The 69,633-nt window shown below is 31.7% G+C and overlaps 6 protein-coding genes across 6 annotated transcripts; 4 read left to right on the forward strand and 2 right to left on the reverse strand.

Annotated features, from left to right (window-relative positions):
- Positions 1–326: 326 nt before the first annotated feature.
- TRIADDRAFT_58697 (uncharacterized protein) lies at positions 327–3,607 on the forward strand (the record flags this gene model as incomplete). The annotated part of the gene is made up of 3 exons (XM_002114612.1): positions 327–447; positions 983–1,405; positions 3,207–3,607. 3 exons carry the CDS (start codon positions 327–329, stop codon positions 3,605–3,607), a joined length of 945 nt encoding a protein of 314 aa, XP_002114648.1.
- A 13,787-nt stretch (positions 3,608–17,394) lies between these two features.
- Positions 17,395–20,624, forward strand: TRIADDRAFT_58698 (uncharacterized protein; the record flags this gene model as incomplete). Its single annotated transcript, XM_002114613.1, has 4 exons — positions 17,395–17,462; positions 18,513–18,571; positions 19,160–19,220; positions 20,501–20,624. 4 exons carry the CDS (start codon positions 17,395–17,397, stop codon positions 20,622–20,624), a joined length of 312 nt encoding a protein of 103 aa, XP_002114649.1.
- A 3,719-nt stretch (positions 20,625–24,343) lies between these two features.
- Positions 24,344–25,522, reverse strand: TRIADDRAFT_58699 (uncharacterized protein; the record flags this gene model as incomplete). The annotated part of the gene is made up of 1 exon (XM_002114788.1): positions 24,344–25,522. One exon carries the CDS (start codon positions 25,520–25,522, stop codon positions 24,344–24,346), a length of 1,179 nt encoding a protein of 392 aa, XP_002114824.1.
- Positions 25,523–39,693: 14,171 nt separating this feature from the next.
- Positions 39,694–44,071, forward strand: TRIADDRAFT_28248 (uncharacterized protein; the record flags this gene model as incomplete). Its single annotated transcript, XM_002114614.1, has 3 exons — positions 39,694–40,016; positions 43,134–43,386; positions 43,901–44,071. 3 exons carry the CDS (start codon positions 39,694–39,696, stop codon positions 44,069–44,071), a joined length of 747 nt encoding a protein of 248 aa, XP_002114650.1.
- A 3,268-nt stretch (positions 44,072–47,339) lies between these two features.
- Positions 47,340–48,278, reverse strand: TRIADDRAFT_58702 (uncharacterized protein; the record flags this gene model as incomplete). The annotated part of the gene is made up of 4 exons (XM_002114789.1): positions 47,340–47,510; positions 47,806–47,921; positions 48,023–48,091; positions 48,221–48,278. The coding sequence occupies 4 exons, from the start codon at positions 48,276–48,278 to the stop codon at positions 47,340–47,342; spliced, it is 414 nt and encodes a 137-aa protein (XP_002114825.1).
- A 2,894-nt stretch (positions 48,279–51,172) lies between these two features.
- Positions 51,173–56,236, forward strand: TRIADDRAFT_58703 (uncharacterized protein; the record flags this gene model as incomplete). The annotated part of the gene is made up of 11 exons (XM_002114615.1): positions 51,173–51,918; positions 52,325–53,016; positions 53,281–53,624; positions 53,790–53,844; positions 54,083–54,143; positions 54,309–54,407; positions 54,643–54,714; positions 54,833–54,951; positions 55,171–55,329; positions 55,867–55,982; positions 56,156–56,236. 11 exons carry the CDS (start codon positions 51,173–51,175, stop codon positions 56,234–56,236), a joined length of 2,544 nt encoding a protein of 847 aa, XP_002114651.1.
- Between the last annotated feature and the right edge of the window lie 13,397 nt (positions 56,237–69,633).

The following is a 69,633-nucleotide window of genomic DNA, read 5'->3' on the forward strand; positions in this document are numbered from 1 at the left end:
ATTATCAATATTAATTGATCGAAATACTGCTCATTGTCCACAGTATCCCTATAAATAGCGAACAAAATAGCTAATAAGCACAGTTGTAATCGTTCATCAACTTGACCAACACATAGAAACTCGTAGCATCTATTGCAAAAATAGTCATTCCTAAAATTAGAAAAAGACTTATACTTTCTTAAGCTAATATTTCATTCCATCGCATTATTTAAGCTTAATCAGTTAAGCTATATGGTCCTACAGGATAGAAAAGGTAAAATTGATGGTTAGCAAATTTATGCATCAATCGATCTATCACTGCTTTTCATCATTTATTTGATCTGAACATGAGTTGTCTATTTGCAGCAATAACGAGCTCACTACAGCTAGGTACAATCGTTGAATCGCCTCGATATCCTACTGATAAAGCTATGGCTAGTCAGCAGTATTATTCAGCTTTGACTCAAGGTAAATCGAACGTATATAGGTTAAATTAGGATTTTATTCAGCATCGATAATTAGAATGTAGACCTTTTTACTACGAGGTAACCTCATATAACACTACCCAATAAGAGGCAACATAGTAGATCAAAGGAGCCTATTTTATTAGTATTACTTTAACTAAGATTGATCAATAATATGCGATAGATTATGACATTTTTCTACTGCGTGTTAAATGATTAAGTGCAGCCGCCATTATCTTATCATGCATCGAAATTATTAATCTATGTAATAGTACAAATTGGAACAATTTATTGCCTTATTTAATATTGTAGTTAATCAGTAACTTTAAAAGTTTTCCCGTATAATTTTTAACTTGATAGTAGTTGACCTACTTAAATCTATTAAGATGTGATTAATTCTTATTTATTACAAAATTATAAGCCTATATATCGCCTATAAATCGATCGAACAACGGTCTTGAATTTTTACTGTCTGTTTTCCTCTGATGAAAAACCCTATTATCAGCTCTTTATTTATGTTGTACTGATCTCTTTACTAGACCACCAAATCAACATTCCACCGACGAATATACGAACAAAATCAGCTGAAGACAAGATAGTAGGTGATGGGAATATAGCCAGCCCAACTAAAAGGCGTCGTTATCGTAAGTCGATGTCTAATCCGCTATTTACGTCGTCGAGTATACCGAAATCGCCATATCTTCCAGCAATGAGTGGAAAGAAACATATCTCGTTACCCGAACTGAATGAACAAACCAATTTGACCACCAATCGGATAGCATGGAAAAATAGCGATATGTTTAAATCATCGAATAATATCAATGCGGTTGCAACACCTACTTATAATCGGAAAGAATATTTGAAAAAGCGAGTAACCTTTGCAACCCATTTAGAAACTGATAATAACGAAGATAGTCAACATCAAAATACCCAACAGAAGGCTTTTCGATCCCGCAAAATCAGTAAGTTCATAGCAGAAAATAATAGTTTACATTTTTCTCAACGTGCATATTGTCTACCTTGTATCTTACCTTGATATTGCCTAAAGTCATAGAAGTCTTCCTAGTTAGAAGTCAATATTATGTTTTTACTACACTTAAGCGGTGTATTTCGTCATAAAATTGTGGAAAAAGAGGCGGAGAAGGAAGTAAAATAACCCTATAGGATGTTTATACAAACAAAATACAGTAGCTTCAAGCAGTTAAAAAAATTAGACTATTTTACTCTATGAACAATAGAATCGCTGCGTAATTGATAGACAATACCTGATATTCCTTTTCAGACAATATTGCTGAGCTGGAACTATTTAAATAAAAAATATAATCGTTACGCCGCAATATTGTAGGTTATTCATAGTTTAACATTTTATGCTATATCGCCCAAGGATAATCTTATTCTTTTGACAATAATACTAGTCTTTGCTAAAATTTAGAGTAATCAATGATCGTCAATAAGGTATCATAACAATATCAATTCAATTCATAGAACTTTTAAATTAATAATATTCTAGTTTTCTTTCAACATTATCACTCCTATCTAGCTTGAAAATGAGATTGCTATTCTTAATTGTGAAACGATTGATTTTGATATTTGATATCATCTTCATTTAAGCGCATTTGCAAGGTAATTGGGGTTATATTACATTCTCATTGACAAAAATTATTCAGTTAATTATCAACGCTAATTTATGTCCATTTACAGAATAGACGCATAAAATTGTTTTAGAGTGAAGCTATTGTATAGAGTATCTGAATGGATTTGATAACATTAATTATTAGTTTGATGCCAGTATATTCTTTAAATTTTCCACCTAATTTATTGCAAGGCTTAAGGCAATTTAATCTTCTGGCAATACATAAGAATTGATCTCGATTAATCTGCACAGTTTTATTCAGGACTGATTAAGTATTTACTTGCATTTGGTTTTGAATCAAAAGAATTTACCGGTATTTTATATTACGATTTTTCATCAATAACGCACCCGTATGCGGTGCTATAAGCTGTGGAGTATTATAATTAGTTTTTAGTAGGCTTAAACTTAGCAAAGTTGATAAAACAATTCACCAACAGGAACAAAAATAAATTGATTAAGAATGATATTATCCCATTTTATGTGTATGTATGGAAACGTCATAGTGCTCTACGTTTCTAACTTAAAATTAATCGCATCCATACGCCACATTTTGACTAAAGTAATTAAGGTATCCATGCAATTTTAGTTTTAAAAGCCCATATGAACTTTTAATATTTGAAGAACGATTTACTACCATCATTCCTTTATTCGTATTTAGCTTTAATTAATTATAATCATTTCGAAATATTTTACCAATTTTCTAGAATGACCAATTCAACGCTATGCAAGTGATTATCTATTTTCTTAATAAAATACTTAAACACAGGAGTAATTCCCTTTAATAATTAATGACAATCTGAAGAAATTGTGTAATAAAGTTAAAAATGGTCTCTTGGATGCTTCTGCATTACAAAAACATATATCGGCAAAAATGATAATTTCTTATAGTTATTTTCTTATTTTTCAAACTTAACTGATCAACATATCCCTAATTACAGCTTAGAATTACTGGTAGTACTTGTAATTGAGCGCTTATTTCACTCTTAAAACAAATATGCCACCATAATAATTACTGTATTAAAATAAATTGAAGAAAATAGCATTAATAAAATCTAAAAACGATTATCGCTTTATTAGTAAAAATTCTTGTAGCTGACGATTTCCTTCCATTTGCCACTATTAAATTACAGGCGATCCAATTCGACCCATCCTGAAAAATGATAACAGAAGATTACGACGATTAAGTTCATTAGAAGATTGTTCATCGCCATCAATGCATAAAATTCAAACCTTTGAGCCAAAAATTACTCCATTCAATTCGAGTGATTCATTAGATTTGACTTATCAATCGTTAAAGGGTAAACACAATGATCAATATGGTATTCCAACCACAACCAAGTTAGCTCAGGCTCAAGCTAACGCTATAAAATTACGTAAAATTATTCGATCGATGTCAAATGAATCGAATGCTGCTTTCAGTGGACAGGTTAAGCCAGCCAAGAAAACATTGCCAGGTCGTAATGTTGCTTTAAGCATATCAAACGGCTTACGTAAATTAAAAAATGAAGCTCATCTATATTTAATTAAGTAAAATTATATAAAATACAAATAAATTCATGAACCATCTCTATTATTTCAAATTTAAGATTTATTCTCTATTTTTAATATCGTCACTAATCTTTAATTAATTTAGCTGCTTTGTCGACTGATTTTGTATATAGTTTTAAAATACCTTGATATCACGTATTATTGATCACTAAAGCCCTGCGATGTACTTATAAATAACTGGAGCAGTAAAGCGTTATATATTTGATCATGTTTATATTACATTAATAATACTAGTCTAACAACCTTTTTATGATACCCGTGTATGTGTTTACCGAATACGTGTAACATAGTATTATAATCGTGAAAAATTTATTCGAGATCAAGGTAAAACAAATCAAGAAAAATATTAGTCTATCAGTGATATCTCATCTGGATGTCTGCTGTACAAATTGAACTTGTGCGTACATTATTTTGCTAGCTCAGGTTAATTTTACTATTTTGTTGTGGCTTTAGTTCCTCACTAAGCTTTCAACATTTTCGGCAGCTATCTATAAATAATTAATCACTTAACTACTAAAAAGTAATATTAACGCTGGTTCATAAGCAATAGTATTTTGATTACTGTGTCTTAAATGTGAATTTATTGATTGTCACCATGTAAGACTTCTGTATTATACCGCCTATGAATTATAAATTAAAGCTATTTTGAAAAATTTTGAAGCATTATATTGACTTTGTGTAGATATTAAATTGAGCTACGTATAAAAGCAATAAGATATGGGCAGGTGAAAATGCCATTTTCTTACCCAGTTATCATATACCCGCATATCTTAATGGCACACAATATAGGTCTACCCGTATTATTGCCAAAAATTACTGTCGTGGGTTAATTATTTATCAGATCGAGTGTCGCAACCCTCACTTGTGGCAAAGGAAAGTAAAGAACTCTAGTGTAGTTACTTAAAACTTGGGCTATTTCTCCCAGTACTTTCAGTTTCTATGAGAGAAGTATTCGAGAACTCGATTTCTCGGCTGATCTCCACAGACAACTGACTAATTATTACACTATTCTTCACGATATGAGTCTCGCCGTTTCTTGAGCAATTACTAACTTTATTTTACAAACACACGCGCTTAAATAGGTTTCTACAGTGAATTCCAATATTAACGAGTAAGAATGCATGCCTTACAACTTACATTAATTAGTATAATACCATTACTAAATATACATGTCGATATTCTCAGACTTAGATAGCTATAAGCTATCAGGTTTTAAGACGCTTAACCTTCGTCCATATACGGCTCAATTTTTAGAGATTAACACACCTTATAAACCTATAGTAAATTAACTGCTAACAACTTCTATTTTTAACTCATTTCCACCATCCTATTATCAGCTACAAGCGCATTAAACATAGCACATAACCTTATCTTATCTATTCATAAGCATTCATTAATCGACAGTTACTTAATTAGTAACGGCGTACCGTGACATCGAGTAATAAATGACTACTATTTAATGATAATAGAAATATATTGCAGGTTTACATTACGATCAAATGATGTTTGTGGCGTCTAACAATTTTGCTTGGTCCTTTTTCCTATCAATTTAGTATTAAAATTCGATAGTTTCACCTATTGCTTTATATAAATATGGCATTATGTCCAATCCTTAATATTTATGGATCTCTTAACACAAACTAGGAAACAAATTTGGAATTGGCATACCAATGACTATGCAGTACCTTTCTTAACTGTGTAAACAAATATACTGCATATTTTTAACAACTAGTTCAGATACTAACTGATTAACTACCAACTGCAACGACTGATATGCAGTCGTTTCCATACTACGCCACGGATTCCTTATTGATGAGTTCAATCATTTGAAAAAGTGCTAAACAGTAGCGCTGACTATTTACTGTATGGCATGAGTTATTTGATACGTTGGTAACTGCACCGTATGTTCCTATCATCAGTATTTTACATCAAATATATAATTACAGCAGACTAGATTTAATATCTATACCGCATTTTCCTATCATCAGTGTAATACACCAAAGTACATAATTACAGTAGACTAGATTGAATATTATGCAATAGCCCGAAGATAACGTATGTTCCTATCGGTTTACTACACCAAATATATAATTACAACAGACATAGATTCAATATTTATACGATAGTCCATTTTAATATCGTAGATCAATCAAATTTGAATAAATACGCTTCAAATGAATTTATAACTAAGTACGGCTGATAATTAATCAGTATCACCTTTCAATGTTTTCTATTAGAATTTTTATTTTCTGACTTTATCTACGTAACTTATTGATCTTAACTAATATTTTGTTATTTTTGTACTTTCATTGAAAGCAAAATTCTATTACGATTGTATTTGATGCTATAATAGCGGCTATAGCAAACAATGATGGAAATTTTGACTAGAATATATTTCCCCTTAGAATGAGCTATACATTCATCAATGAAGTACAGAGTACTAGCATAAAAACCGTTGTCTTCATATTACACAGTATGACGCATAATTCATATCGGAAAATTTATAGTATATGCATAGGACATTTATGATCTACTTTCAAGCAATATCGTTATTGGGCTATTGTGAGTTAAGCCTAGCAAAATTGGACTCGGTTACTCCTTGATATGAAAATGACCTGTAAATTATTTTATTTATTTTAAATCACTTGATATTGTCTTTATTGACTCATATATACGAAAAATTAATTTATATAAGACGAAGAAAATAGCCCAGCCCTAATTAATTTCTATTAAATAGGTGTGAATGTCGCAATACACGGTAACTTACTTAAAAATATAAGCGATAGTAATGCTGATTCAAGTTGGATGCGAATTAATATATTTTTGGGTGTTTATCATGTATGCTAAAAATATAGTACCAATTTTATTCTTGAGGCAGCGGAAGTTACTATTATGTAATTTTTATTGATTATATTTAGAATGGTTTTATTTTATTCTTCATTAATTACATAGAATAGTATTACCATAAAAATAACAACAACACATAAACTAAAGTACATGGTCCATGTTATAGGTTTTACTGTGTTCATAAACAAAATTTAACTTTTACTGAAAGTGCAATAATGAATTTAAAAACTATAAACAAATTACTGGAAAATCTAAGCCGATAATCCCGAATTGTAAGCCATCTTCGCTTTTATACTACTGCACCCATAAATATAATAGAAATTTTAGAGTATTAATTTTGTTTTAAATAAATAAATTACCTGAAATATTTTTAAATCGGCTGCCAAAAATTGTTTTCACAAAAAAATACAATATTATACAAAAATAAAAAAAACGGTGGTAGGTTAATAGGTTAATGCAAAACTTATTAGCTATTATTATATGCACAAAAAAATATCAAAATTGTCATTTTGAAGTTTAGTATTCAAAAATTCTTCAAGTACATCGATTTAGAATTAATATTAATTAAAAGTGGCATGTAGATTAAAATAAATAAATAATGGAAAATAGAAATTTACTCAACCCCAACTGAAATTAACATGGCAAAAATGGGCCAGCACCTTCAAAATATGCAAGCATGAAATATTGTCAAATAGTAGATGGCGTCGGTAGTAGATTCACATTTTGATTATAAACGAATAAATTGCTTTATTAGTATGAAAGACTAGGTAATCGAGATCAACTGCGGTATATATTAGCATCATTTGCGGAAGAATCGCATTGCTTATAATTTTAATTCCAGTTATTGTTAATGCATAGCTGAGGTAAAGCGATATGAAATTGTTTATCAGATTGATAAAATTCTGAGAAAGCAAAATCAGAATTTGTCCATGAAGTGAGGCTACGTGATTTAATAGTAAATATTAATCATTTATTCTACGGATGTTATAAATGGTAGATTCTGATAAAATAAATTAAAAGATTTACAATAATTGAGGTTCGCTCGATTGATTGTTAAAATTAAATACAAGATAGGCATTATTAGATATATATGTAAAGTCTTGAAAAATTTAATTTTTACTAGGATGCGGTAATATTGTCCTATATCGTATCTGCTACATGAAATATTTGATTAGCCGATTATCTGCATTTTACTATGGAAACAAAGATAATAATAATCGTAAGTTTATAAAGGTGGTACTACGTACTATACTTTATGACGGCTCAGTTAATGAATTATTAAGTTGAACTATTCGTTACTTGCCCTTCTGATATGTACAACAATGTAGAAGTCGAGCCAGTACAGCTGCATACAAACTACAGATAATACCGTAAAATTTGAAAATACGAGCATAACATCTTTGTAAACTTACAGGAGATTAAATGCTTAATCTAGGGATGATTAGTTCCAGGGATGAAATAAATTTAAAGCATTATTGTTAGCTAGTATAACATTAAACGTTAATGGAATTAATGAAAGTTATTGATTTCAAATTTTTCGTTAGAGCAGCAAAACTAGCTTAAATTTAATTGGCGGTTATCAATTGATTTCTTTTCATTCTTAACCGAAAAGAATCGCTTCAATTCTTTTAGAAACCATTGAAAAGTTTAATTTCTTTTCATTGCTATTGTGATTTAATGTTGACAATCCAATATCCAATTCTAGATGAATAAATAGAATTATATGATCTAATTAGAAAAGATAATTAGTATGATATGCGTGTTCAATCTTTACATACGTATAATTCTACATCAAATTAATTATTTAAAATCGATTCTTCTTAGTATTGCAGAATATTAATGCTGATCAAGATCCGGGATAAGTTGCATCTACTAGCTTCCAACAATAGATACGTAGTAATATTTATATTTATTTCCTCAACAACTATTGTTGCAGAGGGAGCTCAGCGTTCGTAAAGTAATTTAAATCATAACCTAGGCTATTGTAATAATCGCAGAATTTATTTTTTGGCTGAAATTCTCGAAATAACGGATGAGTATAGAACAACTTTCGTTTGCTAAATATCCAAACAACATGGATAATTAATATCCTATAAAGTTCACTATTCTTTCAGATTTAGCATCCACAAATATTAATAGAAAATTCTCATTTTTCACATACTATACACATGTAAATGATACCATTGCAAAAATAAATGATTCATCAAATCTCTCTAGCCTTAGATCTGTTTTTAAAAGTGAAATTATTGGTCATTTGCCACTAGGTCACCTAGTATTTTAACATGTATAATATCCTTTTAGCTTCGTAGCCTAACCAACATAAATTAGTAATTTTAGAAAATGCCGTATTTGGAAATACATACTTTGATATACAGATGGTAGCATATAGTGTCGGTCGAGTCAGTGTTGATATTATAGATAGAAATAAATATGCAGCATTTTCTGCATCAAATTTTAATGATCTGCCACAATCTATGCTACTAGTTATAGTTATATGTACATGCATGTAAAATAACTCAGTATTGGATTGTAGATTATTAGTCATATTTATTATGATATACGGTAGCATAGCTTTCTATATTTATTATAAGACATTTAGTTGCTTATAGCCATAGATTGTAATTGAACGTTATATGTTAAATACAAGCAACCATATATAGAAGGATGTTAAGTCTTTTGTTGATACTCAAAGTAAAAATAGATATGTAACTGATATATTAGGACATAGCTAATTCTTCAAGCTTGGCTAGTAGAAACAAGGTCTACGTAAATACCACAGATGTTACCGCAAGGGGTTATCCTTGATCTAGTGTTAAACGTGGCTACTAGTAATAATCTGAATATTTATAAAATTAGGTACAATAATGTTATACATATTATACCTGCAAATGTTATGAAAAGTATACATACACAAGTAGGCAACTTTAGGTTACTCTAGGAGTTCTTTCTACAAAGCTTTCTAGTAGCTACACTAGGCTAAAGCCGAATATATCAGAAAAAATCAACTTCTATTATATAGCGTTACTTGACTTTTTGCAAAGGTAATCAGTCACGAAATTGATAGATATTAAAGCTTTAACAAATTTTGAAAATCGTAGTTGTCACAAAACAGCTTTGCAACAAGATAACGTAATGTACGATCAACAAGTCAATTCCTTGAACCAGGTATCAAGGAACGATATCTGCACTATCAGAAACACTTTTGCTCTACTAGCAGACTACACAAAGACTTAGACACCTCGTATTTTACGTTTAAACATTAAGTTTAAGAATCCTCTTTATTACACGATATACTGCATTTATATACTCTTCCCTAATAGTTCATGAGTCATAGTTAGTACGATTAACTTTGGAATCATTCACTAAATTAGATATTAATTTTAGCTACTGCTCCCTTAATGCAGACAACAGTATTTACGAACATAGACATCTAATGACTAATACAGAATAGTCAGATTATGATATATCCTATCACGGAACATTTCCACGATAATTTACAATCTACTATAAGTAAGTTACAATCACAATGATTCGAACTGTAAGTAGATGATTTGCATTCCCTATTATAACTATTAATTTAGTATGTGTTTATGTGTCACTGCCATAAAAATTCAGTGCTATATTAAAACACAGTATATCCAAATTAGAAGTTAACTAATTAAGGGTAGGCTAACAAAATTATCCTAACATAGATATTCCTACTCTAATACAGTATGTAACACTGTCACAGTAGTAAAATAAAACTTTATAATCTGCTAAATTGACTGTAGCTGTAAAAACTTTTGTATTCCTTTTATGTTATTTTTCTATTTTTTTGAGATACAAGGATATATTAAGTGCGAATGAGTTCTCCCTATCCTTCATCTTGATAATAATTCTATAAAATTCTATCTCAATTTGATCACCGTTTAAATAATGCATACGCCTTTATGAAAACAAAAATTAATGTAAAAGTTAAGATATTAAATTAATTGTCGTTAGATCGGTATTTTAATACCAAGAAATAAAAAAAACGAATACAATACGAATTCAATATTATTACGGAATTATTTCTACCTTAGATTGGTATGAGTGCATAAAATAGTTTTACAATAATTTACTTATTAACAGATATACCTATAGTGGAAGTACTAGTAGAAAGAAATGATTGAAATGAGAACTAGTCAGTATCTTCTATAGCTATTGCTGTAAAGACGTCTTCAAGTCAATCTTTAAAGTACTTTTGATTTCAATTATGGGTTTTGATGTAATAGTAAGTAACCTTGAAAAATTCTTAAATTAAATCAAAGCTTCAATAAACTTTATTAACGTCGTTATCAATCCTGATAATAGAGATACTATAACATTTAACAAGTACATACTATTATTTTCTGATAGTATCAATTATATCTTGATCTTACTAATTTTATCTCCATTCTAATATTTAAAATGTCAATTTCTAATCCATATATCCCCGATGATTTAAAATATACTTCTAAGAATTAAAAATTTGTTTTAACCTTTTGCAAAACTTTCCAGAGAATAGCAAGTATTCACTTGTTTATTGGCTTGCGCACACATTGAGGTTTCTCAAAACGCCATTCAGATACAAAATATTGCATTAGGTGTTGCACAAATAGATGTTCGCTTATATTCTCTAAATTAAAATAATATTGTATTACTTCATTATGAAACTGGTAAATATGATTTATAATTTGATTTAATGTACCAATATTACATCAAATTATTTTGCTATTTTTTCGAGAACATCTTATTTAGGGTAGCTATGGAGCTGTAAAAATAATCGACAGTGACTACAGTAATAGGCACATATTTTGATCATTCATACGAGGAAAGCTTAAGATCAAAATTTAATGTTGCAATATGGTTAAAAAGAATGATCACGATTACTATGGACTTTCCCGCTACAACGAGACACTGGTATTTCACGCTCTATGATTAGAAAAATATCATAGAAGCCTTCTACTATAATTTGAATGCATTGTTCTGTGCATAACCTCGAGTTTATGACGTAAATCTTACATGAAATGCTCTACACTATCTTTGATATAGATTAATAATTGATTTATAATGAGCAAATTTAAGATTATTACACCAAAGATCAATTGTAGTTAGTATAAACTGTTTTAATTAATCTCATAGATTCGAAGAAATAACACATTTATAACATAAGAGGTGATTGATAGAAAATTATTCATAATTGATGACATAGCAAATATACTAGAATTTTTGAATGATGATGAAGTCATCAAAGAACTTTTTTCAAAGTTTTTAACTGCATTTTATTTCTTCTTAAGATTTAAAGTTTGTATAATTATTTTTATCTTTGAAACTATGAATGGAATGAATATTTTTTTATTTATCTCAGAGAGAAATACCTGCACTTGTCTTAAATTATATTATATTAGAAGAACACCTGGTGCATTTGTTATATTAAATACCGGCTATTGAGCTTAATTACAGTCATAGTACACAACTGATGATATTCCTTGTGATCATGATAGCCCATTCATTCCCTTAAAAGCTGTATTAAACCACAAATTGGAATTTAAATGACTTCGTGAAATCGAAACCTAAGCCACATTTGAACGGATGCTCTATCATCACCCACGCTTTAATTCTCACTTCTGTCTATTCAATTAACTTTTTATTCATTAAGGCTCAAGTAGATTGTATTACCGGACCAAATCTCTTTAGAAATAAATAGGTATTGCCTTGGTTTAAGTCAAAAACGATTCAGCAACAATACTTAACGTAGAAATGGATATTTTACGCAAGCGGGATGATGATATACAGAACTGCAGTTAATAATAAATTATTTACGTGAATAGAATAAAATTTAAATTTATTATCTGATATCAGAGTAGATTTGCTTAGCAGCTTTGCTATGTTATTCTTCGATCCATGAATCTTTCTACAACTGCCAATTAAGCCTATTTATTCAAAAATATGAAAACTTCGAGACTAAGTTTTGTATGACTTGCACTCGAGTATAAATATCTTCCTCGCACATTTTACGGATTGTCTTACGAATTGCTAGCAGCCGCTACTACTATTTACTATACACAATAGTTTTTTTTGTTACTATTCTTGTAGTATTCCTTTTTCTGTTCCTTACATTACTTCCTTACCTCACTATAGCTATCAAATTAATGAAAAATTCGAACAAGACAAACAATAGCCTTAAATTTATTTCAGGTATATTTCTACATTCATGATTGTTAAAAGCACTTTTGTAACATAGAAACTGCTTCCAACGGCAATTAAATACAGACGCCAGTCTTCACTAAAAGATTAAAACTAAACCTCTTCATGTTATAAAAAGTAGCTCGCGTTTATATCTTCTTTTTATTTACGAGCTGCTATAGTATATGTATACGAGTTAATGGAGTTAATACTGATAAACAATATCAGCTATCGTGTATTCTTCGATCGAAATTAGCCTAACTTTAAGCTCTACTTTAAATAGGTTAGAGCACGAATGTAGCATGACATTAACCATGATCAGAGCACGATCTAACCTTTGAGTTCTCTTCTAAATTAGGTATCTAATTAACTATTAACAATCTACACATACCTGTATAGCATAACTAGTCATAATACGAGTACCATGACAATGATACCTTATTACGATATTAATAATGATTTCAGAACAATTTTAATGTAGAACTCACTTTGAAAGAACTTATTTTGATTAAGCAATATTGACTTTCAATGAAATATGCGTATTTAGATGATGAGATTATTAATTTAGAGAAATTATTTCTTAAAATTCTGTTTTGCTAACAGAAATAGTTTTATTACGTATCAGTAGTATGATAGCTGGTAGCATAATAAATACTTCTTTTCTTTAACATTAGTCGTTATGATATAACTAGTCGTAACATCTACAGTATCTAAACGGTTCGTTTTTTTATACTTTTGACGTTACTCAAAAGCAAAAAGCTTATGCAACAAAGCATAATTCAGCCAATATCTTAAAATCGTTAATTATTGATATCTCTTGTTAACAAAAGTTACATAAATTCAATAGCAATGATCTGATCCTAAAAGCTGGCTTAATTACATAATGAACATAAAGTTCTTTATGCAAAACTTTGAATTTATATACCTGCATGTGCATTAAAAGATTTTATCTTTATTTTCTTTATAGCCAGTATAGTTACTTAAATTAATTATCTATAAAATTACTGTTAAATCGTTTTTAGCCTAAAAACTAGGCGTTGCCAGATTATATTTTCGAATAGCCATTTATCTTGAAAATGAAAATGAAAATGAAATTTATTCGGGGCGTTAAACTATATTTCAATTTCCATTCATTTTTTTGGTTACTATTATAACTCAAGAAGTCTATCTTAATGATAAGTATTGTAAGCAAGTTTAATACATGCATCGCTTGGATAATCTTTAATAAATAAGTCAATAGAAGAAATACTGGCGGCAGGCCACGCTTCATTTTGCATAGCTAATTCTTTTAGGTAATAACTAAAATATAGAGGTTTTTTATGATAATTTGAAAAAGATTCCTTTACAGCAAGCGGTAAGTGATTATTGATCGCCTTTAATATATTATTGTATCTGATGAAACAAAGATGTTTTCTAGCCAGTTAATATAATGATATGATGAATTCTTAAGGTATTTATATTTTACATTTCTAAATCACTACCATATGAATTATAAATGTCTGGTTTGGCAGCAGATGTGAGATCTTATTATCATACTTCCCTGATTATTCATCAAATAGAAATATTGCTATGGTTTTTAATTGAGATTTATTCAGTTCTTGAATTAAGAAACTGCCCTCATTAATGTCAATCTTACTTGATCGTGTAAAAATTTTATTGGCTGTTAATTAAAAAATATTATCACTATATAAATTTTTCGAAGCGAACTCTTTAACGTTGTAAAATGACTTTCAACAAGCCACTTTAAGGAAACTGCGAATTTGTAAAGTTAGCATGAGTATAATTTAAGCTTAAAGTATTTTATGAAATCATAGATTTTTCGTGAATATCAAAATAAAAATACCATGATTTTAATTTTTAAAGTCAGGCTGAGAATTCCTTCATGTCAATATATATAGAATAGCAGATCTTTCAGCATTGGATAACTTAACAAATAGTTTGCTAATCAATAGCCAAATGCAAAGCAATGTTATAAACAAGGAATTATTGAATGAAAGAAAATTAAAGTTTAAAATAATAGTCTGTCTAGCTCCGGAGAACTTGCTTTAGTAATAGAATACCACACTTCCAATTTCAAATATTATTCCCAGTCAATAAGCAAACAACAGTATCTATACCTAACTGATTACTTTGTACTTATGCTGCTATTATTCGCTTCATCGATTTCTTTTCTTTGTTTCCTTTTCTGTATGATGCGTTTTATTCGTATTCATGCTATTATTGCCGCCTATCGTTTCTTAAACTCATTACAGCTTTTATTTACAGCTGCAAATCTTAGACTCCAATATTATCAAAGATTATTGTAACACTTCCGCTCCAGATTCTGAAGGACAGCCCTTAAGTCTTATTTATCGTATTTAATTAAAAGGGTTATTAAAACCTAAAATGTGGATCTTATAATATCAAATCTTTATTGACCTCTACTTTAGCTTCGGCATTATTTAGATTGCGATCTCATTGAGTGGATTAACCCAGAATGTCGAAATAAATCAAAACAAATCTATTTTAAGAATAGCATCAGAGTGTAGTATAACTTTACTACCTATCGCTAACTTTCATCTCTTACCTTCAACATGCACTCGGAACTTATATAACAGTAACTGAAGTAACGTCTGAATAATCACAATATGTTATCCAAGTGATTACTGCAGTAAATACTAGGTCTTAAATAATTCCTTATTCTATTATTTTCCTAAATGTGAAATTGAGGTCCCTTCTCGAACAACAGAATACTGCCTATTCAGAATTCATTTACAAGGATTACGTCAAAAGTAAATATTGCTGTCGAGCTGTGTCAATTATGAAATTTTATAAGAACACATTTTAAGCAAGGTAATACTCTCATCGATAACTTATCAATGCCTGCATATAACTCTATTACTCAATCTGTAGCACGTAAAATTAATTAAAAACAGACTTAGGGATTAGAATAATAACTTTATTCTAAATACTAAATGTCTGAGCACTTTTGTATTGATAATTATAAGGATTCGCAAAGAAAGTAACCGATTAAGACATCTTGCATTTATTAAAATTACTATATTTATTATATCATTCCTCTGTTGATCTAAACGAAATAATTGCACTCTGAAGCTGAGAAATTCCTGATTAAAAAGCGCATTTATATAGGCATATTTTATATTTAATTGTAACATCACGAATTTATATCTACCAACTGGTATAAAGCTATATACTCCTCAATTTCTTTACTGTTTCCTATTTGATGACTGATGTTCCAGTAATTAAGCATATTCATTGCCATTAGACGGTTTTAAATAATAAAATCACTTTAGACGTTAGCTTAGCATACCAAAATTCTATATTAGAAATGATACCATTTTCCAGTGGATGATATAACATTAGTAATCATTTCAACTCCTGCATTTCAAATTTGACAAGAATATAAAAGCAGAAAATTTTATAATCTATAATCAAATATTAGATTAAGCGAATAACGACCTAATTAATTAGGAATTGACATAACCTTTACAATATTTTAATTTGGCAGTAGCAACAATTTCAAAACCCAGAAAATAATCCACTAGTCTCTGTTATCTAATCAAACTCCGGCTGTCTGTCTTACATTTATACATTGTCAGCTAATGCTGTTCTAGCAATTAAGCAATTATTGCCTTTGCTCTCCTGATTATCATATTTTAGGTCGGCCATATTTAAGGATACTTTCGGGTCATAATAATTACCGCACTACGTTTAAACTATACAATGCACGGTATCAACTTGGCATCTGTTATAGTCCATAGGGTTTAGGAACTTCAGTATAAGTATCGGGGCGTCTAATGTAATAAACTATTCACCAATACAGTAATCCCTAGAAGTGCAAGTTAACAAACATGCAAGATTTCCGAAACCGATTAAAATAAGTAAATTTACTTTGATAGAAATGCTCTCTATCCTGATCTAAAGATCATCAATAGTATAAGAGTAGGCTACGACAACTTCAGCTATTATCGAAACTAGTTACTTGGTGCAGTATACTCTCAATCTTGCAAAAGTGAAATAGATGTAATGCGGTGTATCAATTAAGCAAGTTAAGGTAATTGATTTACGGAATAGAATTAATAAAGGGTGTATATGCCTTTATTAGCTATCTCGTTATATCAAAGTTGCTGTGGTTAGGGATATTTGTGACAAATTTACAGTAATAAATAACCGAAGAGCAAGCGTGAGGCAATTCCTGCATAAATTGTTGTACACGTTAATGAATCATAAATATATTTACTTTTAAAAGCCGACCAAGAATACGCCAAAGTGCGAAATAACAAGAAATGCCACAACAGCTGCTTCTAGCAAATCAGCTTAAAAAATTAGTGATACTTTCGCGTTAGCTTAATAAACTTTGCATTATCTAACTGCCACTCATTATCATTGACAATATAATTTCGAACCTATTGCTGTATACTCCACGTTGTGCAGTAGATTCTTTTAGCTAATAAACGCAAAAAATTAACATAACGATAGAAGAAATAAGAGTATTACTACAATTTTATAAAATTACAACAAACTATGCTGTTCGTGATAATCAGAATATTGATTTTTCGAGTATGAATGATAGAATACGAACAAAATTTTGTGCGTTTATAAGCGTTCAGAATTCTCTAGAATATTTATTGCGTAAAATATGTCGAAACAGTATTAATGAAATCTACACTATTCTATGAGATAGATACACGAATATGTGTAAGTCATATAGATAATGTATAAAGTCCGAATAAAGTAATGCCTCTTATTGACATGCTCATCTCCTTACTTATCTCTCTATTTCGAGCTCCTATCACAGAACTAAGGTAATATTCGTACATTGATATGTAAAATATGCTTTTCATTAATATTTTTCCAGTATTCAATGGTACTTCTTGTCTGTTTAATTCAAATCTGTCAATACCCTAGGATAAGCAATTTTTTTGTTACACAGTATTAGCGTTGAATGAAGCAAAGTTTATACTCGCGCGATAGCATATTTCGTAGAAGTAAGCCTTTAAATTTATGATTATTATAAATTCATGATTGGCGCTATTTTTGAACTGGGAGATGCACGAAAGAATTAAAAAGAAAAGATTGCTGTCGTAAGATAAAGATAGTTAATAGCCATAGGCGAAATGGCATAACTAAACACATTATCTGAAATATAGCGACGGAAAAATTCGGCCTTTGCAAAGTTAAAAGCCAGTAACTCAGTTTCAGCTAGGTAATTGCTAGTTCCTTAATGACATATATCATTAAATTACAAGTAGTATTGCAATTAATGATGTAGATGTGTTGTATTTTCAGTACATTGTAACTTGTTTAGAGCAGTTATTTTAGGTATTTCAGCTAGCTACATCGAATCAAACCTTCGTGATTTATAAATCACTAATAAATTCATCTTTATTTAGCCCTAACCTCCTTGCCCTAATATTTTTTACGATCATAATTGAATGAAATCTTTATACTCAACACTAAGAATTATATTTCCAGTTTACCCAGATATATACTCGCATATAAAACTTGTAATCTTTGCGAGCGAGATCATATTGATACGCGTATCATACAGCTATGTATAATTCTACTTTTCAGGAATCGTCTTTTCATGCTATTATTACGCTAATAATGTTACTTTATATAGACTATGCATGATTTGAAGGTCATTTTGGTAATTGCAGCACCTAATTTACTGATTATTTGCTATTTCGTGTGTCCAGCAAGTGTATCAGATGTTGATTCATTCCTATTCTACATGTGCAGATGGATTTCAAACTCTTTATGATCGTTTTACCACAAACATCTATATCTAGCTCGAGGGTATTTAGTTCGTTTCGATTTAATTCCATTTAATGAAATATTTTAATAATACACAGGCATAAAGTAAAGTATTTTGAAATCGAAGTAACAGATCATCATGGTAATATTTTTACAGGTAACAAATCAATACCATTACGGAATTATGGTGTACTAGCAACAAAATTTAAAAGTAGAATAATGCAGATCAAGGTTTGGGAGTTGAGCAATCTTCTCTTTTGCTACTCAATCAATTACATTCGGGCGTTTAGCTAGCTAAAAATCTTTCCTTCCTTCAAGAGCCAATAGAGGTTCTTTTGCTTGAGAGTTGAGTGATCTCGTCACGACGGCCAATTTACGTCTAATCTTCGAATAACTCGCCTCAAATCTCTTACCACTAGGGGTTACAGGTGAATAGATTTCCTTGACTTTATCTCCTTAGTAGGAGATGTCCTTTGCTTTTTCAGGAAACATCTTCGTGCTGTAATGACTCAGAATCTGCTTATCTTGCCGACACCTTCGAGTTGCCTGCGTACTCCTTTCTGATGTCACAGTCAAAGCCTTTGTTGAGCTAAGCGATTTTTATGAGATTGTCCTTAAATTTCGCCGACTTCTCATTCAGACCTAAAAAGATAAAATTTCTTTCTGCTTGCTGTCGATCGAGGTAATTGAGATTGATGTTTGAAATGCATGATCCTCTTTAATTTTTTGTTGCTAATTATTGTAGAGTCTCTACATAATAAAACACACGCTCTGATATTTTGCTTATGCAGTGTTGAAGAAGGAGGGTACGTAGTAATTAGAATTGCTTTAGTTTAGTGAATGCCTGTGTTACAGTGTTATATACTGTATTACAGTAGAAATATCAATGTTAGGATAATTCTATTAGACTATCCTTATTTAGTTAACTTCTAATTTGGATATACTGTATTTTAATATAGCACTGACTTTTTATGACAGTGACACTTATACACATACTGAAATTAATAGTTATAATAGGGAATGCAAATCATCTGCTTACAGTTCGAATCATTGTGATTGTAATTTACTTATGGTAGACTGTAAATTATCATGGAAATGTTCCGTGATAGGACATATCGTAATCTGACTATTCTGTATTAGTCATTATATGTCTATGTTCGTAAATACTGTTGTCTGCATTAAGGGAGCAGTAGCTAAAATTAATATCTAATTCAGTAAATGATTCTAATGTTAATTGTATTAACTATAACTCATGAACTATTGAGGAATAGTATATAAATGCAGTATATCTTGAAATAAAGAAGAATTGTCCAACTTAGTGTTTAACGTAAAATACGAGGCGTTTAAGTCTTTGTGTAGTCTGCTAGTAGAGCAAAAGTGTTTGTGATAGTACAGATATCGTTCCTTGATACGTGGTTCAAGGAATTGACTTATTGATCGTATATTGCGTTATCTTGTTGCAAAGCTGTTTTGTGACAGCCTGTAATGACCGAATAATAATCTTTTACTATTACCATAAGTTCGCGACCTCTAACTCTTAAATCTGAGTTATTTAACTTGAGTAAGTACTTATGATATGCAATAAACCGTCACAACCGAGAGAGCAGTTTTAAAAGTACGTTTATTATTCCATCTGTCCGTGAGAGTGAATTCAATTTTCACCTCTCATATAATCAGTCGAAAACGGCTAAGATAAACCGGATAAATGGACTTCGATTATTTTTACAAGCAATCATTTCCATACCAAATCATATAGTATAAGCTTACATCCTATAGTTAACGTATTAATCTAATACTGTTAAAAACCAGAAATTGACCCTGGTTAAGATGAACCGGATAACTTTTAACGCGTGACCAATAGTTTATCAATATCTATGTTAGGACGATACGTTACACACATATATATATGTTACATATATATAGCTATCATCAAAATAGCATAAATTAACATCATTGAAATCATTACAATGCCATTCATGGCTGTGTAAAGACTTAGCATGATGGAATACTGAAAATGGTGTAGACATACATATCAGGTAAGGAACTGCACAAACATTTAACTATGAATGAATGGTGGGACCTACAGTGAATGTCATGAGTTAAAAATTGATCGGTTTTACTATGGAAAATTGAAGTACTATGAAGAAGCATTTTCACACTTTTTCACTTTGCTCAGAGGAGCCACAAAAATTTGGCATTCAAATGTCTAAGATCTTCTAAATTCTAAATGTCATCTTACTCGAATTAGTATTTGACTACTTTAAGCTAGAAGATTTAAGATTAGGGTATTTTTGCAAATTGCAAATCAATGAATAGTACCAAACTTTCGGATGAATATCAATAAAATATAAAATAAATTAAGCCTGTAGGTATGTGATACATAAGGTATAGCGATGCAATATGTACGTAATTGGCTAAGGTAACGGTTTATTATCACGTGCTAATCGATTTTTTGTCAACTGATTGTTATGATACATAAATTTTTGCCATAACAATCGCTTAATATTGAAAGTATATCCTTGCAAATATTTAATTTTTTTTAGCTGAAGGTTTTGAACGTTCTAATTAATATCGGAAATAGAGTAAGAAAGTCCTCGTGTCAAGTATTGAATATCATCAAATGTTGGATATAAAGCAAAAAAATGGATTACATAGGTATATTATTGTTACGGTTTAAGATATTATGTGACAATGTTATTGAAGAAGAAATAGACGGTTACGATTAGATAATCATAAATATTATGAGCTGTTAATATTGTGAGATTCAATCGTTAATGGACTTCCATTAACGAATGTGTAGAAGTAAGGTACTTAATATGCCAATGACGTGTAATAACCAAAATGGCGGTTGTCACACTTGTAGGGAATCTGTTAGATCTTAAATTGTTAATTGGCGCTATAATATTATTAGCGCATAATAATATCAATTATCACATATTTGTTCGATAGTAATTAATAGGATTACAAAGTTATAGAAAAGACTAAGTTATGCATAAGAATAATTAACAGGTGGAAAAGGTGTAGATCTGATACAAGTATATAAGAGGTTGTAATTTACCTCGCTAGAGAGAGGAAAAATACGGAGACCTAATAAAGTTAGTTTAGTAAATTTATCTAGACGCTTCTAGTCCGCCTTTACTGTTGACTGAGGTCCTTCGCTGAAGTGGAGCGAGTAGTGACGCCTGGTGGCAGGTTTACGGTAGGACAGAGGAGAGTAGGATAAGTAAGAAACGGGAATCCGATTGTTGCAAACGACGTTGTGACATATTTGGTGGCAGCGGTGGGATCCCGGTTACTAACGACTAGTGCCAAGATCCGAAATTTAGTTTGGTGACAGTTAAAGATAAGATAAACGATTACGATGGCTTCTGGACCAGCTCCTTTCAAGACAAGCACTTTGGCTGACGTGGATGAAGCTGACGCCATAGATCGTTTAGAAAGATTAGATCATATGTCAGAAGTTGAAATTCGAGAAATGGCGAAAAGTATGGGAATTAAACTTTAAGCGATACTAATGTCAGAAAAGCAGTCGTAGTAGTCATATAAATTTTTTTGATAAGCGATTACGGTGATCTTCATAAAAAGCGAATTTTTCCGGATTTGTGTCCGATATAGTTTTCGGATTCTGGGACCGGTCGGGTTTGTGTCCGATATAATTTTCCTGTTTTGGAACCGGTCGGGTTTATTTTTAATTTATGTCTGAATTATAATTTTTCTGTTTTAATTTTTGGATTTTTGTTCATGAAAAATATCGTAAGAGTTGATTTTTGAGATTTGGACTTTTGTTATGAATTTGAAACTTTGGAATTTTATGACGTGACTTGAAGTCACATTAGGAGATTTAGTGAGGAAAATAGAAAATAAGATGGAAATTGGCAGAGGTTGTGTTGATTGTTGGGTAGTTAGAATGTTGTTTTTATGACTAAATCTTGATGTTTAAGGGTTGATTTTTAGACTTTTATAGCGTATTAATGATAGAAATTATGTTAGAAATGAAGTTTGATGTATTTTTATAGTTAGCTTGTTACTTTTATAGTGTTTTGTAAGGGAATCGTAGGGTAAATTGTGTCTGAACTTTGAATGATTTTGTTTTCTTAAATGGTGCAAAGTAGTTTTGTAAAACGGATCTTAAGAGCGATTGGTTAGCAAATGTTTAGTTTTAAATACCTCTGACGGCTCTACGAAGCCTATAAATGATAGTGCAATTAGAAAATTTAGAGAGAGAGTAGAAGAAGATTTTATTTGAAGAACTTGTTGAATTTAAAAGGCCTTCGGGGTCGAATTGTCGTAAGTCAAAACGTTCTTCTTTTTGAAAGGTTGTTTGGTCGTTGACAGTTTTTAAGTCTGTCATTTATTTTAATAATACTTAAAGCTAAGTATTTGTAAGGTTGTTCGGTTTATACTTCTCTCCATTTTTATTTTGAAATAAATTGTTGTTCGGTTATTTCCCCAAATTTTATTTGGTGTCAAAGTATTAGCGTTAAGTCGACCTGAGTGCAACGAAAGTAGAATCAAAGTTTGTTAAAGTTTCGTAGTTTGATCTCTACACTTTTCATTTCATTACATAAGTGTGTATGTATATCATATGCGCTAAGACTTTAAGATATAGTTAATTTTTCATTTGTTAAAGTTACTAGAAATGCTATGCTGTTCAGTAGACACCAATAGTTAAACATTTGCATGCGAGAATTCTTAATTTCAAAGAAATTATTAATTTTCGGAGTTTACTAGCTTTGCAATAATTTAATTGAATTTATATTATCAAAGTAGTGCCCATTATTTATAGCGTGAAATATTTAGTCAGAAAAATATCTAATTTTTGTTTAGAATGTAAATATGTAGCGTATATTATGGAAATTATGCATTTATGCATGTAGAAACAGAATCTATCCGACGATTAATGGTAACTGAATCCATTCAAATTCATGTCCGGTATAACAAAGTAGAAGAAGCAAATTTTAATTCACAACGCAACTTTACAGCAAAATGGTAGCTTCTATACCCCATTTGCAATACTCCAATTCATATAAACGTATATCGGGATGCATATGATTGATAGAGCATATTATTATCACTTCATAGCTAAATGATAAGATACGAATATATCCAATCTAGATATCATTAATTTCAAAGATTGTAATTGACCCTACTCGGTAATTGTTATTATATGAATGTTTAAAAGCCTGTTAATATAATTTGTAAAATCAGTTTAGATTACGGAATTGATTGAAGAAACATGAATGAATAAGATTGCTTGTGGTCTATCTTTCCATAAATGTGATGAAAGTAAAATTATTTAAAGTAAAAATATTTAAAGTTGCATGCTCATTGAATCTATTTCACTTATTGCCTTGATTATACTTTGAATTAATAAAGGGCCTCAGAATGTTTCGTATTAATTAATTATTATTCCCAAAATTTAAATAAATCAATCAAATGGGATATCTATAAATGATTGCCTTTTAGTGATTTTTATTTCGTTGAGAGTAACTGTGTTTGAGTTATATAATTTTTTCACGCGAAGTTTTTAAAGCCAGCTGAGTAAGTGAGAAATCTATGAATTCTTTTTATGTAAACTGATAGTTAGCCATCTAATGTTAATCTATCTTAGTTGTATGCACTGGCATTAAATAAGAGCTATATTTTTAAAGCCTTCTAGCAATTCCAAGTTGACGTTACTAAAATTGACTAAAGAAGTCTCTATAACTTAAGAAAAACAGTCCTATCAGCAGTCCTATTCAGATAACTAGTCCATATAACATCAGTAAGGAAAGCATCAACAAGTTAATATTTTCTCTGTAAACTTCCTTATATTGACCAAAATCTTTATTTTTAAAGTTGACAATTTAGTATAAATATCCTAGTGGATTCCAATTATCGCCTTTCTTTTACATTTACGGTAGATGCTAAATAAAAAGTAAAAGAAAGCCTAACCATAAGTTTTTGCTGCACTATTGTCAGCATCAGAATAGTAAGCTTCATCGCTTCGTTTTAACTCCATCGGGCGAGCTGTTATTTGATTTTGCATGACATAAGACCTCTTGGATTTCCTGTAATGTCCTGATTCACTTGCAGTTCGGCGATTGAATGAAAATGATTCTTCAGGAATCTGTGTTTTTTGACCAGAATGGCTGCATGTACGTGGCTTGATGGATGATGGTTCGCCTTCACTTGGCGTTATCATATTGGATTTTTTGCATGGGCAGATAATGCGACGATACTGTTGCCGAAATTGTGGTATTTGAAATCCATAAATAACTGGATTAATACTGCTGTTGATAAATACAAGGACAGTTGTAATAAAGTAGAAACCCGTCGGGATATAAACGTTTTCTTGGCCAAATGGAATAACAATAAATACAATTACACTCCATGGTGCATAACATAATACGAAGGCTAATATGACGATTCCCATGGTTCTAGTGACTAGCGCACTTTGTCTCTTGGATCTTGATGATTTTAATGCTGGACGTTTCTTTTTTAAATAAATATATATACGAATGTAGCAAAATATGATGATACTAAACGGTAGTAAGAAATCAATAACAACTTCCAGGATACCGTTGATTAATCCACTAATTCCGACACTCCATGTTGGAATGCATGCCATTTCTACGGGATTAAATTCATTGGCACTCCAGCCCAGTATAGGCCATAACGCGACAAAAGTACTCCATAACCAAACAAAAATAGAGACGTAAATTGCATGGTGCCGTTTAGGCCGAGTTGTAGTTGAACGGCATATAATGCGATAACGGAAGTAACTGATAAACATCAATGTATAAATAGAGCCAATGAAGCAGATGCCGCTAATAGTAGAATGGATATTACACCATACGACACCATAATAATAACGATCAGCAACAATATTAATCAAATATAAGGGCAAGCGTCCTAAAGCTGTTAAGAAATCTAGTAAGGCTAAATTGAGTAATAAAATATTTGTTGCTGTTCGCATGCGACGTTCATTTAATATCGCAATACTAGCAAGCAAATTACCTAAAACTGCTGTGATAATAATAAATACTATAATTCCTATCTTAGTCGCGATCCACTCGCTAGGTGTTCCACATGTCGAATTTATGCAGGGTGTGCTATTGGTAGACATGATTTCCTTGTTAGCGATTGAATAATCCTATCACCGTTTAACGAGGGTATATCTTGAATCTTAAATTTCTGCAAAGTTTAAATAAAAACTGAAAAATTCGAATAAGTGGAAGTTACAATTTAGATCAAGAGTGATAGTTAGTTTAGAAACGTTTAAGAAATCCAGCAAGACTAAATCTTAAATTTCTTTTGAGTTTAAATACAAATTGGAAAGATTTAAATGAGTGAAAGTTATAATTTAGATCAAGATTGATATTTTAACTCTGAGCAAAATAACATGAATACGACCCAGTCAATGTTAATCTGATGTCATCGCCTCCTATTAAGATTTTATAATGATTAATAGACTTTTAGATTTGCAAAGAGGGAGCCAATCGTGATTTTGATGCAACAAGGCCTACTTCCAAGGAATAATAGTGTTCTTTTTGATAAAGAAGTAAACTGAAAACTTGAATTGAAAATTTTTACTAATCTTTTGCGCGACGAGTCTCTGGATCTTTAATAATTTACTTTAGAAGAAAACTTAAGACAATTGATATCATGAATTCCTGATTATATAAAAATTAGGAAGGAATATAGTGACTACTAATCCAGCACAGTAAACAGTATATTATTTTGATATAGGTTTTATTTCCAGGAATTAACAAGTCCAAAATAGAAAGGTTCATTAGTAAATTATCTGCCGGAAACAGCTACCAATGTTGCACATAAATGACTTGGCTACAATCCAAATTTCGATGCGCTTACTTCTTAAGGGTGCTTGATAAACGTCTGTTCTCTAATCTTCCTTCGTTCTGCAATGAATTGCAAAATATTTTTAATGATAGTCAAATCATACAAAAAATTTTGGCATCAAATACAAGTATTATAGTCTAGTATCCGTTTTATAGTAAATTAATAAGGTAATTGTAGGCAAAGTATTAACATATTACAGAGGTATAAATGCGAACAAATTAATAACGATTAAAAGGGTGCTAGAAATTGGGTCAAACTCATAATTTATTCTAATTTCTTTGCGAGAGTAATATTTTTCATATTTCTAGCCTCTACTACATGCTAAGCGGTTCAATTAGAAGTTTTGCATCTGAAGAACAGCATTTATGAATTTCTTTTACGCATTGTTAATATTGTTTACTCTGACAGACATCTAAAATGGATCAAGCAGATGTAACTTTATTTTTATTTACTGAAGGTTTGAGCGTTGCAGTAAACTACGGTGTCTTAAATCGGTCCTGCATAAAAAATAAGGACGTGACTCAACATGAGGAAGAGATATTACATGTTCTTATGCAAATTCTAGCTTGCCACGAAGGATAACGGCAGATTACATATGACTTCTTATTGTAACAAATGGTATAAACCCGGAAGCGATTTAAAATTGAACATCTTGTAGCATAAAGGTGTATAGAATCATGAACGCAAAATTATGGCCTTGGACTAATAAAGGGGCATAAAATGGCAAGACATCTACGTCTTTTAAAGTAAATATGACGATAACTTGCCTTCGATATTTGCCGATCTGGTAATATGAGTTGCCTCTAAGACTTAGATCGGATTGAAATTATACATCGATTTTCTCAATTTCGCCCTGTTAATAACTAAAATACATACCACTATAAGCTAGCGCTATCTCTGCTATAAAATGAAAACTAATAAATACCGTAATTTTAATAAACAATCGTGATAGACGTCAATTGCCTAATAGTTACGAAAATTCCGCTTAAAACGAATGTAATTTACTACATAAATGTTTTGCAAGGATAGTATTTAACAAATTAGCTTCTATAAAACTGATACTATAAGGTTATAAAGATTTCATGAGAATGATGTTAATTAGTCGAGTTTATACTGTTAGAGTTGTTATTAAAAGAATTATATTAAGATTGGATGTACCAATATTTTTCTTATGAGATAAAATTAGTAAATTGAATTGAAATTTTCCGAAATTTTATAGTTTTAACCAATCATAATTGGGGTCGATATGTAGAGCAAAGGGTTTTGAGAACGAGCAAAAACAAACATGAGTTATTGTTGACTTTGGAAATGTCTGCAACAACCAATTCAGGATGACTTAATGATTTTCTTAATTGTTTGAGCGATATTTTATATTTTCAAATAAGTTACATTCTGCCAAAGTTTGAATTGAACCGATCAGAGTTTTTCGGCTCGAGAATACGATAATAAATCAGTTCTGAATCAAATAGTTTGCTTAACGCTGATAGATCTCATATTTAAAAACTACTTAATCTATTGCATTTGTTCAAAGGAATGATATACATGAAACAAAGTCCAAAATTTCTATAAATTATAGATGAAAATGTCTTAAAATAAAGTTATGCAAATTTAGAAAAAAATTATCAGATTTCGATATTAAAATTTAATTGATATATATCAATAAGTAATGATATTCGTTAAAATTCTTCATAGAAATTTCACCTGAAAGTGATTTTTCTCGCTGACTTAACTCAGTCTTGTTAATCTTATCACCAAAGGAAACTGATTGCTAGAAAAATGTTACAGAATTCAATTTCGATACAGAAGATGAGGGATAAAGTTATTGATAATTTGTAGTACAATCAAATCAATTTTGTCTTTCATCTTTAAACTAAATCGCCTTAAAACGCTAATAAAGGTTATTAATTGTGTGTAAGAATTTATTTCTAATCTAGATTAACATTAATACTAGTATTGAATAACATTTCATTTGTAAAATCCGCCTATAGCTAACATGTGCTATTATTCCAGGCGCCAAGATTACTGCTATTGTAACTGTTACGCTCCGTAAAATAATTTTACTTGATCTAAGACATATTCTAAGCTATCTATAATTTCTATCCTGTTGCAATTATACCTTGTTGTTATCAAAGTGGGAAATATTATCCGTTTCAAATACTGAACTTTATTCGAATTCTATGCAGATGATACAACAGTAGACATATAAGCTATTAATACGGTAAATAAGCATTACCTGGCTTTTTCGGCTCCGCTAATGGCATAGAATAAAAGTAAGCAATTTAAGCTACGTATATCCAGCATAGGCAAATAGTGAGATTTTGTCCAACTTAAATGTGGAATGGATAAATTTTGTCAATAGCTCTGGAATTTTAAACGATGGTAGATGGTGCTTATATTTAGCTATAACCTGAATAACATATTAAATCCATTTAGATTATTTATTAATGCATACAACCTTTACCAATTTATAGTTAATCAAAGACCTACTGCTTTCTGATCATTTATCTACCAGGGCAAGAAATCACTGGATAACGAAGGCATTTACAACTTTGAACTTTTTACAATTGCTTGCCTAGGAACAACACAGAGGCTTCAAATTACAACCAATTTTTGAGAACTTCTTAAACATAGAAACGATATCATAAATTAGAAAATATACTGCATTTCAATGGATCTTGCCAAATTATGATAGCAAGAATAGTGAAGAACGAACAATTGCTGCCAGTTTAATCTCTAGTTATGTCATTATTTAATAGAAGCTAAACAGAGAGCAGATAGATTGTAACAAAATACCGAAGCATCATCTGCATACAATGTAAATCAAAGTTCTTTTAAGTAGAGTTAGTTTTGATTCATGAAGATTTGTGTTAACCAATTACAACTACTACAGTTGAACTATACCAATATAATTGATGCAATAAATTAGCCATCGGGTGACAAGATAGAAATCAGATTGAATATGGATCGCTTTCAAATTAAAATTTCTCCATCAGAAGTACGACTAAAAAGCTATATATTCCCTCTTTTTTGAGATATTTGAAGAAAGTTTTGTTTGTTTCACATGATTAATACCTTGCAAAACAACTGTATCTTATCAAGATAGAGAAATGATTCTCTCTGTATTATCAGTAAAGTATGGAAGTTATTGACGTATAAACATGAATAATATTGTGATATATTGTATTATCTCTATCTTGTAACAAATTGATCATCAAATTATTATTTTACGCTTGGTTGGATTTTCTGTTCTATAGGAAAATAATCTTGTTAGGAATTAATCAATGATGTTGCGATCACGGCAATCAACTATGAAATGAACTCAAAACAACTGAAGGTCGATAAAGGAAACCAAGGATTTGAAGTAGTAACATTAAAAATTAATGTTCGTTTATTATGGAGATATGTAATACAGCAAACTGCCTTAATAAAGCCTTAGAATTTACATTCTAGAAACTAGCTCAAATAATTACAATCCGTGGTTGACTAGCAAAATAATAGAATAAAGTTTATTCGCACTTGAGTAAGTACGATATTTTTTAGTCTATCATAAGGTCGATTTTAAATGATGAATTTGATCCATTCTATTCCGTTCATCTGTGGGCATGCTATGATGAAACGAATAAAATCAATAGAACAAAAAGAGTAGCAGTAAATGCTGTCTTAAGAAAATTTCAATGACGGTCTAATGAGAAATTGTACTTGAAAGAGATCCATCTTTACAATATTAATCCATTAATGACGGTATAGAATGGATTTGATTAATACAAAAAAATTTTTAATCGCCACGCTTTGATATCATACCTTGAATATAGATAGGGAAAAGCGATCAAAAGTTGTCTTCAAGAATGGATTTTAGTAATCGTTCTATGTTACAATTTAGAATACAAGTGGGAAGAAATTGGTGTCAATTTAAACTTATACCAATCTAGCCTACAACAGAATAGAGCCAATCTAGGAAAGACAATCGTTTCAATGATGAATTGGGTGGAATTGATGTTTTAAACAAGTCAATAAAATTGAAAACCCAATAAGATCTTTCCAATACAACTCTTTCTGATCAAATAACTGAAACATTATCATTTCCTTCCCATTTTATAGATGACGGTACCAAATGTAGTTTGCAATTGACCTAATTATCCACTTAACAAATAAGAACAATATAACACCAGACTATTCAAATTTATGCAGCATCTCTCTATTGCCGTCAATGAGAATGACAATACTTGTTTTGTCGCAATTACTGATGACTGATTAAGTCAACATCGTCCAAGCAATTACTGCTTAGCTGATCAATCAAAATAAAAGGTTAGTGATTGATTTGATACTTCATCAATTGACAGTCTCAAAGAGTAGATCACACAGTATTGTTGGTTCTCATGGTGATCATCGTCATAATTACACAATCTATCATGTTAATTCTTATTACGACATTAAAATAAATTGAAAATGAATTTATTACAGGCTTTATATCATAATCAACCAATCAAGAAATAGATAATTCAATGTAGGTGATAGAATCATAATAGTTAGTCATCATATCTACTGACGCTAAGAATAAAAAAGTAACAATATTTTAGCCGCTTCATTGAAAGACTATCACACATTTGATTATTCTTGTTGAGTAAATACTAGAGATTGACCAATTAATAAGCGAACTTGTAGGCTTTTCCAAGTGGTTGTGGATAGATCTACTGTTAGATAAAAAAATAAATAGATTACGGATCGATAAAGTACCGTATATAGGATTCGATTGGACTGCTATTATTCTACTCTGCACAACAAATCTTTGTGATCATTCTCCAATCATTAGTACTTGATTACATAAACCTCAATTCGATGTCATAGGACATACAAATGGCTTATGCTATGATTTTTTTAGATTGAAAAGTGGTTTCATGCACATTATTACATCAGCATCATCAAGACTACCTTATATTCTGTAGTAATTTCCGTTATCTACCTTTGATAAGATCATTTTTAAATACTTACTGTATGTCCTTGGAATTAAGCAATTTATTATCGCTCACGGAGACTAAAAATATTCGCTTTTGCGGAATAATCTCTTATAGTTGTTCAAAATTTTATAGATTGGATATGTAAATCAAGAGCTCATACTTTAAATGATGCGAGGTTGTCATTCTACTCTTATATTATTGCTGGTACTAGAATACCGCTAAAGAAATTCTGATATTACTCATTTACTCACAATATGATAGAGTTAAAATGATTACATCCAAATCTTGTAAATCGATTGCGTATATGCTGTCTAATTACAGCTACTTTTGAAGACAATAAATATTTCCAGAAAGAATTACCGGTATCGTCTTTATATAGAATATTGAATGGGATATTTATCCCAATTACGAGAAATAGCACAGTTCAAATTCATTCAAATAATTACAGAGCAAAGAAATAAAGATGTTATTCATCCACCAAGTTTTTTTAAATGACCTACCTTTTATTATAATATTATACTTTATAATTAAGAATGTTGATCAAACTATCAGTAGTTAATAGCCGTATTATGATTGCTACCGGTACTAAAAATAAATACAGTAGTCTACTGTAAGTCATACAATATGGCCGATCTTGTTTTGATTTAGGGATTTGAGTCAACTAGTAGAAAGCTTAAGGTAAATATAGTTTTATTTTGAGCTTAGCAACAGCCCAAGATAATGATTTGGTACCCTGTCATTGCGATGTCATACTTTACACGTAATTGATTTCATGATCTTCTATAGAGCTGTAGCAAATTTAATATTTATTGTACATTCTATTGATTATAAGTTCTTATTTAGAACCAATTCTTCTGACTTTTGAAATTTCATTAAGGTAGGAACTTCTGAAGATAATGTAGTGCAATGAAACTGTATCTTAATGCTATATTCAATCTAATTCTCGTTTCAAACATTTCTATAAATGATTCATTCTTGCACTGTATATTCAATAGCATGATTGTCGTTGCTCCGCTTGCTTAAAATTGATATTTTAATGTACTGTATTGACCAATGTATCGATGCCCACCAAGAATTATATTTTTAGATATTATATGCTACTTAATTGTATTACATCCTTCAAAACAGATATTATTTTAATTATACGCGTATGATTAGTAATATCTGCTAATAATTCAATAATAAACAAATCTTTACATAATATATCTCTGTTAATATAAAGTCGACTTATCCAGTACCAACTATTTCTTAAACGATTACAGTGTATATTAACAGCCCCTCCCATTAAGTGATAGGCCACACATGATTTGATTAATTTTGGATAGCGCAATGCAATGAGAAAACTATAATGATTGAAGGAGAACTAGAAGCATGCTTTACATATTTTAAAATAGATAAATACCGTAGAATAACTTCTCAAATCTAGAAATGTCTAATATTAGGTTAATATAATCATGCTGTATTGATATAGACCGATAGAAACTATAATATTCCTGCAATTTAATTGAAAGAGATATTAAGTCTGCTATCTTAAAAGGGATTATCAAAAATGATAAAATTCTGCTAATCTCCTCCAACTTTGGTAGAAGATTAAATGTAAGCATTCCCAAAAACCTTCGCAGTCAATCTGATAGCATTTATAGGACAAGTCAACCACGGTTGAGACTCTGCCAAGTGTGGTCTTTCATTAGATTACTAAGATCACCTTTATGCAGGTTAGAAACTAGAATGCTTAATTCTTCTAACAAGCAGTGCATAAATTAACAAATTAATGTACACCATTATATTAAAGTGATTTATCTTGTACTGCAGGTAAGCATTATACATTCAATGGCAATACAAAAGAATAAGAAAATAAGAAATTCCAATTTCATCCTTTGATGAAATTTAATGTCTCATTGGATGCTAGGGTTGATAGAGCATGAGATGGTCATTTCTTCATTAAGGTTCGTCAATATTATGAACTAGATAGCTCTAAAATGCAGGCTACTGTTTGTTAAAGGCAATGTTTCATATGCTAAAAATTTATTCTCGTTGTTTCCCAGTGATTACGTTGCAGCCGCAATATGATTAACATGAGATAACTTACTATAGAATTTATTGATGGTAATTTTATCAATAATGTTGTATTTCGTATATTTTTTGTGTAATAAAATTCAAATCCAGGGCAAAATTTATAAATAATTATCGCTTTTTATTACAATTTATTGAGAATCCAAAGGCTAATGGAGGATAGTAACTAACATTACAGAAAAAGGCCTCTTTATATATAGCCGATAAAAACATCTTCGATCACCCTTATAACTGGCTAAAACTTCCTAATTAGCGCAGAAATGACACCTACTGATACTAATCTATCATATATTACCATCTACTTTTCCATATGGGGCATAGATGATAGCTAACTACATTTTTATCTCTTACTTCAGTCGATAACGTGATTATGACTATCAAGACAGATACATCTTTACTAATATAGGATCTCTTCAACTAACATCAACAGCTATTTTAGTTGATCTTGCTAACTTCACATATAAGCAATTGCATAATCCTTTCCACTCGTATAAGTAATGATAGATACTTGATATTTCTATAGCTGCATCATAAATTGTTAGATTTTACAATGAAAGTTAGGCTTCAGAGTTTAGTCCATTAAATTGTAGTTATTGTAGTCTCGTAATAATCTCCTATCGTCTACATTTGAGTCATATTGTAGTTAAAAAATTGTTGAAAAGGACAAGACTGACAGGGATTTGTAGTTTCCTAATCATTTCACATTGCAAGTATTAGTTGATAAAGAGAATGTTTTAAAATTTTTGCGATCCTAAATAGTGCATGCATATTGATAGGTAAGATCAACTAAGCAGCTTGCGATATTCATAATAAACAACATATGATCAGATATTTCGTTTTTAAATTAACATCTGCCATACTGTAAATATTATTTATTACAGTAATCTGACAGCAGGAATTCAAAATCGCCTAGCTATTGTATAAGCAAACGATTTGACACTGGAAGAAATTAAACCGATGTAAAATCTGCGTAAATGAGGTATGGATCCTAGTACGCTAATCGTACCGTTTAGACGTAAATTATAGAAGTTCATTCCAAATAGCTATAGCTAATATTACAGAATAATAACATAATTAAAAAAGTTAGACGTATTTGAGAAAATTATTCTAGAAAAATCTCGTTGATAACTAAATTTATAAATTTATCTTTACAGATTTTAATTGCTAGTCACACTACAATTGACCAATAGATTGATGTAATCGTTTAAGATTTATGATGTAACCGTATGGCTACTACATAGTAATCTTATATAGTAGGCAATAAAGATGTAACCATTGCAACAGGGAATTATTATGATTTGTTGCCACTAATAGTTAATTTTATTATTATCGCGACATATATAATTTGAAATTTTGAATAAATAGCGAAATAAGATTGAATAACCATTTTTATAATGTATGCTAATTTTAACATAGAAATACCGATTTATTTGAATCAATACATGATTAGTGATGATAAGGACGCAAAATGCTAATAAATATTGATGTTTCATAGAATTTCATTATAAGTATTTTAGAGTTACTTCTTAAAAGTATTGGGTAACAATTTTAAGGCTTAAGCTTGTCAATAGTTACATAATAATTTTGCCTGTCTTTAGCAAAAACAGATACTATTTTTTTGACTATGTTATTGATCGAATTTTAAACAACAAAATGATAAAGTAAATTAATTAAGGAAACGCAGGGAAATCATATAAATTATTAATGAAAATAAAAACTGTTTTAGAGCTATTACTGTGACTACGCTTACAAACAAAGATTTTAATTACTTTAGGGATGATATTATGATCTTTCACTATATGACATTTTGTTAATATTCCAAATTACGATCGCTAAGGTTACTCTTACTTTTTAAATTATTAATATCTGCAGATATTCCATTTCCTCTACGTCACTCGGATATTTTATCCCTATAATTTTTAAAGCATAAATGATCATTTCAATTAAAATTATATCAAGGTATGGTTTACTTCGTAATATAACCATATACCATACATACATCAGGATGCGTTTCGCATATTTTGACTACTTCAATAATAATAATACCATTTCGTGACTACTCTAGCTGGATATTTAGTTATGCCAGCAAACTCTTTCAATTGATCTCTTTACCATAATTAAAATTTTAAGAAATTTGTGACGAAATTGCCATAATTGAGTTCATTTTTTAAGAAACGATTTATTGTAGCTATATGTCAATGAAAATGTATTTAATCAATATCAATGCAAATTAAATCTACGTATGAAATGCGATCGATAAATATTTCATCAAATTTTGAATTAAAGTAGTCATAATTCATATTTATGGATTAATAGACTAAAGTCAAAGTATTAAGTTCCACTTTTGTCGTATTCCCATATTCACGTATATCGACTTTTGTTTTCATTTTATGCCTACAAAGTTTGCCTGCTACATCTGACAATGTTATCGTAAATCGCATGTATTTTTTACGTAACTATTTCCTAGAGTCAGCTACTGTATCTTGGATAACTAATTACGGTTAAATATATAATACATATCATTACAGCCATGGGAAAGCCCATAGATTTACTTATTAAAAATCTCCTAAAATCATTATATTAAATAAGGCAAACAATTCTACAGCACGAAATGATAGATGCAAGGTTTCGGACTGTGATTATAATCTCATGATCTATGCAATCGGCCTACAGCTATGGAAGGCTATAAGATACTATTTGAACTTTAACTTCAACAAGAAAATTGTTCTTCGTCCTCTTAAGATTCATTATCTAGTAATATTCTGAAAGTAAATGATTAGACTGAAATATGTAACTCCGTAAAGATGTACATACTCAAGGTAAATAAGCTTGACTTTGTTACCGAAAAGCAGCTGCCTAAACTATTGATGATTATCATCATGATAAAGATTAAAATGTTACTTCCACTCTTAGAAACACTAAGTCTCATAAAGTTAAATAGATAATCGTTGATTATCTTCTAAACGAATAAAACTGCTTTTTAAAATCTCAAACGCCAGTTACAATCGGCCATTCACAGCTCGTAAATTGAAGACATATTTAAAACTAGTGTTTTAATTATAATCGGACTGTAATGAGATATCAGCTCGAGCAAAATATTCTTGAAAATTACAAAAGTATTTTACTGTAGACATTGAAATGATTTGTATGCTAGCACATTCTAATGGCATAAGATGAATTTTCGGGTTCATGAATTCAAAATGTAAATTCTTTATCTGTTTTTTATTACGTCTGTGTTGGATAAGGAATTGTACCGTAGTAGCTATTTAATTATAATGGTAATCATAATTTTTTATATGATTTAATTTTTATGAAAAAATTTTGTATTCAATAACATAATAAAATCGATACTTTAGGGAGGAAATTTTCGACAGGACAGACAACAAGATTTAATAATAATTTAACATTTGCATGATCTGTATTAGTTAGAAAGTATGATTGATCTCGCAAATAAGTTCGATTTCACATTGAGATTTAAATCCTTGTTATCAATTAATTGCAATATACTGCATAGCTTAAGAAATATATCAGTATCTGGGACGAAATCGAACTGTAGGTTTGTCTTTAAATTTCAATTACATACCGCACAAAATTGCCATGATGAAAGAATTATGTATTTATCGTCATCCTTTAGTAAAACGATTATTACAATGCGCTACCGCCTATACTTACTTTCATGGTGATATTTTCTTTTGCCGACTATTCAAGTATGTCGATGAAGATTCTATTTATGTATAATATGAAGACAAGATGACCAATTTCGTCGCTATGGCATAGTTGCTATTTTTCGCTCTTTTACTGTTTTTGGCAGCTAGAAATTTTACGCGGGTTGAAGTGTGACGAGCAACACCTTACGAAACAATTAATGAATAGCGTGGTAAATTTAGAGTATTTTATTTTTTCCGTTCTTGTTTTATTAGTTCAATTTGGAATTTAATCGTTGACTTATATTTTGATAGAATATAGGAAATTTTTAGTCATTTAGCAGTTTCTAATAGTAGTAAAAGGTGACCTATTATACGATTAATTCATTGGTAAATCGCTGTTACAAATTCTCAGTATTCCTTTTCCAAGAAAATAAAATTTTGTCTACGTTCAATTGTTTATTAGTGATATGCAGACCATATTTGACGGTAAAAATTCTATAATTAGCCTTAGCCAAGTTAACAAAGCATTGTCATGACCTCCGATTGAAAAAGAAGATATTAGGTAATTAATCTTTAACGTTCATTGATCTTGGTTGATTAACGTGAGTTATCTATTTACGTTATATCATAGAATTGAACTTAGATATATATGTATAAGATATAAGAATTCTCACTTTGCGCAGATAATCAAAGGAAATTTGCTATCATGATTAAAAATGAGTTATCAGAAGGGAACTCGGAAATGTATAAGAACAAAGACTGGGATCTTTAATAGACTTCGAAAGTAAATAAAGAAATTATGATCAAATAAGATGGTAAGGACTTGCCATGCTAAAATTGGACTAAAAATTGTAAATCCGGCGATCTAGCTTTAAATTAATTTCGGCCTTTAACTTTAATTACGCAAGCACCTAAACCTATTTAGATATTCCAAAATTGGAAATTGGAAATTGGATTGTAAAATCTCTACGCATGGCAGATTTGTTCGAACTCTCAGCTAGTTTAAACTAGACTATCCTTCATTAAATTTCTTGAATGGCTGACGAACGATAGGCGATTGAGTATTTTTTCTATAATATTTTAACGAAATAATAAATAGTCATGACTTTGAACCTTTTATTATTGAGACATGAAAATTAAGTACTTAACACTAATTTGAATGATTCTTTGGGCCGTTAAAAGAATCTCATCGATAGATCAATTTTAATAAGTGGAGAGTTTATACATGTTGATCAATTAAACCTGCGTTTTCAAAGAGGAAGAACTATCCGGCATTTATTCCAATCTACTACAATAGATGAATATCGACCAGTTATATTAAATTAGGAACATTGTTAGATGTTGATGGCGTCATAGCAGGAGAGCAGCGTAACTATGCAATCAATAAGTCTTAAACATGAATTAACAGACACTGATATACTGTAATTATGTGATTACTATCGTCGGGGAATAAAGTAACCCTAATAAATAGGTCCAAGATTGTGACTACAACTAAATTTACATTTATAAGCCAATCAATTTTCTTCTACAAAACTCGTTTTATCTTATTTTTATTCTGCAAGTTATTCACATAATTTATAATTGAATTAAATTAAAATGCTATCATGTACCTTTTCTCTTAATATCAAAATTAGAAGATATTTGTCCTAAAATTTTAGGATAACTTGATTATGATCATATTGATAACATTTACTTAGGGATTATTAATTAGTTAAAAAAAACCTTAAAATCGATAGAACTTCCGAAATGATGGTATTATTCGATAAAGGAAAAAGATTATCTGATCGTTTCTATTCGGTAACTATGGGAACTTATACAATTTATCCTTTCCTTCTATTTTGAATCAATGAAACACCAAATAGAGAAAATAATGTTAGAACTAACAAACTAAACAGTAGAGGCCGATCATGGTGAGCATTTTGGATAATGATTAGTAAGAATTTCAGAAATTTCAATGACCCTAACCGGGGGAATTTGCAGGCGTTTTGATTCGATGGGTATACAAGCAATAATTTACCGACGAGAATGGAGTCAATATATTTCAGGTAAATGTCACGCAAGGAATTGAAAATAACTTTCATGATCTACCCATTCTTTACATTGCACAAACCTATTCAATTACCTCATGGTATTCCTAATCCCATTTACTTTTTAACACTTTATTCGCGTCAAATTTTTTTCCATGGCCTTATTTTTTGAAGCAGTTCACGTCATATTCATAACATAAACAGCATAAAAGAAATTCAATTTCCAGCCATGTTTTATTCAGCCATTTATGCCTCCTGAGATATAGGTATAAAAGAACTATTAAATAGTATTGAAATATGTATTGAATTTTAAAAATGTACTGTAATGTTATTATTCATAAATTAGATTGTGAATGAAAATTATTAATTCCTTGCCAATAATGCTGAATGGTTACCTTTAGCTAAATGAATGCCGCTATGATAACAAATCATTCATACAATTTTATTGTCCTTAGGTAAACACCAATATCGTCTCGACATTCTTTTATTTAAATTCAGATGTTTCATCCTATTCAGTACAGTCAGTGTCGAATACTGCATCCAAATTATTTCATCGAACATAAACTAATGACTGTCTTTAACGAGGATAAAATCGATTTTTCCTTGCAAGAAGTTGAAAAATTTTGACCATTTATTTCCTACTTCATGTCTATTCTAAAGTAAATAGCACAACTTTAGAATTATCAATACAAAATTTCTATGATATTAGGATAGAATCACTCTTACAACAAAACGATGTCAGCAAGAAATCCACCTTTAGTTGTACTACATATTCCACATAGGAGTAAAGTTATACCTAGTCTATCACCATTTTGTTTAAAATTAGAAACTTTCCTACGTATGGCGAATGTCCCATATCAAATAAGCTATGGGATGAAACGATCTAAAAAGGGAAAATTGCCCTGGATAGAAGTTAATGGTGAACAGATCGACGATTCCAATTTTTGTGTCAAACATTTAGAAAATCTATTTACCGTCCATCTTGATTCACATTTAAATAGTCAAGAATTAGCAATATCGTATGCTTTTTGGAAAATGCTGGAAGAAAACACGTATTGGTAAGTTGTAATTAAGCTTACTTACTAATTAATTTTGATATATAACGTGAATACCCAAAGTGGAATAATAATCTTTAAATTAATACGTTTTAAGTCGATTATCTTTATCGTTACCCCTTTCCTCTATGATGGTGCTATAATTTTGCTTTCTATTCTCGAAAAATAAGGCAAAAATACTACAATTGGCTTTAATATAACATAGATGAAAACTAAGAATTGACTTCAGAATCAGATACAACGTGAATATAATAATTATGGCGCTAAGTACTTTAATTTGGACAAGTATTGATCAATACAAAAATTTTTGTTTTATCCAATTAGTTTATTTTGCTATTGTGGGCAGTTTTACTAGATTTTAATCTTTGGTGATAAAGTCTTAATAATTTTGTGGACATACAAGAGAATGTTAGTATTCCTTTGGAATGCCTTTCATTGACTTCTTACTTTTTCGATAAAATTTAGAAATTATGGATTGTACACCAATAGTCATAAGATCTACCGTATACCCATTCAGCTTTCGTTTTCGAGTATATAGTCATCTAGATAGCAAAAAATTTACGGCATTAAAAGACGCCAAACGTCTTCCTGATGAAGATTACTGTCAATATGTCAAAATTTTATTCATATGGTAATTAAAAAGGGCACACGGAATTACTAATAACTTGAATAATAACATTCAATTTTTGACCTGAACTTCAACACGCCGTAATCCAAGATATTAACTTAGATAGACAGTTGCCTAGCGAAATATGTAGGAAAAACTTTTAGGTCCTTATCAGAGTATTTCTAATTATAGATTCTATAGATGTGTGGAAAGTTAAGTCATAGTTCTCATTTCACTACAATTGATTCACCAACATTTGTTCATCAGACTTATTGTCTGGCCAAAGGTGGCAAACTTTAGCCATTTCTAGCTATAAATTCCACACACTTATTAAAACTCAACCAATAGCCCCAGCTCTTTGCTTTAATACATTAGGCAAGATATATTCAACAGCCTTTTTACCTTACTAAAATAGGCGCAAGTATTAGCCTATGAACACTTCAGTGTCTTATTTTCGAGTACTCGTATCGCAAGGTCAATTTTCTATAAGGAAACTAACCAATTGAGAAAAAGCGACTGTCTGCAAGCGTTATATGGCTATAAAGTACACAAGCTTGTATGGCTTTTATGATTTCGAAGTAGCTATAACTTTATTATGATTCTATTAAACATTGCAAAACATCAATAAGCTTGGAGATATACATGATTTTGAAAATTAAAATACTGGCAACCTTTTCAAGCAGATATTATTACATCATAAGTGCTTTTACATCTGATTATGAAATTCTCATAGAATACGTACGCGTGAAATAGATATTAGAAGTATCTTCTATGATCATGATCATTTATTAAAGCGGTAATAGTCGTAAAATAGTGCAGAACCTTAGAAGAATATCTATTGCATTGAATGACAATATAGACGACATAGGCATTAGCTCTAAAAGACCAGCTAGCTAAATTATTAGCACGAATAATACCGACGTTGTGAGACGGCTTTTCGCAAACAGCAACAGCGTTTGCAATTACGCTAAAGAGAAAGTATTTTTACTCAGAAATCATTAAAATGTCAGTATTTTTCGATAAAATGTGCTAAAGTTTACTGTTTTCCAATACATTAACAGTATCTTCACTTAGTGCATGACTTTGATCATTCTAAGATTCACAATTATACATCATTGAAGGTGGTATGCTCATCATACTGCTTCGACAACCGGCTGATTTATGTAGGTGCTTTCTAATAAATTTTTAAGAATCATCTCAGACAATGTTTAATTTCTGTAAAGTCGGTTTTCGCCAATGGTACTGCTAGCTACGGTACTCAATGAAGGCCTTACAGATGCATTCATTTTTCGAAAATACCATTAAGGCCTCTAGGTATATTTAATTCACTTCATGTGGTTATTCATATTTTCAATTATTTATAACCTGTATTGAATTTTGCATAGTTATCATTATACGTAAAAATCTTGAGATCTATGTTCATTATAATAATGGAATTAGGAAATACTTTGTTACAATAATAAATTTACTTAAATTAAATAATACCGAATGCGGGGCTCATAGCTTGTTTCTAATTTATCTAACCATCGTTACTTTTCGGTAGCAAAGTAATAACCAACAAAAACTTAAATTAATATAAGATATTTATAAGGAATGATTAGTAAGTCATCCACGTCTATTTTGAATTGATTTAACAGATTTACCGTTAGACTAGAGATAAATTTGGGATATTTTAGCAACATCATTTTTTAATTTGCCTACGTAATTGCAATACTAACAAACTTTGGTGTTTTGATTTCTACTATTATAAAAGATTTACTCCTTATTAAGATGGAAGCTTTTAAAAGCAGATTAAAGAAGTACAGACGTTACTTCTCATCGTACGTCTGCATATTTTTAGATTCATTAGTGACTATATCACCATGGTTTAATGACTATGCCAAGCAACGATATATTACTTTACCTCTCATTCAGCGATGTTGACAATTATTATTTCACATTGATGTCGTGATTGTCAATTTTTCTTGTCAGCAATATTGAAACTATAAGTATAGCTTCGAGATTGGCGTCAAAGTGATAACAAAGACAGGCCATCTGATAGTCAGAATAAATTCCTCAAGAAATAGTCAAGAATTTTTGCGTACCATGTCACGCGAAAATTTTTCAATTGTTGCCCCATTTCCTGCGTCATGTTCAAAAAGGTTTTCTATTTCCGTCGTTCTGCTTACACCACGTCGTAATGAATAGGAGAGTTACCTACATAGCCAAAAATTTTATCCCATTTCAATCAAACTATTCTTTCCCTATTTTCGTTGCTCTTACCGATCGATTTGGATACTGCCTTGACAAATGGTTGATGGACGCTAAACAGTTCATTGTAATGTAGACTATTGCAACGGTTGTTCTATAAGCAACTTTGCTATTTTATGGCCTATCGCTGGACGTCATAATTTTCTTACTGTAGTAGATTACCTAGTATATTCAAAGAATTGAATGATAATTTACTCGATAAAGAGTTATATTCTAATGACATTAATACTTAGGATAACCTCTTTCTCATTTCATACCGTTAGGGTTATATTATATGATCGATGGGTTAGTAATTATACTACGTTTAAAAGTGAATTTCTTCAAGATAGCTATCCAAGTATTTTGCGTAGCCTCGCTCCAGCTGTCTTACAAAAGAACTATAAAAAGCAATTATTTGCTCAGGGTATGGGTCGACATCATCCTGAAGAAGTATACACCATTGGTCGTAAAGATTTAATGGCTCTATCGGAATTTTTAGATGATAAAACATTTATGATGGGTGATAAGCCTTGTACGGTAAGTAAAAACGACGATGATTTGATAATAACTCAGTCATTCTTTAATTGAAGACTAAAGATTGGACATGAATATTGCTAGTTTAGATATTATGATAATTCTATTAATTATTATGTTGTTGCAATATTTTATTGCTTTGTGTAGCCTTTTTTATTTAGTACTACAACTTTACTTTTGTCACAAACCAGCTGCGCGACCAAGATAACGTAAAAAAATCTCGAAATTACTATAGTCTCCGGAATTCAGTATCCCTTAACTATCTCACAAGGATTTAGAAACCTTTGCTTCTACGTTAAACAAATATAGAATTCTTTTTTTATTTAATTATCTGCTGAGCTTAAATACCCTTATAAGTAGATACAGTCAGTCGATTTTAGTTCGAAAACAAGAATTCCTTGTCATTAGCATTCTTATTAGATCAAATATATAAGTTATGCCTATCATAAATGTAATGCACCTGCGGTGATATTGATTTAATATGTTCTAATAATCGTTTTTAATTTTACTGTTGTAGCTGGACGCAGTTGCCTTTGCCGTGATTGCAGTCATTTTATACTCTTTACCAAACTCAGAACTTCAAGCGTATTTAGCTAGCCGAGATAATCTAGTTCTCTACTGCAAAAGAATGAAAGAAAAGTACTGGTCTGACTGGGATGAAGAAATAATTGGACAAATTAAATCATGATTAATTGATGGGGTATCAATTTTAAGCTGGTAGCTAAAATATCGATTTAAATTAATAATAAAAGTAGTGGTAAAGATTGTGTCGAAATTATCATTTCTTTTAACTCAACATTCCAGATTTTCGGTACTAAAGCAAATAAAGATTTTATCCATTCAACTAGCTCATAATTTAGATATCCATTGAGAGCAGTTAATTCCTTCATGTAGCAATAGAGCTGAAAACGAATGCATAGGATACCATGTGTAAAACGATTATAGCAAAGACGAGAGATTTCAAAATAGTATAGGTACTAATGAACCCTAGATAATTGCTATGATTCCAATTCTGTTGGCTACACTTTTTCGACACTTATCCATTTACATACCTAATTGATAGAAACATTTTGCTATAAATGAATACTGTATTCGTATGTAAAAGACGATACCATTTCTTTGCTTAAATAATGGTGAATAAAGCAAAATTTCATCTAGTTATCTCATAAAATAATACAATGTTGATGCTATATAGTGGTCTAAAATAGTATCCATCAAGTCAAGGGGGTTATTAAGCAGTTATTTGCAAAGAACTAGGTGTAACATCTATGGGGATAATTGAAAATCAGTTAGAAAGCTATTGGATACATATTCCTCCGAATCGCTCCAATTTGATCACATAAATTTAAGGATTCCTGAATTGTTTCTGTATAACTATGTAGTATAATAGTATCCCATTTCTATGCAGATGCTAATACAGTAAGATTCTATAGATACTTGATATAATGTAATAAAACGGTGTGGAATGGCGGCATTTTTTTTAACAGCATGATTCATCCTGCTGTTATATTCAGGTCTACAGTAAATGTAAATGTCAAGCATAGCAAATATAGAATTGAGAATCGAAATCAGATAAAGTTTAATTCTACCAACGTTGTTAAAGTTAGCATTAGCAAAAGGTCAGTATTACCACATTTCTGTTTGATATACGATACAAGCATGCTGTATTATCACTAAACTTATATTATACATCTAGATTATTTGAGATACTCATTTTATCAAGTTTTGATTTGTATTTACTGTTGTTGTACTCTTAGTAATAATTAGTTGAACAATATAAATTGAACTAGCCGAATAAGATGGTGTTAAAATTCTTGATCCAATTAGCACACTCATTATAGGATAGTTGGAGCAGTTAATGTACTTATTGTACTTCATAAAATACTGTACGAATATAAGCTTCTAGGATTCTATGCTGCTCAAAAATCAGTTAGTATATAGCATTGGAAGAAGATTTATATCAGAATAAACTGATTGTCGTATAATATCGAGGCAACTAATAAAGATGCATTATAAGTAAACCACAGTCTAAGCTTATTTCTCGTTCACGACATATATATGAGGCATCGATGTGATCTTCGTATAAATGCTTGCCAGCCTTGTTTTTGTACAGCTAGATTAAATGAAATCTTTAGTAAAGCCCGAAAGTATTACATTCGTATATCAATAGTAACATGGTATACACTGTTGATATCTTGAATTACGTAGAAATTTATTTATAAGTGTGTCACAACTACACTTATGACACAGAGACCAAACTAATGTACTATCTCTCAGCTATCTTACATTTAACGTGACTCTATGTAGTTCTAAAATTGTAAATGAGCTAAGCTCAGAATGAGTACGATCCTTTTAAGTGAAATTTTTATTTTAATAGCGTGGCTTACTAATAGATCAAATACAGTAGCTCCCTTTAATTAATAAAGGGTGGACTTATACACTTTCTTAAGCCAATAGGTGCCATCTTTAAATTAATCACTAACAAAATAAATAGCTTACTATATACCGATTTGTACGTGGACGAATGTTGCACTATTCGTGCAACATTCGTCATCTTAAGTATAACATTATAATTCCTATATTGAATAAATTAAACTCATACATTTGTTAAAGGAAATCCATTAACCATCCAACTTAGCACAGTTGTAATCACGATTAACAGCATATACTGTATTTTCGAGTATCATAAATAATTATTGACGAAAAAACTAGATAGCAACGTACAAAAAGACTATTCAACTATTTTACAAGGAATCCCTGTTTAGTTAATATAGCAAATACGTAGTATGGCAGGAATCCTATTTAGTTTACGATAAATATTGCCATCACGAATTTTACGATAATGGCTACAGTTGCAAATCGATCTAATATCATCAATGGAGTAAATTGTACCTACAGAATTGTGTTTTAGCTCTCAGTATATTGAATTGACATCATGGAATGATTGATTCACCCACTATATAGTAACAGCAAAGATATTGACGCTTTTACTGCACTTTCAATTCGCGTACTAAAGGACGTGGCAAGTCTAGACTATCAGTTGAATCATGATCATGCCCTATGTCAAAGATCTTTGGATCAAGTCCCTCCAGTTTCGATATTCTACAATGCCTTAGAAAAATAGGTGAATATGACAGCTCAAATATTAGCAAAATGAAAGTGCGATGTGATACGCCATCCTAGATTCATCTTGTAAAGTATTACGATAAAAATTCAGTCAATTTATTAACAAGTAGTGATATCAGACATAAGTAAATAGATTAAGCGCTCTTATCACTAGATACATAACTTATACGAACCATGGAAGGCGATAACCATTAGATAGCAATAAAGCGTAATATATTTACAATATGAAGGGAAATAAGTGATTCTAGTATCGTCATGAAATTATGTCCATAATTTCATAATCAACACCAGCAATAACTTTACGCCTCAAAGAAAGTCTTTGATAGGAGTTGTCGTCTTGTAACTGAATAACGATGCCAATTGGATGATATATTATCATCGTCCTAACTAAAATAATAAATTCTCCGTTCTTGGCTACATGCTACATGCACGTATCATTTCTTCAGCATCATATTTTGTAGTTTCAAATTTCTATCGGCGTATTCATTCAAGTTACAGCAATGACACAGCGCATTATATATCATTCAGATGCTAAGTGAAATTTTCTTGCAATGCTTTACCTATAACTCAATACATCATAACTAAGAGTACACGTATAAAATTGATACATCATTATAACAGTATAAACTGCATCTTGATATTCTGTATAGATACAACGGTTAGGAAAATATTGATCAACGTATTTGTTATATCAAATGCAACATTGATTACACATTATAAAATGGTACTCAGTTAGTGCTCATTTAGCCGTCTTAAAAGTTGAAGTAGATTTAGTACTTTACAGTAGTCGATACTATGCTTAACAATTTATAATACTGTACAATGCACTATTACAAGGTATCCTCAGAGCCAACATCGCCATGCGGTTGTAATCCACGCTCCAACATGGCTTGATTTCTAAGTTTGGTTTCTTCATCTCTGCGCTGTAGTTGTTCTCTTTGAGCATCCAATATGTCTTCGATGGAGACTTTTTGTAACTGCGTTAAGTCTTTTTTGTCATCCTAGGTAAGATTACAGACAAATGAATTCGTTGTTGGAAGTCAAAGCTACAGTAGATTAGTACTTGCACATGTTGAAATGACACATGACATAGTTAAGGCACTCCTTGCACTATAAATCTACAATGCAATCTAAATCAAAACAGGCTTTGGCTAGTGGCGAGCGATGCCAAGGAAGGTCGCTGTTATCAATGCTGTAAGTCAGCAAAGGTTTGGTTTGGTACTAATTTATATAGCAACTTGGTCGAAACAAGCTTATTTGTTTCACTATTATTAGCAATAAATCTGTAGAGCTCACCATTTCGCCTAAAATGGCGACATTATCGCCTCGTATAACAAATAAGCCTCGAGGGATATCACCATACTGTTTACCAACATGAATCCTTTCTATGGTATCTTGAAGGACTAAATTAGCTAATAAATAGAAATTGAAAGCATCATCAACTCCTAATCATTCTATCAACAACGTCTTATTACTTCAAAACTCATCTCTAGGTACAGCTACTTTTTCTTACCAAATTGGTCAACACTTCTTAAAAAACCGATCAGAGTTCGACCATCTTTCAAGACTATCATTAACTTTTCTATCATTGAATCCAATTTAGCTTGCAGTTAATTATTAAAACATTAACATAGCACTCTACTACAGCAGTCATCCATGCTAAGTACTCTGATTGCTCCTCATCGGAGGTCGAACAATAAAGTCAACTTACTATCAATATCCGACATCAAATTAGCAGTATATGCCAAAACACTGTCTAAATCAGCCATGTTTATTACGCGATAGCAATAGCAGTAGCTACAGTGATACCTTGACAATTTTCGAAGCGCAACACCTAAGCAAAAGCAATTACTAGAACCTTAGTATCCACGTCGCATCGACCAAATCTCTCAATTCTACAGGGCAGTTTGGGCTAGTTTTGACCAGATTTCCACTTTTGAGCTTGATGTTCGTGGCGGAGTGGAAGATAGACGACGATAGCAAGGTTTGGCTGATGTACATGAATGGATCATTTCTTGACAGTGCCAGTACGAGACTACCAGTATGTTTTACGTTATTGTATAGCCATACTAATTCGACACCTTTGTTGTGCATCCTTGCAATGTCTGTCCGTGTACAGAGTTTACCTTACCTCGATAGGGGATCGCTGTGGTTTTTCTGGTCATTCTACTATACTGCAGCACTGAAACCGTCGACTGTACTGTACAAAGCCAAATGGTGGGCATCCTGGCAGCCATGATCGACTTTCATCATTCGTTGTCAGTCTACTGTATGATTACAGAGGTATGGTACAGTTAAAATGACCAGCAAACACAGGGACTGGACATTCTTAGACTGACGCATGGACTGATCGACCATGACTCGAAAGTCTCCTTTAGTAGTTACTGCAACCTATGAGAGCTATTTCAACGTCATTTCAAGATAATTTACAGTGTTGTGATACGATCACATCTCTAATAATTATAATCAGCCTAATCGATGACCGGTAATTGGCAGGAGAATGGCAGCAATCCATCAAGAAGGCATCCTGGTAGCCTTGAGTCTACTGTATGATTACAGAGGTATGGTACAGTTAAAATGACCAGCAAACATAGGACTGGACATTCTTAGACTGACGCATGGACTGAATGACCATGACTCGAAAGTCTCTTTTAGTAGTTACTGCAACGTATGAGAGCTATTTCAACGTCATTTCAAGATAATTTACAGTGTTGTGATACGATTACATCTCTAATAATTATAATCAGCCTAATCGATGACCGGTAATTGGCAGGAGAATGGCAGCAATCCATCAAGAAGGCATCCTGGCAGCCTTGATCGACTTTCATCATTCGTCGTTAGTCTACTGTATGATTACAGAGGTATGGTACAGTTAAAATGACCAGCAAACATAGGACTGGACATTCTTAGACTGACGCATGGACTGAATGACCATGACTCGAAAGTCTCTTTTAGTAGTTACTGCAACGTATGAGAGCTATTTCAACGTCATTTCAAGATAGTTTACAGTATTATGATACGATTACATCTCTAATAATTATAATCAGTCTAATCAATGACCGGTAATTGGCAGGAGAATGGCAGCAATCCATCATCTAGAAGGCTCTTGGAGAACGACGGCTGAGTTACGCTGCCGTAGTAACGATAACAGAAGTATATTTAGACTCGCGTCATGGCTCATGTTTTGTACGGTACACTACCAAAAGGCATCCAGGTCGTATGAAAACCTACAGTATGTGGACTGATGCACAGTGTACAGTGTACAGTACAACGTCGATCAAGTACTGTAGCCAGATCCTGTTTCCACGGTTTCCGTTCGAGCATCGAGCCTGGCTTCTGCGTTGGATGCGCTCATGGACTCCGCTGGACTATTCTACCAGTAATAAATAGAGAATTGAATTTAAAACGCTGCTAGTAATTGATCATGTCAATAAAGAGACAAAAGTAGAAAGCCTACACCGAATCTACAGTAACACCCGACGCTTTATACCAAGGATACCTGCTTTCACGTATACTGAAAGGGATCGATGCAAGCAATAGACAGTTGGAACATGTTTTAAAGTCTTGCCACTGCTTTCAACGTTATCCATACCATGCACACGAGTAGGTGGCTTGCATAATTTGTGTGTACGAATTGTTTTCGTTGCTTGCTCAATGAATAGTCAGAATAATTATTCTCCATCTGCAATCACTGTTTCTAATCTTTAGCCTTCAGTGTGACCAAGCTGTAGAGACGCGTGTATACTGTACAATCCTTGCTTGAATATGGCTCGACATGAATAAATTCTGCTAGAGCGTACAGAATAAACATTCCACAAAGTCGCTCGCCTACATCAAGAGCTCAAGGCAACTAGCAACCTCAAAATCCACATCGAATAATTATATCGCACAGCTATTTCCTTCCAAAGAATATTACGGTACGTCAAAGTAGATATAAATTGTATAGTGTACAAGGTTAAGCATAGAATCTGCCAATCGACACCGTTGATCTATGATTGACATGACTTCGACAGAGCGCTTGATTAAGAGTGAGTCCTTTTTCCGTAGTCACAACGTAATAAAGCTTAAGCAATGCAATATTTCATAACTTAGTAATTGAATTGAACGTTAGCTTTGCTGGAGTAAATTAACGAATAATATTTGTGCTTTATTTTGCAGCAATGGCAACTGTATTCCTTACATTTTAGTTGCATGCTCCATCGTCACGTTTCAATGAGATCATCGCGTCAAATGCCTACAGGATCGATTGATCATAAATGGCCAATAGCTAACATCATCAGTTTGTCATGAACTAGATTGTAATAATTCTTGGATAATAATTGCTTATAAGCAGACCTGGAAATATTATAAAATTCGGAATGTTTGACTAAATTAAGAATTGCAGCGATCGCGATAACATTCATCTTTGAAAGTTTGTAAAGTTTCAAAAATAACTAGTCTTCTTGCCTTCTAAATCCTCGAAAGAGCATTACTCTCTGGGATTTCACTATCCTTGATACAAAAAACAATTACCTTTTATAATTATTTCCGCAAAATTAATTTCCTATCTATCAGTGTCAAACCTACTGGCTTTAATTTAAACTCACCTTTATCTCAGTTTTTAAGTTACGATCCACCTATTTTTACATGACTCGTTTATAAGGGCTAACAACATTCATTTAAAATGTTTAATTGTCCTAAATGTGCTAATGGCCCTCAATTTGACTCTTTGCTGGGGTTAAAATATCATTTAGAAAGTTATCATCCACATGGCTATCCTTCTTCTCCCCAATATGGTCAAGTTATACCGTCTTCACAGTATACACCCCCGAATAATCATTCTCTACAGCAGACTTCACCTTCAAATCTATTATCATTATTTCCAAACTCACCAACATATTACAGTAATGATACAATAAATGGAAATAAGTTTGCTACAAAAGATAGCGTTCAGCAACATCATGACACTGCAATGTATACTTCACCTTATCGTAGACATCAAGGTGATGATATAGCAAATGCTTCTAATCTAACTCCAACGTCGTTGCCTACAAGCAAGCAAATTCACTCCTTGCAAGGATTTTATCCTCTCCATTTCGCCAGCAGCCCATTTTTAGCATCCAAAATCTCAACTAATCATGCCTCTTCGCGATCCGATTTTAGTTATCGTCAATTCACTCCTTTAGATGATCATCAATACAAGCTCTCCAATGTCCTCGATAAGAGCATGCAATCTAAACAAGAACTGTTACAGCTACAAAAAGTATTAGACCAACGTAATTATCAACTAGTAGAGATGAAAGCTGAACTAAAATTAGCAAAGTTAGAAAAGAATCGACTAGAAAGTGAAAGAAGTTACATGAAGGCAGAAATTGATGCAAATGAAGCAGTTATTAACAAATTAGAGCACAAGTTAAGCCGGCGAGAAAGGTTTGAATTGTTATAAAAATATAGGCTGACTCACTTTCTGTAATGTTCTGTGGTCGTTTCATGCATTTTTTTATTTCATAAATTAGAATGATTAGATCATATTCTAATAGTATCTATAAAATTTTTCGGTTATAATCTTCAAGTGATGCTCATAAGAGGTTTTGCAAACTAACAGAATGTAAAGCCAACCGATATAAATCAATCAATTATTATGATCTGTTTATGAACCAATAAAGTAGCAGTGAAAACGAAAGCAAGCATATTTACATTTATCGTAGCATCCTACAAAAATGTAGATAGTGCTGCATGTATAACTGTAGAAATACTGTATTATCATTTTATAGCTGCTGTTATATATGAAATGAACAGCTAAATAACGTCTAGATTTTATCTGCTTGCTTATTAGGGAATTTCAAGAATTGGAGAGAAAGACTACCTTTCGCAACGATGTGGCTCAAGGAAGAATTGTACCTGAATCAACATACCGATATTCAGCTTCTCCGTCTGTCGGTGGACCAATGCAGCAAACTTTTCAAAGACAGAGTCGTCGTAGCAGTATTAGAAGTTACAAGCATGATGATATTCAAGTATCCAGCAATAGTGGGGGCAATAATGAAGTTGCTACGCGAAAGATATCCCATGATCAAGGTTATGCTCCATTGGATGAGTTAGTTCATGCCGCCATGACTAGTAGGAGGCAGTCCAGCGCAAGTAAACAGTATCAAAGTGATGGTGATAGCTCAAGGAGAAAAACACCTACATCAGATGAGCAAGCACACCCAAATCAGCTCACTATGTCTCTTCCAAGTAGTAATTATGAAATAAATCAGCTAAATGATGATCAATCGACAGGCAGTTTAATAATGAGCGAAGTTATGCTTAGAAGAAATATGTCAGCTGGTAGTAAATCAGAATTTGATGGCTATATCGCAAGTCCGCACGGAACTCTTTCCTTACCTATAGAAGACATTGACGATTTACCTTGCGAACTGGATCCTCAAGCTGAAGTCAATTTGGCGAGCCGCACAGGTTCAACTAGTGAACATGTTAGTTTAAGACTATCAAGACATAACAGCAATACTGGGAAGTCTCCAAGAGGTAGAATAATTCATAAGATGCGGTAGTCTATTTTTTCCTCCTCCTCTTTCTTAACTATATAATTATCGTTATTACCCAGTCCTTAACCGGTAGTTCATACTTGAGCTTACGTGTATATCATTTTACTCTTAACAGCTCTGTTTCAATTATTACTTGTTAAGTGGTATTTGAATTACTCCGTGTATCTATGATCATGACAATCTTATGTAGCAATCGTCTGTACTAGCTGTCGGACTATAACTTATGTTGTATATATATTTTTAGATTCGTATTTACCAAGGAACATTCACAGGACGCCCAGTAAAGCCTCTAGTATATATCGACATGAATCCAATAGATCAAATCGATCACAACGGGTATCATTTAGCAAGACATTTTCCACTAGTCCTAGTTTACAACGGCAAATTTTCCATGGTGACACCATCGGTAAATTACTTGGCCGATTTGGCCAAGATCAAGTTACATCCTCATTTGTAGCTATATTTTCCTATCTTGGGATTAAGGATAAATTAAAGGTTTCAGAAGTTTGCCGCTTTTGGTGGACAGTTAGTCGTCATCCCTCTTTATGGTCAAAAATTCACTTAAGAAAAACTCGCGTTTCTTTTGAGGTAATTCTACTAACTTTGCAGTTCTTATTAAAAAATCAAACCGTATTTGTTAATATTAAGTACAATTATAATTGGCAAGGTTTAATGAATGAAACCAAACTTACATGCTACAATCTCGTTTCTAATAATACTTAATTGTAATTTTGATTACTGGCTAATTCTTAGGCATTTGTAGCGATGAGTAATTGGGCAACACAGTTGGAAACTCTAACAGTCGAAGGTTAGACGTTATTATAGATAGTAGTTTTGCGCTGCTGATAGTGCTGGGATTCTTAAATGCTTGATATACAGTCATATTTCAGTACCCCAAATCTATCTAATTCTATAGCTTTTGCTAAACTGTTAAAGATACCATGTTTCGATGATATACATGTAGTTTACACCCTTTACTCAAGAATCTTACGGTGTAGCCGGCAGAAATAAAGATGCTTTAATTTCCGAACTATACTTATTGCTAGATATTAAGCCTAGACGTCGATTAGTTGATGAAGAAGAAAATGATTACAAAAAAGCTATGACGTACGTATGATTGCAAATATTATGATCGCCTAATTGATCGTCCGTAGTAAAGTCTACTTCGATTGTCATGTAATACTTGAAATTCTTCTCAACACTAATGATTATTTTAATCGCCTTTTGGTTTGTATTATTGGCTATAAAACTAACCAATAGTCTAATTTTTAGAGGGTCTCTTGAGAAAGGGCTGAGTAAGTTATTAAAAGCTTCACGAGGAAATATAATATCCATCAAAATTATTAATTGTGGTCATTTAGTGACTTCAAAGTAAGTTTCTTTAAGTTTAATATAATTATAAAATACATACCTTTACTAAGTAGATAGTATTTCATCTTGTTAATACTTTAGGCCATTAAAAGTCATTGCCTTAATCTGCTCCATTTACTAAATTTTTATTTCTCATTTCTTTCCTGGAATGTTTAAGCATGTTTAAATTAATGGCGAATTACTGCAAAAAAATAAAATACTTAGCCTATATTTACTGTATGGATGTTCCTGGAAGGGATCTACTATGGACATTTGGCAGTACTTGCAAAGATATTATCGATTTAGCTATACTACCCCATCCATCAAGGTAAGCAAACGCTCATATTGTATTCCAAATACTGAAAAATAAGTTACGATAATGTGTAGTTGAGACTTTATAACGACATTTTGGTATCATCTGATAACCTAATTTATCACGTCCGTAGTGCAAATGCTGAACAATTCAATAATTCATGCCTTCATGTTATTGGTAAAAGTTGGCTTCAATTATCTTCGCTCAAGATCGGCAGTCCAACAATATCAGACAGAGGATTGATAGCAATTGGTATTTATAAAATTTTTGTAGTCACATACGTAATGCGTTCCCAATCATACTTGTAGTATATTCATCGTAGTAATTTGCCCTGGATAGCAAATCATCTGTTTTACCGTAGTCACATGAGGTTACACCTAATGTGAATACTGAAAATTTTTGTGAAATATTTACATGTACATATAAATTTTGTAAATTCAACTTGGCTTTATTTTATCCATTGTAATTTAGCTGTCGAATGTAAGAAACTAAAGCATTTACGGTTAGATCGCTCAATGGAACTGTCATCAGAAGTTGCTGAACAAATGTGCAATTTTGGATTAAAGAGTATTGAGCAAATTGAATTTACCAATACACCAATTTCTCATGAAGCTATTCGTCATTTTGCAGGTTCGTGAATATATTACATTCTTACTAGTTAAACCATCCCCGTAAATTTTAAGCTGTGAGAATTGATCAATACCCAAGCTTATGTGGTCCATTATATAACTCAAAATTTTGAATTAATTACCTTATATTCTAGTTCTTACAAATATCTCTGTCTAAATTAAACGTACCGTATGTTTCCAGTGATTACATAATTATATACTATTTCTGATAGTGTACATCTACATAAGATCAGCATGTTAGTAAATAACTCTTAGGTGAAGTTAAAGAATTCAATTATGTAAATTACTTTAAATGTGAATCGTAATGATAATTAATATAAGAGCCATAAAATTAATCATACTTTAGCGTATAACCTGGATCAATGACTCTTCTCAAGGCACATTCATGAACTTATTCACTAATCGCTCAAGCTAATAATGCCTGGCAGCATTTAATAACTTAATAATAGTTAATCCATAAAGCAAGAATTAGTTAATAAGTGTATTAACCGTCAAATATCGCTATTCGTGGTGACGTGTTTTTTTAACCTTGCATTAGAAAAATGTGGTAAGATTAAAGCGATCTTGATCCAATTATCTATCGAAGACTTCTTCGAAGACATCCACGAAAGTGTCTTTATCGAAGAATATAATAACATTATCGATAATCTTTTGGTAAGCAGAATATTTCTAGCTCACATAGCATCAACGTACACATTAACTTAAATTAATCAACAGTAGCTAATTAATACCATTGACTTATCACTAATCATGATTCAACAATCCTTTATAGTACTAATTTATCACATTGTAATAGCTAACGATATACTTTGATACCTTTTGCCTAGGTCATGAAACGAGAATTTATTGACAGTAAACAAATTATTATTAAAGCGGAAAAAGTGCCATTACTTACTCCTTATCAGTAACAAATCTAAGAATGATTGAAAGGACTGTACAAATGACATTTAATTAACAAGGATCCAATTCTAAGGATAACCCGTTTCATCTTGCAGCAATTGAGAGAATAAGAAAAATCGTCCTTATTTTGTCATGTGATATTAACGTTACGTTGTATAGCAGTAGTTTCTTTTCGTTGATCTCTAAACTGGATTGAAATGATGCGCTCGAGTTGTAAACTCAAAATGTCCTTTAATATATTCTGTATCTAAACTCTTGTAATGTAATATTCTGAATTCCTTGTCTTTTGAAGAAACAACTATAGCCACAACTAGAATTGTTGTCCCTTTATATGCATAAAATTTTATTACAGCGAGCGAAAAAATTGCAAAATTTCAATGCAAGCTATTACCTACTTTTGTTAATGATAGGTTTATAATTTAAATATTTTCGATAGTTCGGAAAGCACTGTATATTGTTGCAAATTAGATTAGATTGTCGCTAAAAGCCTTCGAAAGCGAAAATTTGCTTTAAATCGAACTATATCCTTTAAAAATTCTTTCCAAATGCCGATTTGCTTAATTTAAAGATCTGTATAAATCTAATAATACCTTTACACCCAATAAATAAATAGTGCTAAAGAACGAATAATCTTCGTCCTTCTTCCTTTGTAACGTTTTCTTGTTGCAGCATTTAAGCCTATTATACTTCTCCTGTGCATGTCGTGTATTTTTTTCTATTCTGTACAATTGCAATTTAACATTATATTCAAACGATAATATAGACTTAATTAAATTGCATTACAATCGTAAAATGCCATGGCGCTGTTCATTGTTCGTTGCAAATAAATTCTTGCATTACAAACCTTGATTCATGATATGCCTAAAAATGCTATCCTTTCTAATGCTACAAAAGATAGATTACCTAGATACTATAAAATAACTGGTTATCTCCAAATACTCTGATATTATAAAATTCTGAATCAATTTCGTTAATTTGTCTCTCGCTCTAGCAAGTTATAAATAGATATCGCAAATAATTGCCATATCAAAGCTAACAAGCTTTCAAAGTATGTAAATTGCATAATATTTAATATGCAATATAAATAACTGACAATGTGGAACTATCATTCAATTCCCATTCATCAAAGCCAGGTGAGGCTTCAATTATAAATTATAGGATGCCTGAATCTTTCAATAATCCAGAGTATTTATCCCGTTCAGCTGTTAATTTTTCTATCTCGTTGCCAAGCGTTTCAAGATTGGTCTACATTAATAGTTTGTAACAGAAAGAGAAACTTCAGTAGGGCCAGCCTACGGTAAAATAATACTGATCTTTCGTATTAATAAATTTATAGCAATGAACCTTTATAGTGATATTTTTCAAGAGCGTATCTTCCAGGACGCTTTGCAACTTTTTGTTAATTTCCAATGAAAGCTCTAATGTCATATCTTTATCAGCTTGGTGAGAGCTAAAGACGGAAGCCATTATGCCACCTTTACGGCTCAATTTCGCCTGTAGTAAAGCAACAAATGATATTGACGATTAACAGGTAAACTATTTCACAAAACAATAAAAGTTATTGTTAACGTGAATATCCCGTCTCAATTAACCTTATTCATATCCATCGATGAAGATGCAAGCATTCCTGATTCTTCTCGCATCACATAGGATTGAATTATTCTAAGAACATGTAACGGTTATTATTGCATGGTTACTAAAATTAAATTATGGTCACTTTAGAAGACATACTTTGATTTCTTCTGTATATCTTCAACCAATTGATTAATATGCTCTTCAAGAAATTCTAGTTTTTCATTTTTCCGAGCATGATCTTTCTGCAGTCGACACACGCGATCTAGTAGCAAAGCCTTCTCTGGATCTAATTCCGTACTTGAAGAAAAACTAGCTCGCTTAGCGCTATTCTCTTGTTCCTGACAGAAATAAGTACTTTGTGTCAATACAGTCCGGTAGAACAAAACTATCATTGCATTTAACATTGTGTCTAACCTCAGGCGGTTTATCCGGACTAGAAAGATTTGAGAGCCCTTCAACAGAACCGTTCGGAGACCCAGAACGCGATCTCGGTTTTAAACTTTGGCCGCTTCCCTCAGCAACATTAAGTCGCCTATCACAATAAATACAGTAAAATAAGATACTAGATCTCTCTAAATTTCGTATTTGTGTATTAAACGATCCAACCTTTTAGTCTGCTGCAATTGCCTTGACATGTCCTAACCAGACAAACAATAAATTACTTTTGTATGTATGTATAACCAGCAAACGTTATCCTAAAGAGCTATAATTCTAAATTAAATATTCAGTGTTTGTATACTTTCATAGCCAAGGCATGCTTCCGCTTAAGGACCCTCAATTCGTTCTGTTGGTCTTCAAGTGATACTGATAATTCTTCAACTATTAAGGCAAACAAGTTTAATATCTTAGAAACTATTGTCATGACATGCATCAGGTACAATTTAATAAGGAAAATTTAGCAAACCAATTACTAGGCATATTATATTATAACTGATTCATTTGATTTGAGACAAGAGAAGATACAAGCAGATTTTAGCATAATCTAGAAAGTACAGCTATACATCTTGTAAAACTCTAAATTTGTAAGAATTTTTCTTATATGATAAATATAGACACTAGTATCTAACACATTTTTGAGAAAAAATTTCACAAACTTTACTATGTTGGCTAAAATATTTACCAGATTTACTCTTTTCCTCTAATTGCTTCGTCAATTCGTTGTTTTCATCCAGCTTAATGTTTAAAGCATTGCGCTGTTAGATAAAATTAATCGATATGCAATATTGATAAGCGGCAGCGAAAGCGAGCAAAGAGCTTGAAAGTGTCATACGGTAAGAATAAAGTTGGATAAAAACTACCGTAGTAGCAATAGCAATAGCAGTAGCAATAGCAATAGCAGCTGTAGCAGCTATAGCAACATTTAGCATTAAGTGAGTTAAAGTTTACCAATCGTTCACATTCAGCTTTCATTGACTTGGTATCATTAACGATGGCTTCTTTTTCTTTCTTTAGTTCCTCAGTCTGAAATAAATCATAGCATTGGAAGAGTTTAATAATTTGTAAGGTTCCGATATCAAATAAATAATCATGCCAAATGTGTGACATAACCCTGACATAATCGAAAAAATAGTAATTATGAAAGAGCTGTATCTCGTGAGATCAACACGGCAAATAGGAGCATATAGCTAGGATATCAGAATCGCTTTGACATACACAGCGAAAAATTATACCTTTGCTTCAACGTTGTTATATTCCGACAGCAGTTGAGCATTTTTGGCGGTAATTTTTTCGGCGAAGCTCATCATTTCAGCTTCTTTGTCATGCCATGTATCGACAACAATCTTAACTTCGGCATATTTAGCATTTACGGATTTCAATTCTTCTTCAAGTTTGTTAATTTCATGCTGTTTCCTATAGAGAAATTACGCCAAACTGTTAATATGGCTCATTTTTGTGTTGCTATACAACAAGAAGGATAAACTAATCCTTTCTAAGGAACAATTTAAATAGTAACTTACTTATCATATTTATCTTTAACAGCCTTAGCTTCCTTTTGTTGTTCTAGTAAGGATTCTTTTTCTTTTTTATGATTAGAAATTTTAGTTTCTAAATCACTAATAGTTTTACTGTGCTTTGTTTTTTCCGATTCCAAGTGTTTGATCTGATAGCAAATTTTTTAAAATATTGTTTACAATCTGACTTGTAGCTATAAGAGAAGTTAAGTATAATCTTTGAACCTGTTGTGCTTGCTTTTTTGACTTATCTAAACTTTCCTTATAGCTGCTTTTTAACGATTCGAGCTCTTTTAACTTCATTTCATATATCTATTATATATAAGATATACCATAAAAGTTACAGTATTTCAAAAATTATCTGAGCAGCTTGTTATAATTATTACAGCATCGCTACCTCTTTTTGATCATCCCTTTCCCTTTCAGTCTTCTTAATTTTCTCTTCTTGCGACTTCAAACTTCCATCAAAAGATTCCTATGAACGTTTTAAGAGATATTAGACCATACTACAAGGAGAACTTTTCAACAACGCAAAATTTTTCCTGGCAGTCAGTTTAAAATTAATTGATACCTGATGGTTCTTTATTTTATTTTCATACTCTAAGCGAGTTCTGTCCTGTTCGTCCTTTGATTCCTGCAATTTTTTCGTAGTTTCACTCCATTTCGTTTTAGTTTCCTGTGAAGACACAATTAGTTATTCCTTTAATGTAGTATAAAAAGGTAAATACTATAATTTACTATACAAGTATACCTTATGAGCATCTAGTTCCGTCTTGAGTTTGTTTTGAGCCCATTTAGTCTTAATAACTTGTGAATTTATGTCTTCATCTTTCTTTTCCATTTCCTTCTTAAGCTCTTCTATCTCGTTATTCTAATGTTTCAACAAAATAAATAAAACTATCATTAGTCTTCAAATCATTATTCGACGTAGTATTTCTATGTTTCCTTTCCTACCTTTGCTTGTAATTCTCTTTGAAGTTCGCTGATATTACCTTTTAAGTTACTAACTTTTTCAAGGTGCCTCGCAGTTTCCTATTCAAGCAAGGTATTTACTGTCTAAAACTGCTTTATAATCGTGATTACTATTTTTATAATATTTGTATTACACACCTTTTTACTTTCATCACTTTCTGATTTTATAACTTCCATCTCTAAGACGACCTGCATATATTTTTCCTCATATTCTGATAGACTTTTCTTAATAGCGCTAGTCTCAGACGATGATTCATCAAGGGATTTTGACATATGCTCTTTCATAGATTCTATCTCCTTTTTCAACAAATTAATAGTTCGTTTAGCCATCATGTCATGTGATCCTAATTTGTCTTTCATTTTTGCTAATTCGTCTTCTTGTTTCTCGTTTCTGTCTTGAAATTCTTGTATTCGCTGATAAAACATTTCGCCTTCGCCAAGGTGCAATTGCTCTTGCATTTCCGTATCTTGCTTTAATTTATCATATTCTTCTACTTTTCTATTTAAGGATGTTTCTTTATCATCGTAGGCTATTTGCAGCGTTTTCAATTTACTATCCAGTTCTTCATTTATTTTAGTAAGGTTGTCAACATTTAATTTTAATCGATTATAACTTTCTTCAAGTTCACTAATTTTAGTTTCATTAGCACTTCGAACTTTCTTTAGTTCACGATCGAGCTTTCTTTCGCTTTCTTTGGTTTGATTACGATTTTCTCTAGCCAGTAACAGATCTTCAGTAACACAAGTCATCTCTCTTACTACTTCTTCATGTTTCGTCCGCAAAGCTTCGAGTTCAGCAGATAATGCTAATTTATCATGTGTCAAGTTTTCCTGTACATTACGTAGGTAGTTTAATTCTTTTTCATCATCTCCAGTTTTTTCAAGACGCGACCGAAAACTTTCCAATTCTTTTTTGGTTTCAGACCGATATACTTCCAGATCCTCCTCAATCGAACTACGATCTCTCTCTAATTTATCTCTTTCTTCTCTTAGGCTTGTAATACGAGCTGACTTTACTTCATTGTCCTTCCGTAATGATTCAATTTCGTCTACAAATTTATTATTTTCTTCACGTAACTCTGTCATTTGGCGAACCAGTTCTTCATTACCAGCATTGACCATCACGACTAAATCTTGTTTCTCGGCTATGACACGTTTCAGTTGCTTCTGAAGATTACTTTCGAGTTCTTGCAACTAAAACATAAATCAAATTCAGCAATTAGTATAGTCGTACAGCTATTAAAATAAGTTTTTAGTCATTTTAGTTATTATATACGTATTCTATAATATGAGTATACTAAACGCTTATTATTTCTATAAATTAATCTAGACAATAGTTAAATACAGGGCTAATTTAATTATTATCACACCATTTAAATTTTTTTGGCTTTATTTTATCTATTAAAGCTGATAATAGCACTGCTAAAGTCTTTGGTTGCAAACTTTAGTTAAAGTAAGGTAAGTTAAAGCACAATACTATTTTCTCAACATGTATATGACAGAATATCGTTACTGCATTATGCGGGTGCTTGACTGGTACTGACTTTGTCAGGTTGAACGGCGAGTACATCACTCGTTTATCGTATAGCTGACTACATTAAAGCGGTAAAGTAGTGATATACTCGTACACGATATATTATAAGTATAGGCGTCAATGTATATTTTAATTAGACAAAGAGGAGAAAAAGATCAGGTACAAATGTTTTATAAACGCTTGGATGTACCTTCTCATGGTCATCTTTCAAGGTAGAAAAGTCAGAATTAAGTTGATCTAATTTCTGACAATTTTCTTTCATTAAGCCTTCCTTTTCATTGATTACACCAGACATCGATTTCTTCTCATCCAGTAATGATTCTAACTTATCTGTAAGTGTGCTTTCACGATCTAACGCTGCCTTGTGCTCAACCGCTGCAGATGCAAGAGACTCTTTCAATTTTGTAATTTCACTCTGAGCAGTTTCCTTCTCATTCTCTTGTTTACCTATTCTACTAATGAGAGAAAATTTATCTTGTTGTAATGTTTCAATTTCAGTTGTCAAAGTGCTGATCTTCTCTTGAGCGTCTCTGTAATTAATTTGTTCTTTAGCTAAATCTTTGCTGCACGATTCAAAGTCAGTTGTCAAGCGTTGATTTTCTTCCTTTAAATTACTGGATTCATCTGTTAATTGTTGATTCAAAGAAGTCGATTCTTCTAGATTAGCTTTCAATTTTGATTGCTCCTGCATATATTCTAGGTTTTCATTTATCGCTTCAGCCAACTGTTCTTTCGTAGACTCGATACAACTTTCGTGGTTTGTATTGGTAGCTTCTAACTCAGTAACTGTAGCCGTTAGAGCTTCTAATTCACTACTAAGGTCTTTAACTTTGGCATCCAGTAGAAATTTGTCTTCTTCAGTCGATAGCAAGATCGATTTTACCCTTTCTAATTCAGATTTTGTAACACCAAATTTTTTAACTAAATTATTAAAGTTGCTCATCCTTTTTTCAGTTTCGATCTTTAACTGTTTAACAGTTTTACGTTGTGTATTGCATTCTTCCGATAATTTAATATTTTCAGCCTCTAGTGTTTGGCTCTTTTTTAATAATTCTCTGTTAGATATGCGTAGGTGTTCCACTTCATCGACAAATGAATCAAGCTCTCTCCCACGACGATGCTGGACGGTCTTTAATTTTGATAAATAAATGTCTTTTTCTGATTTGATCGAGTTTACGAAACCTTGTAATTGAAGTTCAGATTGTTTAAGATCTTCATTCCACATTTTGGCTTCATTCAATTCACTTGTTATAACAGCAACTTCCTCGATAAGTTTTGCTTTTCCGTGTTCAAGATCGGACAACTGTAGTGAAATTTGACTTAAGGCATCTATAGCTTCTTCTTTATCGCTTACCAATTTCCGGATGATAGTTAAGAGGTTATCATCTTCTGCAACTATTCCAGCATTATTCTCAGTAGGACTATAGTCTGCGCTGGCATTAGTTGTTACTTCTTTAGATTCTACTTCCATTTCATCCATTGAGTGTGACTTAGTAGGTGAGGTTAAGCCATCATTGTTTACGTCGCTTTCCGAACTATTATTCGATGACTTTGTCCTATCACTAGCAATCTATTGCAAGCAATTATATTAGTTAGTATTGCCTAATAAATAACATTAAAGGTATCAAAAATACCTTCTAATTTATACTAATTCTTACATTAGCTGCTTGTAATTGGTTTAACGTAATCACAATATTTTCTCTTTCCTTCTGAAGATTCTTAATGTTGACTTCTTTGTCATGGAGTTCGTCGCAAATACTAACGACATAAATTTTAAGAACTTAAATACAATGCAAGTATTATAAAGTCGGAGTGGTTTGATAGTCGTTTATATTTTAGCATATTAGCAATCACAGTACAGAAGCTTTAAATTTCTACAGCAAATTGAGCTAAACTGCAATATCTACCAATACGGCATTGCTAGCAATACGCTGCAATAAATAAAATCCTCTGCTATCTCCATCGAAATGATCGTATAATATCAATATAATCACATATACACAATCATTGACAGAAATGTTGCACTTATCCGACTCATTATATCTACAATTGTAACATCACTACCTTTTAATTTTTTCGTCTTTTTCCAAACAAGCTTTCTCTAAAAGTTCTATACGACTTTGAAGACCTTCTTTATCACTAGTTGGTTCTAAAGTTTCTTCACGAAGTTCAGTCGCCTCATCTTTACTGTCAGTTACAATTTGGCTTTCTAAAGTTGACTTTTCCATAATTAAAGAATCAATTCGTTCTCTATACAGTGTTTCCGCTTCGGTGAGTTTAATTTCGGCATCTTCTTTTTCGTTCGTGACATTGTCAAGTTGATCTTGGAGATTATCGCAACCCATTTGTAGTTCACTTATTTTTGCGTCCTTATCCTGAATGTTCCTTTCAAGCTGTAATTGTAAACAGAACGATAGTTTAGATACTGAAAATCGAGCTTGTTAATGAATGACGGTTATTATACTGTTACCTCTATCATCTGATTTCAATTCAATGAGCAAATGGAAGGACAACAAGATGCATTAGTTACAACAAAGTGTATAGCCATCACGCTACTCGATATTATATGTAATTTAATAGCAAAGTAAACCGTAGTCAAATATTTTGTATGATATTGAGCTACCTTTTCATTTAGAAGAGTTACTTCCTCAGATTTGCTAAGTAATTCCCGCTCATAATTTTCGCTAACACTGGTTAAGCTAAGATTTTTAGTTAAAATAATATGCTAATCACCAATTAAAATGAATATATATCACTACATTATAAAGTGCATATCAACAAAATGTAATATTTTAGATAGGGTTTTACATCACTAGAATATTATAGCAGAGATAAAAACCTTAAAATTGTATCTTTATCTTGGCTAGCGCTGTCTTGATATTTCTTAATTTGCAGACATAAGAAATTTTTTTCTTCTTCAAGTAAATGTAACTGCTCCTGGAATTGCTGTTGCTGTAGCAGTAATTCATTGTTAAGTTTATTTAAGGTTGTTTCCCCCATCTCCAAGTGATTCTGCTTGTCTTCTAATTCTTTAGAATTTCTCATGAGATCATTTTCTAAATCTTGCTTCTCTGACGTTAACATGCTATAAGAATTGCGTAATGTCTCATATTCCTCCTTAACCTTCGTCAGCTGCATTTGATTGTCATTGAAATCATTGCGCATCTATTAAAGATGTAACCATGCAGATGGTAAGATCACTCTCCAACATGTGAACTGGAAAAATGAACTAGGTCACGTTATAAATAGCTACATACCAGAGAGACTTCATCTCTTAAACCTCGTTTCTAAATAAAAGAAATCGAATTTAATATAGGTATATCGCAGATTAAAAAATTATGAGCCTTGCAATAATCAATTCTCCAACGCTCAATACAAAGATGATCGGATCAGTACATGTAGTACGCAGTAATGTTATAAAGGGTCAGAAATAATCTTATTACCTCTTCAACATGATTATTAACGGCGTCATGTAATTGGTCTCGTTCACTTAGGAGTTGTTCCTTTTCATTACCAAGTAATTGTAACTTTTCTTTATATCTACCATTAAATACACAGTAATACATCAATATAATTTTAGATACAAGCAATTGCATATTTTTTTCTTCCTTTTCGTCAGTGAGTGGTATCTTTATCACATTGTAGTTCATAATGGCTAATTATTATTGATTCAAATGCTAATAAATTTTAAAGTACAAAGCATCAACAGGCGACTAAAATACTCGTATCTAAACTTCAGGTCCATACACAAAATCTATTAGTAGAAGACCGATATGAGTGAGTGACGGTTATTAATAAAACATAATATGAAGTACAACAATATCCAGTATGGTATCACATTGGCTAATATTCCTTCTTCAACTTTGTTGTTCAATACACGCTTACTACATGTTGGTCGGATCGAACCTTTCTAGGATTATCTACCCTCTAAAAATACAGATGTGTAATGACTTGCACCCAAATAGTAATAGTAGCCTCAATCATATACATCCATCCCATTTCAAAAGTAGGACTAGCCAATTTTTACGATCAATAATTTTAAGAGATATATATATAATGCAATTATCTCTAACGCGATATTGTATTTGCGTCAACGTTAAATGTTCCTTCAAAGTTCGTTCAGTTAAATAATACTACTAAGAAAAAATGCCAGATTATGGGCCGATATCAAAGCGCTAAAAATTCACAGCTAAAATAGTTATTGAAAAATAATACCCCTCAGCTACCAGTGAGGCTAGCTAGATTAGGTTGCAATGAAGTATGATCTGTTAAGCAAAATGAAAATCAAAAGTATTTTAAGAATGCTACGTATGAAGTTATTTTTGATAGCTTAATAATATCCAGTTTTTAATATAGGATATTTGCAGTAAAAGACCGCTTTACAATTTACGCGTATTTCTATAATGCAAAGGACGGAAATCAACTTTGGACAATTGGATGAATCAATGTGTGTATTTATCTAAGTATTTTTTGGTAGAAGTGAATTGTTAGTCTATTCCAACACTCTGAGACTATAATAGTCCATCTTTCTGTATATACTTTAGAGTTGGTGGTATTAATAATGTAAAGATTACCATCCATCAATCGTAAATTATTAACGTATCATTTGGACCAGTATCAACGTATCAGCTTCAAGTACAAGCAATATTTGTGTCAAGTTAGACGAAATATTTTCTACGAATGGTATGTATTAGTCTATGACTTATCGTATCTTTTAATAGAAGATGGTTTGATAAACAGTCTTTAATCTTAAGTTATCAGATCATGTTTCCATGCGTCATCTATGCATACTTCTGTATTAGAGATGGACTTTGAGATTTTCGAGGATAATATTGCTATTCATTTTTTAATATAGAGGCAATAAGACTAAGTTGCCCTCAATTTTAATAGATCAATGTCTATTATGCGTAATACAGCAATATAATAAGGCGATACTGTGTTGACCGATAGCTGTTTACAGTAGTCTACAGAAATTAATACAATCACAATTAATCGAAGGCACCTATTATTGAATTTATCATCGACCTCGTAGCGTTGTATAGAAGAGTCCCATCAAGAACAGAGAAAATGACTAGAATATAACAATTCACAAAATGCTTTCATCTATAAAGAAAATCAAATACTGCTATTGATTATGCTAGAAAGAAGGCACGTTGAATATATCATTGGGACGGCTATGATTTTTATCGCCATGATATTGCGATATTCAACATTTGCATGATACGATTTTTTGGGGGTTTCAGGAAATTGCAAGTGAATGCAATGCCATCATTATTATTTTCTCATGTTTGGATAAATCACCAGATAGCATGTTTACCCTAGACTCTATTATGGTAAAGAAGGATTTTATACAATTCAAGTTGTAGTCTCGTACTTGGAGCGTAGTAGGAACAAATGATAGCCTGGGATAATAATTTTGGGGAATTTGGATATCATGCTAGGGCAAATATTCCGGTAATGTGTGACTCAATAGGTAGATTAGGTTAATATCTTGACTATTCGATGAGAAATGTGAATTATTTGTAGCACAGCTGTGAAATTGTAGTAATGCAATTGGGGTCAATAAAGTGGTCCTTCAAAAGCAATGTTCAAGTCAGTCATTTTGAGATTTCTTTGGATTTTTGCATAGTCGTTGATACCGTTGTTTGAAATTAATGGTCAAAGTGTATCAACCACTTGACTATTAGGAAAAAAATGATTGAAATAAAATGAAAGACTACCGTAGAGTAGTCGATGTCAATTGATCAAAAGTATAGTCAACCTGTGAATTTCTTCTTCATTTTGTAACATGGATTTTTCAAAATCTTGGACTTTTTGATTGGATGCATCTAATAATTGTTGAATTCGATGGCATTCCTCTTGATAATGGCATTTTGCTTTTTGTAATTCTTCATCTAGTGATTTGTGATGATTTAATTCTTCTTGATGGCTATGCTGTAACTGTTTCATCTTTTGATCCAACTGGGTATTCATTTTATGTTCAAGATTGACTTTGAATCGATTGACTTCTTGTTCCAGCCGATCGATATGATTGAATTGTTCAAAGTTATCGTCAATACCGAGGCTACTGGCAAGGAGTGCCAGTACTTTCACGATATCATGTAATCCATATGTTGTCTGATCGATTGGAATTGGATTATCGGCATTTTCCTGGCTTTGAAGGTGATGAGACTGCTCATCATTATCTTCATTGGCTGATTGGAAACCATCGCCATCGCTTTGCAACGACAGGGTACTCTCGGAGTTGCCTGGCGTCACCAGTGCAACTTCACCGGAGTGAATCTCTTCTGACATAATAATGTATCTATCCGTGTCAATGTTATACTACTCTTCTGCTTAGGCTTTGAATGTCTAATTGAATGGTACTAATGTGTTGAAAAAAGCAACAACATCGTTGATCGATTGTGTTTTAAAGGCTGAACATTTTACCGATCCCTTGGATCGATGGTCAATTTGCGTTGGTGAATAGAAGATGATTGTAATTTTATGATGACAAGGATACTATAATCAGTCTGGTGAGGACAAGGAAGCGTACAACTTGTTCCACCAAAGTACACGTCTAGAATCCAACGCGTTTATCTTCTATCACTACAATATGAAGAGAAAAAAAAAGCCAATAAAGCAAAAGTGGTCAATGGACCACCTCGCTATAGCTGACACCAGATGACGACTATGATGTACTGATCGATTTCAAGCATTCTTAATCATAAAGTGTCCATTTAGCGTGGAATTGTATGGATACTAGGTTCAAAGTAGCATTGGCAAAGTAGTACAGTAAAAGATCACCTTGACAGTATGGCCCAGCATATTATCCAATAGGTCAATGATGACACGATTTCAACCTTTCAACCATGGACGTTACAACTGGCTGACTGGAGACTTCCCTTGGTGGCTAGGTTGTAACGTTTCTACGTCTATTGCAGGCTGATTTTGAATTAAAATAGGAAAGTAGGGCTGGATGAAAGAGATCAATGTCTTCTGCAAGAACTACCACAGTATTACTTACTTATTATGATGATTTTAATATTAATTATTATTGTTATGATGATGATGAATTGTTGAAAGCCCCCTGGCTAGCCAAGCAGCAACTGACGGGGCCCGTTCACTGTCTACAGTATACTGTACACTGTACAGTACAGTTCGATTCCAACACATGTATGTACTGTACACTGTAGAGTACATACTGTATCTCTACTGCACTACCACTTTCAGTAACTCTACTGCAATGGACAGCAGTAATGTTCACTCATACGGTCTACACTACTCCAATCTGTCTTACTCCAGTCTACAGAATGACCACAGAGATAGAAGTAAACATGGATGAGAAAGAAGGATGAAAATGATCAAAAGGGGGGGGGGGGCACTTTTCCAA

The sequence above is a fragment of the Trichoplax adhaerens genome, genomic scaffold (genome assembly GCF_000150275.1).
Source record: "Trichoplax adhaerens TRIADscaffold_8 genomic scaffold, whole genome shotgun sequence".
Classification (NCBI taxonomy): Eukaryota; Metazoa; Placozoa; class Uniplacotomia; order Trichoplacea; family Trichoplacidae; genus Trichoplax; species Trichoplax adhaerens.